General features: G+C 46.5%; 6 protein-coding genes and 1 pseudogene across 10 annotated transcripts; 1 reads left to right on the top strand and 6 right to left on the bottom strand.

The window, feature by feature from the left end:
* Nucleotides 1–7,700: 7,700 nt before the first annotated feature.
* On the bottom strand, nt 7,701–11,704 carry LOC123105717 (pectin acetylesterase 3). Its single transcript, XM_044527835.1, has 10 exons — nt 11,551–11,704; nt 11,168–11,349; nt 9,629–9,711; nt 9,334–9,463; nt 8,941–9,229; nt 8,741–8,855; nt 8,520–8,597; nt 8,318–8,423; nt 8,075–8,223; nt 7,701–7,983 (listed from the first exon to the last, which is right to left on the bottom strand). The coding sequence occupies exons 2-10, from the start codon at nt 11,292–11,294 to the stop codon at nt 7,882–7,884; spliced, it is 1,179 nt and encodes a 392-aa protein (XP_044383770.1). The 5' UTR covers nt 11,295–11,349; nt 11,551–11,704; the 3' UTR covers nt 7,701–7,881.
* A 6,404-nt stretch (nt 11,705–18,108) lies between these two features.
* LOC123105718 (calmodulin-binding protein 60 A) lies at nt 18,109–22,219 on the bottom strand. Of its 2 annotated transcripts, none has more exons than XM_044527838.1 (7): nt 21,943–22,219; nt 21,773–21,848; nt 20,737–20,789; nt 20,157–20,638; nt 19,656–19,816; nt 19,115–19,318; nt 18,109–19,009 (listed from the first exon to the last, which is right to left on the bottom strand). In XM_044527838.1, the coding sequence occupies exons 1-7, from the start codon at nt 22,071–22,073 to the stop codon at nt 18,413–18,415; spliced, it is 1,704 nt and encodes a 567-aa protein (XP_044383773.1). In that variant the 5' UTR covers nt 22,074–22,219; the 3' UTR covers nt 18,109–18,412. The 2 variants fall into 2 exon arrangements, with proteins under 2 accessions (XP_044383773.1, XP_044383772.1); XM_044527837.1 differs by having other exon boundaries at nt 20,157–20,641; nt 21,943–22,218.
* A 1,271-nt stretch (nt 22,220–23,490) lies between these two features.
* LOC123105719 (mitotic-spindle organizing protein 1B) lies at nt 23,491–26,273 on the bottom strand. 4 transcript variants are annotated; one of them, XR_006450986.1, is made up of 4 exons: nt 25,979–26,273; nt 25,168–25,543; nt 24,145–24,215; nt 23,491–23,756 (listed from the first exon to the last, which is right to left on the bottom strand). XR_006450986.1 is itself a non-coding variant. In XM_044527839.1 (3 exons), the coding sequence occupies exon 2, from the start codon at nt 25,459–25,461 to the stop codon at nt 25,177–25,179; it is 285 nt and encodes a 94-aa protein (XP_044383774.1). In that variant the 5' UTR covers nt 25,462–25,543; nt 25,979–26,273; the 3' UTR covers nt 23,491–23,756; nt 25,168–25,176. The 4 variants fall into 4 exon arrangements, 2 of the variants coding, with proteins under 2 accessions (XP_044383774.1, XP_044383775.1); XR_006450985.1 differs by having other exon boundaries at nt 23,491–23,759; XM_044527839.1 differs by lacking the exon at nt 24,145–24,215.
* A 466-nt stretch (nt 26,274–26,739) lies between these two features.
* LOC123105720 (pentatricopeptide repeat-containing protein At1g74850, chloroplastic) lies at nt 26,740–31,802 on the bottom strand. The gene is made up of 5 exons (XM_044527841.1): nt 30,224–31,802; nt 29,544–29,959; nt 28,423–28,737; nt 28,226–28,333; nt 26,740–27,712 (listed from the first exon to the last, which is right to left on the bottom strand). Exons 1-5 carry the CDS (start codon nt 31,652–31,654, stop codon nt 27,373–27,375), a joined length of 2,610 nt encoding a protein of 869 aa, XP_044383776.1. The 5' UTR covers nt 31,655–31,802; the 3' UTR covers nt 26,740–27,372.
* A 40-nt stretch (nt 31,803–31,842) lies between these two features.
* Nucleotides 31,843–34,323, top strand: LOC123105721 (methyltransferase N6AMT1). The gene is made up of 3 exons (XM_044527842.1): nt 31,843–32,026; nt 32,109–32,275; nt 33,251–34,323. The coding sequence occupies exons 2-3, from the start codon at nt 32,177–32,179 to the stop codon at nt 34,013–34,015; spliced, it is 864 nt and encodes a 287-aa protein (XP_044383777.1). The 5' UTR covers nt 31,843–32,026; nt 32,109–32,176; the 3' UTR covers nt 34,016–34,323.
* A 4,134-nt stretch (nt 34,324–38,457) lies between these two features.
* Nucleotides 38,458–44,334, bottom strand: LOC123101737 (uncharacterized; annotated as a pseudogene).
* Nucleotides 44,335–44,643: 309 nt separating this feature from the next.
* LOC123108257 (uncharacterized) lies at nt 44,644–46,092 on the bottom strand. The gene is made up of 4 exons (XM_044530080.1): nt 45,877–46,092; nt 45,641–45,730; nt 45,314–45,543; nt 44,644–45,201 (listed from the first exon to the last, which is right to left on the bottom strand). Exons 1-3 carry the CDS (start codon nt 46,049–46,051, stop codon nt 45,326–45,328), a joined length of 483 nt encoding a protein of 160 aa, XP_044386015.1. The 5' UTR covers nt 46,052–46,092; the 3' UTR covers nt 44,644–45,201; nt 45,314–45,325.
* Between the last annotated feature and the right edge of the window lie 23,480 nt (nt 46,093–69,572).

Genomic DNA, 69,572 nt, shown 5'->3' on the forward strand with positions numbered 1-69,572 from the left:
CCTTTTGACATGGCCCTCCATGACGGAGGAGACCATCCACTTGCCTCCCGCTCCGGACATTGTTGGAGAGGGTTGAGGTAGGAAGTGCGGGCTTGGGCGCTGGAGCTCGGGTGCGCAGAAGATGGGTAGGCAAAGGAGGAAGAAGGCGTAGGTAAAAAGGTGGATCCTTATCCCCTTATATGGGCGGATGCAACTATGCGTCCCCACCAGCCTAGTAAAACTCGATTGCCTCCCAAGCACTGTGATAAGTGGCGCGGTTGGGTTACCCACGTCCGTATTAACGAGAATCCCGTAAACAAAGGGGACACGATCTCTGCTTTGACAAGATGTGCCAAGGAAACCGCCTCGCAAAACACACTGAGGTGGAGAAGTGAAAACGATTCGAATAAAGGCTTGGCCGTAGTGTGATGTCACGCTGCGGAATACGTCAGCAGATTATATTTGTGTTAATATTATTCTCTTTACGGCAATACGTGGAAGCTTATTTTGCAGAGCCGGACACTACTCTTGGTGTTTACAAACTTTTATGAAGAATTTGGAGGAGGAACCCGCCTTGCAATGCCGAAGACAATCTGCGCGCCGGACTCGTCATCATTGAAGCCTAGTTCAGGGGCTACTGAGGGAGTCCTGGATTAGGGGGTGTTCGGGTAGCCGGACTATACCTTCAGCCGGACTCCAGGACTGTGAAGATACAAGATTGAAGACTCTGTCCCGTGTCCGGATGGGACTTTCCTTGGCATGGAAGGCAAGCTTGGCGACGCGGATATTCAAGATCTCCTACCATTGTAACCGACTTTGTGTAACCCTAACCCTCTTCGGTGTCTATATAAACCGGAGGGTTTTAGTCCGTAGGACAACTTCATCATACAACAATCATACCATAGGCTAGCTTTTAGGGTTTAGCCTCCTTGATCTCGTGGCAGATCTACTCTTGTACTACCCATATCATCAATATTAATCAAGCAGGACGTAGGGTTTTACCTCCATCAAGAGGGCCCGAACCTGGGTAAAACATTGTGTCCCTCGTCTCCTGTTACCATCCGGCCTAGACGCACAGTTCGGGACCCCCTGCCCGAGATCCGCCGGTTTTGACACCGACAGCTGGGCTTCTGACGTCCCACTTCTTCATCACTTGATTGACTACCAAATCTGAGTCGCCGTAGACCATAAGGCGACGGACACCGAGTGAAATCACCATGCGCAACCCATACAGGAGTGCTTCATATTCTGCTTATTGTTGGAGGAATCAAAGTGAATCTGGAGGACATATCTGAGCTTGTCTCCTTGGGGGGATACCAGTACTACCCCAGCACCAGAACCATTCAGCATTTTGGATCCATCAAAGAACATGGTCCAGTGCTCCGAGTGAACTTGAGTCGGCAGTTGTTGTTCGATCCACTCGCCGAGGAAATCTGCTATTGCTTGGGACTTGATAGCTTTCTTTGCCTCAAACTTGACATCCAAGGGAAGGAGTTCAATTGCCCATTTTGCCACTCATCCAGTTGCGTCTCTGTTGTGCAGAATCTCTGACAATGGAGCGTCGCTGACGACTGTAACAGAGTGATCAGAGAAATAGTGTGCAACCTTCTTCGTGGTCATGTAAATTCCATAAACGAGCTTCTGATAGTGCGGATATCTCTGCTTTGACGAAGTCAGAACTTCAGAAATATAATAAACTGGGCGCTGAACTTTGTAGGCTTTTCCCTCTTCTTCCCGCTCGACCGTAAGTACTGTACTGACGACTTGTCCAGTGACTGCTATATAAAGCAGTAAAGGCTCTTTGCTGATTGGGGCAGCAAGCACCGGCTGGGTGGAAAGCAGGGCTTTTAGCTCTGCAAATGCTGCATCAGCTTCAGGAGTCCACTCGAACTTATCTGATTTCTTCTTCAGTCGGTAAAGAGGCAGTGCCTTTTCACCGAGGTGAGAAATGAATCGACTTAGGGCGGCCAAGCAACCAGTAAGCTTCTGGACATCATGCACACGCACAGGGCGTTTCATTCGGAGTATAGCACCCACTTTCTCTGGGTTAGCATCGATCCCTCGTTCGGAAACGAGAAAACCGAGTAATTTTCCGCCCGGAACTCCAAACGTGCACTTTGATGAATTAAGCTTGATATCATACCTTCTGAGGTTGGCAAAGGTTTCAGCAAGGTCAGTCAGTAGGTCGGAACCTTTACGTGACTTGACCACAATGTCATCCATGTATGCTTCCACATTCCGACTGATCTGAGTGAGCAGGCACTTCTGAATCATCCGCATGAATGTGGCTCCAGTGTTCTTCAGACCGAATGGCATTGTGACATAACATAAGCACCCAAACGGGGTGATGAAAGCTGTCTTTATCTCGTCGGGTCCGTACAGACGGATCTGATGATACTCGGAGTAGGCGTCCAAAAAGGACAAACGCTCGCATCCCGCAGTTGAATCGACTATCTGGTCGATGCGGGGGAGAGGAAAGTGATCTTTCGGGCAGGCCCGATTGATATGCTTGAAGTCAATGCACATGCGAAGTGAGTCGTCCTTCTTTGGGACCATGACAACATTGGCTAACCACTCGAAGTGCTAAATCTCTCGGATAAACTCAGCTGCCAAAAGCCGAGCCACCTCTTCACCGATTGCCTTTCTCTTCTGTACGGCGGACCGTCGAAGATGTTCTTTGACTGGTTTCACTTTTGGGTCGACTCACAAACGATGCTCAGCCAGTCCCCTGGGAACACCCGGCATGTCCGAAGGTTTCCATGCAAAGATGTCCCAGTTCTCACGGAGGAACTGGATGAACGCTTCTTCCTATTTGGAGTCGAGTGTGGTTGAAATGTGAGTCGGAGCAACATTGGGGTCTGTCGGGTGAATGTGAATCGACTTCGTTTCACCAGACGACTGGATGCTGAATCTGTGGCTGGCTTCTTGGCCCGCAACAAATCACTCGGATCTGCATTTTTCTGGTATTCTTGCAATTCTGCCACGGCCATCTGTGCGTCGGCGATCTTTGAATCCTTCTGGAAGCACTCTTCTGCTAGTGATAGTGATCACCCCTTTGGGACCAGGCATCTTCAATTTGAGGTACACGTAACATGGTCGAGCCATAAAACGTGCATAAGCTGGCCTGCCCAGAATGGCATGATAGGCACTCTGGAAATCCACAACTTCAAATGTCAACTTTTCTTTGCGGTAATTCTTGGAATCACCAAAAACCACGTCGAGAGCAATCTGGCCGAGTGATGTAGCCTTCTTGCCTGGAATGACCACATGGAAACTCATATTGCTTTCATTGAGCCTGGACATCGGAATGCCCATTCCCTTCAATGTCTCTGCATACAGTATGTTCAGGCCACTGCCACCATCCATCAGGACCTTTGTCAGTCGGGTGCCTTCGACCACCGGGTTGACCACCAGTGCTTGCCTCCTAGGGGTGGCTATGTGCGCTGGATGATCAGACTGGTCGAATGTAATGGCAGTCTGTGACCACTTCAAATAACTCGGTGTCACCGGAGCGACCATGTTCACTTCTCTGTTGATGACTTTCAATCGACTTTTGCTCTCAACGTCAGCAAAAATCATCAGAGTGGAATTCACGTGCGGATAACCATCATCATCTTCTTCCTCACCCTCAGCATTGTCTGCTTCCTTCTCCTTTTCCTTGGGCTGTTTCTCTCGAAATTGCTGGATTAGGAGTCGACACTGCCGAGTGGTGTGCTTCGGATAAATGAAATTACCCTCTTCATCTTTTTTGGTGTGGATGTGGCACGGCAGATCCAGCACGTCATTTCCATCTTGATCTTTTACTTTCTTGGGGTTCCACGGCCCTTTGGGCTTCGCCTTGAACTTTCCTTGAACCACGACTTAGGCTTCAGGAGCAGCTGGCTCGGCCTTGCGCTTCTGATTCCGACCGGACTTTCCTCCTCCGGCTTCATGGGCGACTGCTTTGTGCTTGCCACTCCGGAGTTGTTCTTCTTCTTCACCATTGGCATACTTGGTGGCAATCTCCATCATCCGAGTCAGAGTCATATTTCCTGTCCGACCGAATTTTAGATTCAACTCCCGATACCTGACACCTTCCTTAAAGGCACAAATTGCCTGATGATCAGACACATCCTCCACCGTGTGGTGCAGGGTGATCCATCTATGGATATAATCCCTCAAAGTTTCATCCGGTTTCTGAACACAACACTGTAATTCTGTCAAACCTGCCGGCCGTTTGCAAGTGCCCTCGAATGTTCTAACAAACACTCGGGCGAGATCTTCCCAAGTATAAATACTGCTAGGTGCCAACTGATTCAACCATGCTCTAGCCGAGCCCTCCAACATCAGAGGAAGGTGTTTCATGGCCACTTCATCATTGCCGCCACCAATCTGGATAGCCCTCGGTAGTCTTCAAGCCAAGTGTCAGGCTTGGACTCACTGCAGCCGTGATGGCTCTGCTGAAGCACTCTGGACCTGAGACATGCACCCTGCTGCTGGTTTGCGGATCCCTGTCATGGCCCTCTCGGTGAGCTCTGTTTCTGTCGACCAAGCCCTGAACGAGAATAGATCTCGCATCAAAGCCTGGCTCCCTGGGGTCGATTGGAATCCCTCGCCCAATACTGTGAGGGCGCCTGTCTTCATGTTGCCGAGGCACGTACGACCCAGTCCTTGGGGGAGGCGTGGGCACTCGACGACGATCATCGCGATCGACTTGGTGATCATACTGCTCACGGTTTCTGTACTGATCTCGCCGATCTCCACGTCCTTCATGCCTCGGGGGCGATCTTGGGCTGTGGGCCGACTAAACTGTGTCTGCAACCACGAATCTGCTATGGATCCTATTCCGCGATTGAGATACGGCTGTATTCTATTCTCCCGCCGCCCAGAGCAAAGCTCGGATCTGCACCAGACCTCGGTCAGCTTCTGACTGGAAGGTTGGATCGACTCCGCTATCCAGGCAGCAGCTGCTAGATTCTGGATCGGGGTTCGGTATACCTGAGTCGGAGGTGGAAAAAGTTGGCGTCGACTGGATTTGGGAGCACGCTGCCGAGCGCGATCGTCGAGTGCGCGCTCGAGGTTCTCCGGTCGAGTGGGCTCAGCCAAGTTGGCTAAGCGCACCTGCTCCAAGGCCTGGGCCTCAGGGGTTTCTCCAACTATAGGAGTATGCAGTGCATCCATGTTCCGGCGACGAAGTTCCTCCCTCTGCTGCGAAGAGAGGGGTTCAGGGCGGTACTCTTCATGAACGCGCGACGGATCGCCGTCCCCATCGCCTCCGTCTTCATGGGTGAAGCCAGGAGGACCGCATGGTCCATTGACCATCAAAACTTCTGCCGCTGGGTCGCTGCTGTCGCACTCGGATGCAGTCTCTTCGGAGCCAGTCGACAGATCGAACAAGCCGTAGAGAGTTTCCTCGGGCTCGATTGCCGCGACTTGAGGGGTGGCCGACTGGCGGGCCACCGCATGCCTCACCCACCGCTGAAGCCTCGACTGACCGGAGCGTTTGCTCCGGCGGGCCGCAGGGAGGGGGAAAGCTGCTGGAGCCGACTGATACTGAGTCGACGACTGAAGCAGGAGGACGCCGCGGATGCACGCGCGAAAGTGCGTCGCCCCGCGGGCGGGGAGTGCGTCGACGTCGAGTGGAGCCTCCTGAAGCCAAGCGGAGTCGTCGGCGACAAACACGAGAGCGCCGAGACGGATCTCGCGGCCCTTAGCCAAACCTCCGCCTGGAACCATGATGAAGGGGATCGGAAAAATTGCAACTTCTCCAACAAGTCGCTAAGACACTTGCCCCACGGTGGGTGCCAACTGTCGTGGTTCTAAGCCTGACAGTAGAATAGGGGGGTAGTAATGTAGAGGCAAGATCCTAGCTATGGAGGAGCTGTACACACGAGTTTTACGAGTTCAGGCCCTTCTCAGAGGAAGTAACAGCCCTACGTCTCGGAGCCCGGAGGCGGTCGACTGGATATACGCGTGTGAATTACAAAAGGTGCGAACCCTTGTCCCAGAGGAGAGGGGTGGCTTATATAGAGTGCGCCAGGACCTCAGCTCCCCTCCGTTACACAGGGTTCAATGTTCATAAAGGAGGAGCGTTACTGGTAACGTCCGGAGTAAAGTGCTATAAATGACCATAAAGCTATGACTTAAGTCTCGACCGTTGCGGAGTGAGTGTCTTCACATCTTCTGACGGTCGAATGGTTGTTCGCATGGTCGAGTGTCTTCAAGGCTGTCGAGTGGGACATAACTTCATGGTAGGGTGGATGATGATTTCTCTCCGACCGCTTCTGGTTCTTTTAGAGATGTCCTTGGGGAGGGCATCTTGAACAGATCCATGACCCTACCCTAGGTACATAGCTTCGTCAGTGGGCGCCTCGGGGACGGGCAGAGGGGGGAAAGGGACCCCGCCGGTGCTGAGCCTCCACCGCGACGAAGCGCGTACGTCGGGCGGCGCGGGGTAGTTGGCCTCGTGGAGGAGGTGGGCCTCCCACTCATGCAGCGAGCAGCGGCCGAAACCGTTGGCCGCCGCCGCGTCGCCGGGGTACCTCGCGCTCATGGTTGCCGGGTGGGAGAGAGAGGGGCTCGAACGGCGGAGAGAGGGGAGGAAGTGCGGCGGCGAGGAGGGGGAGTATTGGTGCCTCACCGGCGCGGCCAGGGGCGGCCGCGTGTGAACGCGTGGCAGAATGCGGGGCGGCGGCGCCGCACTTCACCGCCCGTGAATCAATGGCAGGCTGACCGGCGGCAGCCTTGGCATTGATTCCCCGCGGGAAAACCGAGACGATGAGGACGACCAGCCTTCGTCTCGCTGACGTGTCGGTCCCGCCACTCTTTCGCGCCAAAACGTTCAAGCCAGCGCCCCCGAGCGTCCCCCAGCGTGTCGGGTTCGGGTTGAGTGCGCCGGCGCCAATTTCGGCCCAATCCGGCGAAAAACAGGCTCGTGGCTGAAAATGCTCTTTGTTACGGGGCCGATTTTTCGGCGCAGGCGCTAAAAAACGGCCTTGGGGGGGGGGGGGGGGGGGGTTGTTGGGGGTGCGGCTGGAGATGCTCTTAGTCACACATCCCACGCGCCTCCTTCCTTTATCCATCTATTCTCGCGCTGGCCGTCGCCGCTTCATTACTTTTGATTTGCCGGTTCTACCATTTTTTTTTCCGTCGTAGTAGCTGTTGGCAACAATGGTTCCAACTTTTTATTTTGCCAGTCCCAACATACGTGGTCACCGGTTCTGGCAAATGTGATCGCCGTTTTCAGCAGATCGCCTCGCTATCCGTAGTCGTTTGTTCCAGCAAATGCGACGGCTGGTTCAATCATCTCGTTTTTTGTAGCACTTTTTGGGCTGGACAGGAATGAAGCGGTGTTGCAACCGACGGTGGCAAACGAGAGAGTGTGCCACATGCTGGTGTTGCCGGGGCCGCCGTCGACGACGAACGCGGCTGCCGCACCCGGCAAGGGAGCACCCGATGGAGTAGGGCATGCCGGGCGTGGTGACTCTGTTTTTTTTCTCTCCCCTACGCTCTTTGATGTGATTGGGGTTGCTACCACTGACCGGATCCGACGGCTGGAAGATACCAATTTGGATGGGTAGGGTTCAGTTGGCCCAAAGTTGGACCGATCGACTGGCGCCTAGTACCTGCCATTTTTATTGGCATGATGATGAAAAATTTAGTTTACTCACCAAGTAAACTTGCCATCATCTGCGAACATAATTTGTCATGCATAAAAGTCTGACCGTCGATTATTCGAATCGTTTGTATAATGTAATTAGTGCGAATCTTGATAGTAAGTTTTTGCAGGATGTGCTTGAGCTCATCTGCTGGTACAGTGATTAGTTCACCTGCCTGTTGTCTCCTCCGTAACGAGTTGACAGAGAAAGTACACGCGACAAAATGTACTCCAAGACACGCTAAGAGTAATGGAATCAGCCGTTCTCATATGTCGTTGTGGCATGTGTGGTCGCAGGGGTAGGGGCAATCGATGGCCCTCACTTCAGCCCGGCCAAAGTACCAGTCACTCACAGATTTCGCGATACTCTGTGCACGCAAGAACAAGACACAAATGAATGAATCAATGAGCATGAACTATATAACCCACTTTAAAATCCAATTGGTAGACAGTAGATACCTTATTGTGAATGGTAGGAGAGCCATTTGCATTCCAAGTAGCCGGGACCTTGGACTGGCCGTGCGTGAAGCACGAGTTTATGAAGAACCCATTGCCCTTGGAGCGGGAGAAGGCGCCTTGCACAATTCCCACCATCTGCTCCCTGAAAGCTGCACCCATAAATTTCAGATCATTGCTTGATCATCGTATGTATCACAATTTAGTGTGCTGCTAAATTAATCTATTCTATAGATGTATGTATACCTTGCAAGACTTTCATCTGGGATGCGTTGCAGGCTAAACGACTGGACTTGCAGGCTCGCCAGGCGCCGCCGTGGTCGGCCACGTCCGGGGCCAGGCTTTCATGGATCTGAATTACATTTTCTTTATTGTTACACGGACGAAAAAGAAACTATATATGCTGAGATGATGTCTGGTCAAATATATATATACCACAGCTTCCTACCTGCCATGTATCGTAGGCTGCATTCAGCAGGAAGGTCGGGGTTTTTATGCTGCCGATTATGTTCTGCGGGAAGAAGCACTGCATGCATGTGCACGTACATGAGATGGTAGGGGTCAGTTGAGTTCGGCTTCATGGGTTACGGTAGAGTTCAACAGCTAGCTATAGCATGCATGCATGTAAACAGATGAAACCAGCGCTATGCATGTATTCACGTTACGCACCGAGGTGGCGTCGAGACGACCGGTGCAACTCCTCGGCAGGGTCTGCGCCACCCCATGCGTGGCCACGACGCCTCCGAAGTAGGATCTCAAGGTATGCCCACCGGCGACGTCGACGCTGCGTGCATGCATGGATTCAGAACAATGAAGATCGATGCGCAGTGTGGATGGATGAGTTATGGATGCATGTGTGTGTAACGTACGCGTCGAGGAAGAGCCCTGCGTCGGCGAGGCACTTGACGGTGGTGCTCCGGCCGGCGAAGAAGGCGCCGAACTGGTCGCAGTGCAGTATTGCCGACAGGCCCCCGGCGGAGCCGCCCGCCAGCAGCACCTGATCCGCGGAGGACATCCCAATGGAGAGGAGGTGCTGGATGACGGCGTCAAATATGCGCTGGCCCCGGAAGTAGACCCTCGAGCCCGCGTCGTAGCCTTCGCCGGCGAAGGACGCGCCGTCGCAGTAGCGGACCATCACCCGGTTCCAGCTGTAGAAATCTAATGTGCGTACGCAGGAGTGCAAGCGTTAGTAAATGTAAGTCCAACGTCGATGCATACCGCATACGTACGTTTTTATTTATGAGCCATATGTATGTACGGACCAGGGTTCTCGGCGGGGTTGGAGCTCAGGATGCCACGGAACTCGAGCTGCCTTTCCATGAGATTCGAGGACCCGAGGCGGCTCCCCTTGCGGTACATGCACGCCGTCACGTTCTCGCACCAGCCGCCTCCCTGCATTCTCGCAGTATGTTCGATAGATTTGGTAAAATGTACTCCCTCCGTAAACTAATATAAGAGCGTTTAAATCACTACTTTAGTAATCTAAACGCTCTTATATTAGTTTACAGAGGAAGTATGTATCACATGAACTGAAGAAATAGTTCTGTATAGATGTACCTCTAGGTTGACGATCCAGCTCTTCTTCCCTGCACCGGACCCCGGATCCATGTGGTAAGCCGGCGGCGTCCCATCCATGCACACTGCACATCATTTTCATACTTACATGGGGTCTGCTTCAGTACACCCTTATCCCAATAAATCTCCACGTGATCCTATATACCTAAATAATGCATACTCACAGTCCCTATTATCTTAACATGCGCACATGTCATCTTATCAAAGGCCCACCATAACATGCATGAGAAAAGGTTTTCCATTATTAGCTGATCACATGCACACATGCCACCTCATCAAAGGTCCACTCAACATGCATGAGATTTTTTTCCAGTTATATTATGTCATGTATATTCGAAATATTTTTCAACTACACAGTAATCAAATACAAATATAGTATTCATTTCTAGTTTTAGATCATACTCATATATTATTAATTCAACTATGTATGTATACAATCAATTCACTGAAATATATTGCAATCAATTCCCGTGGCAACGCGGGATATTCTCTAGTTAGATTAGTAGTCAATATTCCACAAAAAAAGATTAGGAAGTCAATACATGAATATTGCAAGAGAGTATCATCAAGCAACATAACAAATGCTTAATTAGTGTTGAATTTGCAGGGTTTAATAGGGAATATTATGGTAGTTAGTGTGCATTAAGACCCAATTTGTAAGGATCCAACAAATTCCTGACCATTGCAGTACAGCTGGATACTATTCAATTCCGTTAGTTGTACCATCCATTTTATTGTTGATGTGATGGCATACCAAAGATTCAATTGTATATTATTTCGTAAGATATGATTTTATATGATAAGCCAATAAGACATGCACTAGTAGGGGCGTTCTCAAGAAAAATCGGTGGGAGAAAAATCGACAAACCAGAAACGGGAAGGGGAAGTGGAGGGAGGACGGATTAAAAAGACAGGCAACATAATATTAGTATTTTTTAAGATAATAGTAAGAGAGATAAAATACAAACATAGAGTGTAGAAACCGACTGGAACGCTTGAATTTCAATTTGGTGAAACATAGAGTGTAGAAACGGATCAACTAGAGGGTTGAAAATAGGTTCTCTCTAAGGTACGAAAAATCAAGAAGGTTGGGTCTGCTGTGCTGGTTTCCGCCTGATTTCCTTTTCGTAATGATTAATTGGCTTGCCAATTTTGTTTTTGTTTTTATGAAAAAAAAGAGCTCTTGCCACACTTGCTTGAAAAAAGAGTCACATGTGAATACTTGTTGCTTCTCTCTTTATGTTCGAGACGAGCATCACTAGACTTTCATGTGTTTTTTTGTAAACAGCAGACATACGTGTTATAGCACTTACTGCTAGTTCCTGGGCCAGCAAATACGGCTTCTAGGGGACAATCATAACTGAATTGTGGGGATTCACTTTGAATGGATACAGAAATTGCAAGGAAGTATAAAACCCTTCCAAACTGATGGGGGCTGGGCCTTGTGGTTGGAAAACTGGACATAATCTAATAAAACGTATTAAAGGTTGATTCAGAATTGGCATAAACACATGTACATACCGGCTCCCTTGTCGACGGCGGATGTGATGAGGGTGATAGGCACCGCCGGTACGCCCGGCGCCGCCGCGAGGACCAAAACGACAATGGAAAGCGCCCAAAGCTTGGCCATCCCGACCTTCTCCTCCATCTTCAACAATGGAGATATGGATACTCACGAGTCACGACTCTCTCCCAGTTGGCTCCTAGAAATATGCCCGTCGAATTGGGGATATATATTGATGGTCCTCAATTAGTACCAAATATAAAGGAATTAATTTTTTCAAGAAAAATAAATAAAAGGTAGGTATTAAATGCAGCGACTATGATTGCCTGCATATATCCAATCTACTATACGCGAACATGGCATGACACACCGCCTGGGGCCTAGCTACAATTTTGCTTACATTTCCTTCCATATGCGCCAATTGGCCAGCACGAAATTTCGAGGAGTGGGGCTTCAAGATATATGCTCCTACCAGAAAGTCAATCATCCAGCACGGAATTTCAAAAAGTGAAGCTTCGAGATTTATATGTCCTTGTCCGAGAAAGACGATCACACCGCTGGGATCAGTGTGCAATCCATCTCAGCTTATTCTCTCGGTTCATCCATATCCAAGCGAAGCTTATCACCACACAAGTACTCCCTCCATTTTTAAATATAAGTCTTTTTAGACATTTCAAATACAGATGTATGTAGACATATTTTAAAGCGTAGATTCACTCATTTTGCTTCGTATATAGTCACTTGGTGGAATCTCTAGAAAGACTTATATTTAGGAACGGAGGGAATACTAGTATATCTATCTGCATGAGACTCGCATGGCCATGTGATGAGGGCATTCTACTACAGCTACACCAATAGCTCCTGTAGTCACACCTGCTCAAGTAAGATAAAGGCACTAGAGCTCTCGGGCGTCAACCTAAAATATTGGAAACTTTCGTCTCTAGGAACTTCTGCTAATGATCATCCTTGGGGGAGGACCAACTAATTAAAAAATGATTTTTAGCAGCAAATCTTCACTAATTGTACACTGTTCATTAGCAAAAATGCAGCGTAAGGAGGGGTCCCAGTACTGGAAGTCTATTCATTCGATCAAATATGAGAGTCACCTAGGGCTGAGCGTCTCTATAGGCAATGGGGTTGGGAACCTTTTCTAGCTGGACCCGTGGCTAGGCAGATCTCCGCTTTGCGCCGAGTTCTCATATCTATTTGGCATCTACCCAGACCTGATATTTTTTGTTTCCCCGGCCGCCAACAATGGGAGTTGGAACATCTCGTTCCGACGAACATTTGGACCCGAGGAAACGGTAGCTTGGGCCGCCCTTCGAGCGGCCCTCCCACCAGTGTTGGCAGACTCTCCAGACGTCATATCTCGCCACCTAGACCCGCTGGGGCTCTTCCATGTTGGCTTGGCATATCGTGCCCTATGTCGTGCGCCGACACTTGCATGGACCACAACTTGCTGAAAAGTGCCCCTTTCGCTGAAGATCAAGATTTTCTTATGGCAGCTTCAACTTGATCGCCTCATGTCGAGGACAGAGGTGGTCAAGCGACATGGGCCGGTTGATGGTCTATGCCCCCTTTGTGGTGTCTCCGAGTATGGGTTCTTCGTGTGTCCCGTTGCCCGATTCCTCTGGAGCTTTGTCCGTGAGGCCTTGGGGCCTAAGTGGCTGGCCCTTGACCTGGCTGAGTTCCTGGATAGAAAGGCAAATCATAGCGGTAGGTGGAGACATCTCTTCTGGTTAGTGTTCGCCGCGATAACCTAGATTTTTTGGATGACAAGTAACAAGATGGTCATCAAGAGCGGATAGTTTTGCGACGAGCCACTAACTCGCTATTCAAATTTCTGCCTTTTGCAGCACTGGCACCTACTCTCTAGGCAGCAAACAGAGATTGGCTAGGCAACATGATGGATTCACTGATAGCGACAAAATGTCACCTTGCTTTGCCTCTAGGTCATTGATCTTTCAGGTGCGTGTGGGTTTATGTTGGCATTTTCCTTTTCTTTTTGGGCATACTTGTATTGTTGCCCCATCAGACTTTTTTTTTCTTTGGTACTTGACCTTGTTGTATGAAAGTGGTGGTTTGCTTTATTTATAAAGCGGGGCAGAAGCCTATTTGGAGAATATGATACTGTCTAAATAATATATGATTGTATTATTAAGGAATAAATGGCCTAGCATGGATGAGAGGGACAAGCATCAGAGCATGAGCAAGCATGAAGATGGCAGCAACCATATGTGAAAGATGGAGATTTAAGTAGAGATTTTATAACTTCGAATCCACCATCACGTAATGATGCATAAACACATGGATAAAATATATAGGATGATACTTCATATTTTTCATCCACATCGTTCTATAGGTATTGCGCTACCTTACTTTTGGATCAACCCCGTGTACATAACCACAGGTAGTTTTTAGAGTCTGCATTAGTGGAGAAAACTGAGTTAGGATGGGATTCTCCTCCCCCTCTGTCCCTCCATAAATACTATGTGTAGGGTTTATTTTGTTAAAAGTTTGTCATTATTATATCTTCTTGTAATTCGTTTATGTCCAGGGACCATGCCAGGGCTGCTTACGAAGCCCCAACTTTCATATATACTTCATATAATATTCATAATGTTCTTCCTTGTTCTTCGATTACTTGTAGGGATTACATATTTGTGGTCAGGTTTATCGTGCCTCGACATGGTCAGTAAAAACTCCAAAGTTGATTTAGGGATTATATAGGTGCAAACCTCATCACACATTGTAGTCGGATCGTTTAAGTCGACTCCACCCAAATTAAAAGACTAATTTGCATTGAAAGATTGGGACACCCTTCTACCTATCGGAAAGAGCATATAACCCCATAGGTCAATTTTTATAATTAATGTTAACATATCTGAAGGAAATAGGGTCGGTTTGGTTCGAGGCCTGGAGCAAAATTGCCTGGCCACAAACTTGCCTGGAATGTGCCTGAGCTATGTTTGGTTGATGTCCTAGACTTCTGCTTCTAGCCTGGCCTGACAAAGCTGACAAGCTCATTAGTCTGTGCTGGCCGGCAGGCATGTGATTAGCCTGGGCCAGGCGATCCATTCCTTACGCCTAGGTGTACTGCCCCAGCTGCCTGGCATTCTTGTATTATTTCTTTTGCATGGTATGGGTAGGTGTTGAGTTTTTTATGTACTAATTTGTACTGTAATCAGCAGCAGCCTCAGGACGCGAACCAAACGCCACATGCCTAACCAGGCAAAAATATCAGCATTCTCAGGCAACCTTCAGGCATCAATTTTCACCAGGCATGAACCCCATGTCTTCATCCAAACAGGCCCATAATGCCTACTGCAAGTTTATTTCAGGGGAATTTCTTGTGGGTGCAATAAAGAATGGAAGATGACCCCCACAAAATTACATGAGGACTAGTGTTGATTCCTTAGGCATGTTGATGCTATCAAAAGGAGACGAGGATGATGTAATGATTTTCTCTCTTCGCGTGCTTAAAGATCAAACTCTAATGACTTCAAAATCCTTCAACATTCCTCCACTATATCTACCCAACTTTCATATTCGAAGTTGTCGAGCTCTTCTTGTTAGAACCACCGAGCAGTACACCAGATATAGCCATTGCAAAACCTCTTCCATTCGGAGCTACCAATTGTTCCATTTGGAATTGTTGAATATTTTGGCAAACCATCGGTTGCCTCCTTTGAACTTCCGAAGCCATCCAGCCAGAATTCTGAAGCAACAACAGTGTGCCATTGCTAAAGAGTTCCATTCGTAGCCTCCAAATGCTCTTTTTTCAGATCATCTGAGCCATTTGGATGTTGACACTTTTATTCACGTCAGAGCCGCCGACTTGATCACTCGAGAGCTTCCGAGTTGTGTAATAAAGTTGGTAACGACCAGATTTATGATCCCTCCTATTTATACTCCACATATCCCACATGTTCACTCGAAGCAAACTCCAGTCCCATCATTTGTTCTCAAAGAGAACTCCACCTCCTCATGACGATTTCAAAGGGCTTTCTAATCTAACCATCGAAGTCAATCCTTTGAGATCTAATCTCTCTTGTTTTCCACTCCTACTTCTCCAGTTCAAAAGCCAAAGCTTGAGAGAGTATGGGTGTTGAAGAGATTATCTTTTGAAGCACAAGAACAATGGATTCATCAGCTAGCAATCGCCATCTTATTACTTTTGGAGGTTGTGTGCCTCCTAGATCGGCAAGGTGGTTGCAAGTCTTCAAGTTTGTCAAGAAGCCAAGAATTTTGTAAGGGCTAAGAGATCACCTAGTTTGTGAAGATCCATGCTTAGTGAGGCTAGTCCTTCATGGGTGTACGGCACGGTGGAATAGGTTGGTTGCTCCTTCGTGGATTCTTCATGGGTGAATGTCCTTCATGGACCATCCCTTTGTGGGATCTCGCAAATGTGATCACTAGTAGAAAACATGGCTTTGATCACAGCTCAATATACACATTACTCCCGGTTGCATTACGAACCGGGACTAATGTGAGCATTAGTCCCGGTTCGAGCGGCTAAAGGCATTAGTTCCGGTTCAAATGGGACCTTTAGTCCCGGTTTGAGACACGAACCGGGACTAAAGGGCGCCGCACCCTTTAGTCCCGGTTCGTGTCTCAAACCGGGACTAAAGGGCCCATTTCTCAAACTCTCCCCCCCCCCCTGCGTGTATCGCCATTTCAGTTTTGAAAAAAAAAAGAAAATGACAAAAGATAAAAGATAAAATCCTTCGAGATGTAGTTATATTACTACATCTACTAGTTAGGAAAATTAGAAAACTTAAATTTGGACATGTTTTGCAAAAAAGTGTTATGAAAAAGTAAAACAGCTATAACATTTGCGTACGATATCGGAAAAAGAACGTATAATATATCAAAATGTTCAGCACGAAAATCCGCATCTGATTTTGACCGCCTACTGCGTGTTTGCAAAATTTTAGAATCCTCAAATTCTAAAAGGAAAAATTATGCTCAAATTTCAGTTTTTTTTGAATTTTAGTCAAACTACTTATTCAAGAAGTATTACTGTTACTAAATAATTATTCAAGAATATTAGTGTTACTTTATTTCAGTTTTTTTGAATTTTGGTCAAATCCGGTCAAACTGTGGTCAAACTACTTATTCAAGAAATATTAGTGTTACTAAATAATCATTGTTTTTTAGAATAATAGTTTCAAACTCAAATAGTGAAATGTGTGATTTCATGCTCAAGCTAAACTCCTAAGGGTTAATAGGATTGACATCTTACTATTGTCAGGAAAACATCAAGTGCAGACTTGGAAACGAGGGGGACTAGGAAGTTAGATGATTTGGAATGATGAGGGGTGATTAGAGATTAGAGATTAAATTAAGCAGTGATGAGGGGTGGGTTATTAAAGATTAAATTGTAAAATAATTCAGAAATTTGAAAATGAGGGAAAATTAAAAAAATCGTAAAATTACCTTTAGTCCCGGTTGGTATCCCGGTTGGTGTTACCAACCGGGACTAAAGGTGGAGTTCTAGTCAGCGGCCACGTGGAGGGCCTTTAGTCCCGGTTTGTATAAGAACCTTTAGTACCGAGCCTTTAGTCCCGGTTCCAGAACCGGGACTAAAGGCCCTCTTGAACCGGGACAAATGGCCCATTTTCTACTAGTGGATCCTTGTGATCTTAGGTCCTTTGTGGATCAAGGTATCCATCAGTGTGGATGTAAGATAGCACTAACTATCCAAACCACGGTAAAAATCTTCACCGAACCTACCCGTGTTTGCATCTCCCTAATTCTACCTTGTTACTTACACTTGCATGTGTTTACTTTCTGCTGCCTATACTCTTGTAGACTTGCTTGTGTAGGGTGCTTCATAGATTATTAGAGAAGCCTAAAATCACCAAGGAAATTAAATTTTGGAAAAAGAGTCCCATTTTGTCTTAGTAGCCTATTGACCCCCCCCCCCCTCCCTCCCCAAGATAGACTTGATCGATCCTACACTATCACGTGGTATCAGATTTTCAGGTCACTTGGTGCGATTTTTCGGTTTTTTCAATTTTTTTTAGAAAAGGAGGATGACCCCCGGCCTCTGCATCTGGGAGATGCATACGGCCACTTTATTGATTATTCACGAGGATTTCAGTTTTTTCATAGGTTAAAGTGCATCTTGGATCAAGTTGAACAAGGCAAATAAATGGGATGGCCTCATTAGATTACTCAAGAACCCCAATCTTGCATCCAAGAAGCAAAAGACAATGACATCTCAAGCTCAAAACTACTCATATGGATGAAGAAGGTGCTGCACTGGCTAAACTCATGGCAAGACCAAAGGGGAGGTGGGAGCGACTAGGGCAAAGCATGTCGGATCGGCGAGCTCATGGTTGACCTGGTTGGCAGAGATGATCTCCAACAAAGAGATTTCAGGTGCCAATAGAGATGAAAGGAAGGAAGAAGGTTCAAGGGTTCGTGGAAAATAGACTTGATCGGCGATGCCCTGATGTTTAGAACCAGGAAGAAACGTACACTCAACTACACGCACACTGCAAGTGAATGAACTTAGCTATCCTCCCTCTCCTCTTTCTACTTCGTCATGGAGGTACGAGAGCTAATCTCTTCCATGGGGTGTGTATGGTCCATTCATGGTGGAGTGGCAGGGCCATGGACTCGGGTGAGTACACTGAGTGCATGCAATCAGCCAGAAAATCACGTTACCGAGGAAGTATCATGTACGGCACGGGCACTTTTTTGTTTAAACATCTCGAAAATCATTTACTGCATGGTAAAAAACCGAATTATACGTCACAATAGAAGTGCCCGTTGCTGTTTTGCAACTTCAGATCCAGCAAACATTTGGAGTCTGAATTTGGCAGCAGAACGCAATTCTTTTGGTTCTGCACCTGTAGACTTCATTCATACTTGGGCATCATGCGCGCATGTAATGTCATACGACAAAAGATGTGCTAACGAAGTTACAGACCAACCTGACAAATACCAATAACACACCGATGATAGGCACCACCATTCATATTTACGGATTTATGTACTGTACAGAGCTTCATCTGATTATTTACAGGCGAACTCTTGCTGATAAAACGGCTCAAGACACCAGCAAAACAATCATCAGATTATTTACAGGTGTCACTCTCGCAGATAAAACGGCTTGAGAACACCAGCAAAACATGCGACCAAAAATAAAAGATCCAAAAGGTAACCAACCACTCATTTGTACATGCTTTCCTTTCGTCCACTTCTATATCTCACAATTTTTTAACTAATCAACCACAGGCAAATGGAAATCATCATTTCCCGGGTTTCTTCCTCTTCTGAGCGGCCATCCTCTTGGTGTAGAATATCCATCCTATAACATAGGACAATGTCCTCCATCCTCTATATGGCTTTGGCTTTGATATCGTCGCAATGAAGCCCTTCAGCGCAGCCCCAAGATCTTGTGAGTCAAAGGATACCGGGGGGTCTGGACCTGGACGGCAATAATAGTCCTCTTCGTTGAACGAGGCGTGACTGGTGCTCTCCTCAAAAACCAATGAATTCGAGAACTTGTCTAAAGCGAGTGATTCTTGAGGCTGTCCATGGCCACCAAGTGGGGGAAGCTCAGGCTGAAATCTATTTTCACTGCTCTCTACAACTCCCACCGCACAAGGATCCAAGGCACACAATGGTTCGACAGAGAAAATGTCGCCTGATGGTATGTCCAAGTGGCTTAAATCAAAATCATCAGCGGCAACTTGTGCAGGTAACTGGAAAAATTCGTTTTCACACAAAGATGAGGATCTCATATTGAGGAGCTGTGACGGATTCTCCAAAAGTGTTTCATTGTCGCAGGTCGAGACATTCTTCCAGTCTTCAAATGCTTGTTTAACAGCTGCATTTGCTTCAGCCTAGAAAGAACAAATGCTGTAAAGACCAGATGGTCTAGGTTGCAACTGGTAGAAGGGGAAACGAATTTGATCTAAAGAGCTTATACGACGAAGAAAAGTGAATACCTTCTCCTTTTCTGTCAGATCATCAACAGAAACAAACTTCTCAGATATTAACCCTCTCACTTCCCCTACAGCATTGAACACAACAGCAGTTTTGCTTGGGCTTTCTAGATAGTAAATATGCACCTTGTCACTGAGAATACATGTTGTTTTTGCATGCTCAATAGTAACCTCCCACATCTTAGTTGACATGCCAGTGCCCAATATCTGCACAATGTTAACATTAGAGTTGGTTAGGAAATCTACATATTTTCTGAGACACCACTATCATCTGCAACAACATGCCACACCTCATTTACACTACCATAGATAAAATGCAGTTGATCCATCCAAATGAGGAACTCCTACACATATATGCAGTTTGATGGTTCCAGTTTTTCTTAATTCAAAGATTTACAAAATAATGCTGTCAAACATGTTCGATATAAATATACATGTCAACCTTGGACAGAATGGACTAGTCATCAACAGCTTGTATAAACTCTACAAAGAATATAAAATACATAAGCAAATTCTGTAAACCTTGCAAAAGGGTGCATAGTACCTTCCGGAGCCTAGGAGCATCAAGATGCAATAAAGTGAGAAAATCTTTGACTGTAACTATCTTCTCCTTATTCAAACGCTTGTGAAAAGCTCCTTCCTTGCCGATCTTCTCCAGTCTCCAAACCTCATCTTCAAGAACTGGTGGGTGATGCTTCTTGTACACTGGGAAAGGGGAACAAAATATAACAAGTGAGGCATTTAAATTTGCCCAATTTGGTAGCATTTGAGACGATGATGCAATGACATAGGTCAATCATTAGCAGTAAGAGTAAGCTAAGTTGGTCTAAATCCTTGCATTGAGAAAGCAAATTTTTATTACGTGACTATGACTATCAAGGGCACTGTGTTCTAACAAATCTAGATTGCAGCAAGGAATTCATGTGCTTATATTTCTATGTGCAGTTGTCAATTTTAAGGACGCTGTGCCAAAATGATGAAACTTATCAAATGTGCAGGAAGGGGTGCAAGAAACAAATAACAATTGAAAGCAGCATCAACTCACATTCTCCACGATGATCCTTTACCACAAATGATTCAGTTTTTGCTTCCCGTACTCTTACGCCATTATAACAACCATCCTCAGTTCTTGCACCTAACCTGAACTTTCGGCTGCGTGTCCAGCTGGAGTTATCTGTGAATGCTACATCTCCCACTGTACCAATGCCTTTATCAAGGCCAACAAACACGTCTCCAGAAAGCAAGGGCCGTTTACCTTGTCTTTCTTTAACGATGTTATTATTGAACTCCTGAGCTGTCCAGTCATTGCCTTCTCCGTCCTCAAAGTCACCCTCTAGAACTACTATTTCAACCTTCAACCGGGACTCCGTACCCATCACTACAACTTCTCTGGTCAAAGTGTCGACTAGAGCAATACTTAAGGTACCCTCGCCTTCAACCTTGGAGCCAGTGAAAATTGGAAGAGAAAGCCTAGTCGTGAATTGGAGCTGCAGATTTTTCGATGTAGATGGAACAGTGTACGTGGGACTTCTAATGAAAAATGAACAAAAAAACAAGGTGGTTAGATGAAGCTGCATCAGTTTACGAACTTCAAAAATTGTCAAAGAAGTGTTCATATACTGTACCTTGTCATCATAGCGGCATGATTTGCGAGGGCCAACTCAATTTCTTCTTTAACCTAAAAATTTGACTCGAATTAAGCATCAAGATCACCACTGAATAACTTAAAACAAAAACATGGCTGAAAACAGCACTGACTAGGTCAAGCTTTATGATGCAAGCAACAGCCTTGACTGAAAATATTTAATATTATCTTTTGAAAATGAATGAGAAAATGTCCATTGGAATGAATGCTTCGTTGCTAGTTTCGCAGGGTTTCAATGGTTCTGAATGTAGAACAATACAATGGTAGAAAAACTAATTCAATACAGTGGCTTCCAAAATTGTGATTGAGATCTACTCTTGAACAAGAACCCCTTTTCCTAAAGTAATTAATACCTACAAGGTCATTGTGATCTCTTAGTAAAGATTTGTGAGTTACTAATAATTCCTTACTCTTCAAAACTAACACAAATACAGGACCAATACAAGATGGACTCCTGACAGCAGCAATGTTGATCAACAATTTAAGTAAGCTAAGTTTAATTCAGAAACCATGTCACCCAGCACATCATAATCGTAAGCCTAATGGAATGAATAGAAGATGCAGATTATAAAATTTTCTGGCACGGTTGAAGGAAATTGGGGGGGACAGCTTGCATAGACTCCTCACTACTCTGCAGATGAATGGCTGCAATGAAGAGCGTAGTCAAAAGTGCGATTTCAGATCTACTCAATACGAACCGCCTGGCCTAAATCAATACCTAAAGGTTCGTTGTAACCTCACGGTCCAAATTTGTGGGTCTGCGGAGTTTCTGATTCTACATATTCAAGACTAAACTAAGCGATGTAGAAAATGGATTCCTGACAGTTATACTGATCACCAATTGAAAAAAAAAACTAAGGTTAATTCAGATACCTAGGCCCAAGGAAATGAAAAGAAAGGAGACGCGGATTAGACGGAGCACAGCCTGCGAATTCGTCGTGATACGGCTGAAGGAAACGAGGATTGGGGACGGGGAAAACACGGGAACGAGGTGCACGAGACGGACGGCGGCTCACCACTCTCCGGATGAGGGGCTCGATCGACGAGAAGAGCTTCTCGATGCTGCTCTTCCGCATCACCTCCGTGATGACCCTGCAAACGAATCCAATCCAATCCAATCAGAGAAACCGAGGTGGAGATTCCGATCGAGGCCGCCAGGAAAAGGGACAGGGGACGGGACGCTTACTCGCGGAGGGCGGGGACCCGCTGCCGCTTGGGCTCAGCGGGGGAGGAGCTCCCGCCGGACTCGGCCGGGCCTCCGCCGCAGCCCCCCCACCGCGGCCGCTCGCCCTCCTCCGGCTGCCGCTTCTGCGACATCTGATCTCCGATCGCCGCCGCCGGTCGCAACCTAACCCTGCGCCGCGCCGCCCGCACGGGAACTGGTTCGGTCAGATGGCCACGGTGCACGGACGGGACGGACGGTGGGTTTGGTTCGGTTGGAGCCGCATAGGAAATGGCCTCAAATTGCGGGGTGACTCGGCCCACAGGGCCGGAAAAGGCAGGCTACAGACAGACCGACCCGGCCTACCCACCCTACCGGCCCGAAGCGCATTTTCGGCGTCGGATCCTTTTCTTCCGGCTCGGCCACTTGTCCCGTCCGTCCGATCGACCGAGACATGGGCACTGTTTGGCAAATTCCGGTGCCAAACATGAGGCAACTCATACACTTCTCTCCCTCAAAAACAAAAAAAAAAAACTCATACACTTCTCCAGCACACACAGTACTTTTCTATGTTTTGAGTTGACACAGTACTTTTTGAGGGTGGCACATACAGCACTTGGCAAAACGGGAAAAGGCGCATACGGCAATAGCAGACATGTTTGGTTGCATTCCACACTTGGCAACGCTTTTGCGTCCATGCCACAGTTTGTGGTGGCTTAATTGGTCGCCGCACTTATGACAAAAGGCGATCTAGCGACCGAGTCTTTGATAAGATGGGGTAAGCAACTAAGAAGACGTGGCTACGACAAAACACTTGTACACCGGCTTACCCGCGCGCCTAACACTCGGTTAAGGCCGCGCTTGGGATGGTTGTGGTTTAATAAGGAGGTGTTTAATTTAGAGTTGTATATCGGACCGGCCACTGAGGAAATTCCGATCGGAAATGAAACGACGGGACAAGATGTGTGTTTCTTACGAGGGTGTTTAAAAGGAAAACGATAATCCAAACAGGGCTCAAGTGTGGCTACAAACCAAACATTTGTCCGTAGCCCTGATTAGGAAATGTGGCGCGTCACAGGTTTGTCCAATGTCCAATTATCAACCTGATAGGGTTAAAGTTTGTCTAATAACCAATTATATCAACCTAACAGGATTTTTATTTCTCTTCTTCTGATAATAATAATAATAATAATGGATAATATATAAGTGCATCGCTGAGATGCAGAATACACCGTTGCAGGTACGGGTGAACTAAGCAGCAGTAGAAAGAGTTTCCTCCATGTGCATGACAAGATGGCGCTAGTGTCATCAGTACATATCATGTCTGAAGACGAGTGAAGAAAACCGAGAGCAATTGCTGAAGATGAGCAGGAGTAAATTTGTATCGTGGATTCTCAGCCTCAGCAAGAGATGTCATCATTTTTCATAGCTTTTTGACTGTTATCCCGAATACGAGAGCTCGATTCATGGCCACCAGGCCATGACGTGTTCCTTTCAGATAAGCATGACACCATCGTCAACGAGAGGATAATCGACAGAACACCAGATGTCCAGCTGATGCATACAGCGATGGGAATATAAGAAGACTATGAATGAAGGGGCAGTGGCAGTGGCCATCATGATTAGTACAGTAGTGTCCAAGTCAAGCAAAGAAAGATGCCAATTTACAGGAACTCAATGAGCGACAACTTTTTCTGGTGGAAACAACATCACAAGTGCATCGCAGAGCAAGATTTGCTTCCTCCTGACCAAAGCTAATCCGTCTCTTCCAGCAAGCCAAGTATCAGATTTGGTCCGACTTCAAATCAAGAACTTCAGTTGCGTCCAGTTTTCGGTACCTGCTGAATGAATGAAGGTGATGTTTAGAATGTTGTAAAGAGAAAGAGGTGGTACCTCTAGTGGTTGCACACTGATTGAAATTTCGGACATGGGAGAATTTTTCTTAGCATAATAAAGTTTGGTTGCATCATGGTTGTATGCTTCAAATCACCTTGGGAGATATCAACTTCTAAACTATATACTAGTACATTTTTTTTGTTCTTGAAAATACAACTTAATTGGATACAAGGCTACTGCTTGACTATTAGATTTATACAACATCAGGAAACAAGATGAAAAATACGATGGGCAGGCCAACTTGAATACACCACCAGTGAGAAGCATGTGTTGGATTTGTAAAGCATTTCCTCCTTAAATCCCAGAGTGATAGAGAAAACAATAACTTACTAAAGGGTGAAGTCGAATGATGTCCTTGAATATGATGTATCCAGCAGTTGTTGGAACATCCGTGCATGTACCTCAACCAAACCAATGACAGAGAAGAGCTACTAATTAGGATGCCTCTAGTCTAGAACAAAGAACATTGACATAACAACCACTCTGCTCATGAGCACGCTCCCTTGTAGTTAAAATGTCGAACTCACAATTCTACGATGGGCAGGCCAGCCCGCAAACACTATTTGGGAGGAGCATAGGCAGACTTTGTAGAGTATTCAAAATCTCACAATAATGATGCAACCAAACCTTACAACCATTGGTGAGGAGCATAGGCAGGCTAACTGTGTAAAGTATTTCCATTTGCTTCCACCTTTGTTCAAGGACAATGAGCTAACTTGGTGATCATTTTACTACTGTATAAACATTAGTGATAAAGAAAATAATAACACAATGAAAGGTGAGTTCAAATGCTCAGTCCTTGAATATGATGAATCTAGCAATGATTGAAACATGTGTGTAGACACCTCAGCCAAACGAATGATAAAGAATAGCTACTAATTGGGATGCCTCCAAAACAAGGAACATTGACATAACAACAATTCTACTCATGGGAATGATTCCAGTCACTTAAACGTGGAATTCATATTTATACAGGTGACCCAAATAAGTAGACCGTATTTCAAATTCGTCTCTGCAATCTTGCATTGGTGTCATAACGATATGGATAACTCCAACGAATCAATCCATGTGCAAGAATGTGGATAACAGAATTTGACACAGACTCCATTGCATTATCAATCTTGAGGATACAAACCAGGAAGCAATTTCAGCCAACAGAAGAGAAAATCATTTGCTAGAGCGTGACAGAGTTTGACACAGACCCCCCTTGCATTACCAATCTCGATTCTCGAGAATACAAATCAGGAACCAGTTTCAGCATACAGCATGGAAGGCCTACGTGCACACACACAACGCCATCAAGTGACAAGCGGTGTCATCTGGGAGGAAAAAGAAGGAGTCGAGGGCACGAACCCTAGTAGCCTAGAGCTGGCGAAAGCCGGAGGGGAACAACGAGGGGGTGGCCGGGGCCGCTGTGGTGTTGGAGGCGGGTGCGGTGGCGGCGGCAGACGGCGGAGCGGCGGAGGAGAGCTCGCGGACGAGGGCGGCGAGGGCCTCCGGGTTGGCGCCGCGGTCGCAGAGCGCCATGAGCAGCGAGAGGGTGTGGCGGTCGAGGCCGGTGTCCAGGATCTGGGACATCTGGAACGCCAGCTCCAGCGACTCCTTGGCCTGCCTCGCGGCACCCCCCGCCGACTCCTCCATTCCCATCTCACGGGGGCGCGGTCGCCGTCGGCTTCCCCTTCCGCTCTCCGCTAGCCAGATCTAGGAATTTAAAACAGGTGGACTCTACCTACAAAAAAAAAACGACAACAAATACAACATGTGAACGTTCTAATTAGTACTCCCTCCGTCCCATAATGTAATGTAAGACGCTTTTTAACGCTACATTAGTGTCAAAAAGCGTTTTGCATTATGAGACGGAAAGAGTATTTACCAACAGCACGCAGATATACATTGATATGGTTTTACAAACACACCAAAATTCCCAACTAAGTCTCAGTTTTGCATAAAAAGAAGCCTACACAGTACATATACCAATTCTTCAACAATTCCACAAGAAAAAAATTCGACAATTCTTCAACAATTCTATGAGAAAAAAAACATTCTAATCTGTGAATCCCTGCATGAGTATCAATCATAACTGAACAAACAGAAAATGAATCAATCAACATAGGGTTTGAATCAAAAACTGGGAAAATTGGGGAATGTTGATAGATAGCCGTACCTGTGAATTTGCGTTTAGTCGTGGGACGGTGGGAGGGCTGGCCGGTAGCTGGTGGCTGCTGATGTAGTGCAGGGCGGGGTGCACGCCTGCACACCGCCGACCGCCGCAGACAGGACTGGGCGGCTAGGTGCGGTGAAGCAGCGCGTGGGGAATGGCGCGGCGGGGGCACGGAGACAAGGGGGACTCGGCGACGGCGAGTGGTCGGCGAGGCACGGACCCCGGAGGCAGGCGAGAGGCGGGTGGCGGCGAGTTCAGACCGGGGAAGCCGGAGAGGGGAGCAGGACGGCAGCAACCATGGGGGCGGGGACGGGGCTCCGGGAACATAGGCAGCCTGCTGGGCTTAATTTTTTCGTCCAGCCCATCTCCTCTTTAAGGCTGTATGGGCCGCAGCCCACCCTGTGAAACAACGAACCCTAAAAAAAAGGCCCTGTTTCAGCGAGGAAATCGCAAGGATGGTCCCACAACATGCCAGTGACACACATTTTCTAAAAAAAAGTGCCAGGGACAAACGCTCACCTAAACTTCATCGCCCCAAAAAGACATAACTTCATCGTTTCTAACTTTTTTAGGGGATTCATCATTTTTAATTCACACATGTGACATGACACGACTGCCAAATATTCCATCAACCTTCCTTCACATGTACTCCCTCCGTTCGGAATTACTTGTCGCAGAAATGGATGTATCTAGACGTATTTTAGTTCTAGATACATGCATTTCCGAGACAAGTAATTCCGAACGGAGGGAGTAATCCACAGATAGAATGCAAGAATTTGAACTAGGTGCTTTGCATTTTTTTCTACCAAAATTGTCTAAATAAACATGTATTACAAGATGTTTAAACTTTTAAACACCGGCACTCCAGCAGCTTACATACAACAATTATCATGCAGTTCTACAAACTCCTAGCGTCTACCTCTGCCAGAAATGTTTCGCTGAGACTCACCAGGAGGATGAGGCTGCTGCCATGTTTTACAGTGTGGCATCGTTGCCCCAGGTGAAACCAAAAATAAGTTCATGCTTGCCATATCAAAAGCACGAGATGGCGATACAGAGAAAGTGAGCCAACTATTTCTAGAAACAAACATGCGTAGCCTGGTCCTACCTACAGAGCGCTAAATCCTGAGATGAACCTGAATTCCGGCACTGTCCAAGGTGACAGGAGCTCTTGCAAGTACAGCTGTTCTGGGCAAGATGCGCAAAATTCTCAGCAGCAGCACCCACCGGGTATCACTGAAGCAAGGAAGCCGCTGCAAAAGCATGGTGTGGTCGTCCTTGTCGCGCGGCGTGAAGATGAACAGACTGAATGCCCAAACCCCAAAACTGCTACTCTGCACTTCGTCTTCCCCTGTTCGGCCAGATAATAAATACCATATCTCTGCAACCCTGAGAGCTCACAGCGCGAGGAGTTCCGACTCCTTTTCTTCTTCTACCAACGATTCAGCGGTGGAATGGGCCGAGCCGTTCTCAACCTGGGGCTCCCGGGTGTATACCTTCGAGCCAGGAGATGGCAGACGGGAGTCCGTCATGTGGACGAAGCCAGGCACAGCCGCGCCGTTCGAGGAATCTATGGCCGCCTGCAGCTTTTTCAACTGGGACTTCAGGCATATGACTCGCCCCTTGTTCCATTTTGGGTAATGGAACGATGCAGACAGCGTGTCATTGAGAAAGGAGTACACAACTTTTGAGATCGGCAGTCCTCTTGTGACCGTGCTTTTCTCCATTTCCCCCCTCCTAGTAGTAAAAAAAACTGTCAGACCAAAGTAGGACAAGAGAAAAATATAGTTAACAAAGGTCAATTGTTTCAGTGAAAATTCAACCATGGGCATGATGATCTATAACGATATCGAATGATTCCCCTTACAAAGGGACTTTGCTCTGCAGAAATGATGTACTTATAATCTACTGAAGCAGCTTAAAATCAACTTCTATTTTTTGCAAACTTTTTCTTCTACAAGTGATTCCATTCTGTGGAATATATTTATGATTCTCTTTTTTTTTCTGTGGCCCTCCATTCAAGTAGAACTAGCACTGCACTGCTTCCTAGGAAAATGACAGGAGCATTGCGCATTCAATTAAGAAGGCATGGTCACAGCAGCTTAAGATTAACTTCCCTTTTTTGAGCAGAACACATCGATCAAAATAAACCAATTCCACAGAAATTAGAGAATAAAGAATAAAGATGCCATAACATAGAAACAGAATATGATAATAGGAAAGGAACATCGATTTAGGTTGAAAGCTTACAATACAACAACAGAGGCCAGTTGGGGAAGATCTTTCTCTCTTTTTAGTCTGGTGTAAAGTTTATTGAGCCATACTGACACAGCCACTAATGCCCCACCAACTGACATCCTGAAATGTAAACAAACCTAGTAAAGGCTGATGACAAATATAAAAATGGACCAGTTAATGGAAAGATGGCAATTAGAAAATTACATTACCTATGTACATCTAGAGACCAGACCAGCTTGGTGTCACGGGATAATTCAGGGAAGAGCCCATAACTTACTGCATGATCTAGAACCCTTGCAGCCCGAGCTTTTTGGCCAAACCACCAAAGTGCATCAAGGAGAGCATTAAAAAATCGTAAACTGTAGTCACATCCTTCCAAGTTACTGCTGTCAAGGACGTATTCAACCATTTGCCAATTGGAGCTATCATCGTACTCCCCTTTTATCATGGAAGCAATGACTTGATGTGTATTACTAGCACGATTTGCTTTCATTTCTTCCAGCAGATCATAAGCATCGGCCCACCTGAAAACATAAATCGATTACGGTGCAGTAATATCACATTAGAAGCATTTTAAGAAAAACTGTAAGCTGAAAAAAACTAAAGAAAAGATAAATCTCAGGTCAATTCTGGCTATATATTGTCGATTTAAGTTGCAACAATCACAAGTATGCCTGCATCGAATCATTTTACTTCTGGCTATGTATTATGTCAATGTTGCCTGTATGATGCAGGTCATACCAAGGTCAGTAGACTCAAACAATTTAAGCATGATAAATACCAGAAATAGCACACACAAGGAAACGGGGCAGAAATCCCAGCCCAAATCATTATGGAAACGCAAGGGCATGATCACATAATAACTGTGGAATCAAACCCATCAAAGACCATAGTTAAAACATGTGGTTTCTAGAAGTTAAACCAATACATTAAAGAACTATACAACTTCTGAAAATGCAAGTAAGAATGTAAAAAATCCAAGCAACAAACCCTAGTACAGAATGACATGCATATGCCATATCAATCCAACTGAAAGATTCGATTACAATCTTTTATATATGACCGGCAGCTCTAACTGAAGGTCCAGAGTTTGTAAATGTCTTGTCCTATTGCCCAGTGAGCTAGTCTGCTTGTTTAGAGGCAGTAAGTTGATGGTCAGCTTTGTGATTTATCTAACTGAAGATCCAAAGTTTGTACTTCTTTTAATGGAAATAGTAAAGCATGATTGGCACAGATTTCATTTCAGTGTTTGCATTTGAACAGTTAGCAATATTCAGGAGCACAGAAGTTTGACATATTGTAAAAGGCGAAAGTTCTGTTTGACCAATACCTGTCGTTCCTTGCATATAGTGACAACATCATGCAATAAGCAATAATGCTAGGCACAGTCATTTTGGATCTGATCTCTTCAAACTGCTCTTTGCTCTCATCTATAACACCTGCTATGCAGTAGGCATTGAGTACCCCCTCAAGGGAGCGTTCATCAGGGTTAAACCTAGACTTGCGCATCTCCATGTATGCCTTCACTGCATCATCCAACTGTGAACCCTGGCAGTATGCTTCGATGAGGGCATCATACGAATCTTTGCTTTTCTGAATGCCAGCACTGTTGGTCATCCGAGAAAAGACGGACTCAGCCTCCCGGAAGAGCCCGCCCTTGGCAAACACATTTGCAAGAGAATTATAGGTCTCTATGGTTGGCAAGCTACCGATTTCAGTCATCATGTTGAATGCTACATAGGCCTCCTGGATAGAGGATCAATGAAATATTAGATTTGCATCACAAAAGGGTTATCTTAAGACTGACTCATACTCCCTCCGTTCCTAAATATAAGTCTTCGTAGAGATTCCACTATGGACTACATACGGAGCAAAATGAGTGAATCTACACTTTAAAATATGTCTATATACATCCGTATGTAGTTTGTAGTGGAATCTCTAAAAAGACTTGTACTGTATTTAGGAACGGAGGGAGTATATTATAAAGCAGTATTTGGTTCGTAGGCTGACCTCATACATAGCTGCATGACCAAGGGCTTCAATTAGGCCAGTGTAGGCCTTTGCAGTAGGCACCATTCCTTCTTTGGTTATGTAGTCAAGAACTTCTCTTGCATCCTCATGGAGACCACCCTGACCACACGCAGCCAAGACACCTTCACAGGTCTCCATGTCAGGTTCTATCCCTGTGCGAAGCATATCGTGAAAGAGCTCCACCACCTCCTTGAAAAACCCGCCATCGCCGAATACATTGAAGAGCACATTGTAGGTGGCCGTGTCTGGAGGTACAGCCGTTCTCATCTCACGGAAGAGCTCACGCACGCCATCAAACCTCCCCTGTTTTCCATACTGATCGAGCAGGACACGGTATGTCGCAGCCGTGGGCGCACAGCCATCAGCCTGCATCTGCCGTAGCACGGCCACAGCTTCAGCGGTGGCACCAATCCGGGTGTGAGCCTCCATGAGCCCGAGATACGCGGAGGGGTCCGGTGTGTGCCCTGTGTCGGCCATCTCACGGAACAGCTCGGCGACACGGGAGAGGTCACAGGCATTGGCAAAGGCATCCACAATGTAACGGTAGGACGCGGTGTCCGGCATAATGCCAGCCTCGAGCATGGTGCGCAGCAGCATCTCGGACTGGTCGCTGAGGGAGCGCACGGCGGCGGCGGCGAGGAGCGTGTTGTAGGTGGTGAGGTCGGGGCGCACGGCCGGGGAGGGGTCGTGGCGCATCTCGGCGAAGAGGCCGAGGAGCATGTCGAAGGGGACGGGCGGGTCAGCGGCGCGGGCGCAGGCGGCGAGCACGGTGTTGTAGGTGGCGGCGGTGGGGGCCACGCCCTGGGCCTTCATCTGGTCGAGCAGGGCGCGGGCGTCCTCGTGGAGCGCGTTGCGGGCGTAGGCGGCGATGAGGGAGGTGTAGGAGAGCGCGGTGCGGGCGTCGGCGGGGAAGTCCTGGAAGACCTCGAGGCACTTGTCGAGGAGGGCGGGGCCCTGGCGGCCGAGCACGCCGATGACGATGGCGTGGATGTGCTCGTCGGGGCGGCACCAGGACTGGCGCTGCATGTACTTGAAGAGGCGCACGGAGCGCTGCCAGTCGCCGCGGCGGGAGAACTCGCGGTACACCGCCGCGAAGTCCTGCAGCGTGAGCCGGTGCTTGGCCGTCTCGAGGCAGCGCGCGATGGAGCCCCGCGGCGCCAGGTTGCTCAGCCGGTCGATCAGCGAGTCCACCTCGTACGAGTACCTGCCCCGCTCCCCCGCCCCCGCCGGCGGGGCCGCCTCCTCCTTGGGCGTGGTCGTCAGCTGGCCCCGCGCCCGCGCCAGCACCGCCAGCCTGCCCCCGACGCGGCTCCTGGGGCGGCACCAGCTCCTGGCGGCGGCCGGGCGGAGCGGGTGGTCGCAGTGGTAGGACGAGGAGGAGGCGACGGTGGTGGTGGAGACGAGCGCCATGCTTGGAGCATGCGGCGGCGGCGGCGGCCGGCGAGGGGGAGTGGGGGTTTTGGATTTCACCACTGGGGAGAGATTTTTCCGCTCGCTGCCGAAGTGGATAGACTCCACTCAGCTTGGGACTCGGGAGGAGGAAGAGAGTCCGACCCGTAACAGGCTAAGCCTAACCCGTTCCGTTCCCCACGAGGCCTGGACCAGAAGTCCAGAACAGAAATCCAAAACAGCAGCATGGCGGCCGCCCCCCTCCCTCCCCCGCCCAACGCCGCCGCCCTCCCGCACTAGACTCCGCCGCCGCCGCCGCCGCCGCCCCACGCTAGATCCGCGCCGTCCTCCCACCGCTGCGCCCTCCGGCCCTAGCGCTGCTCCTCCGGGCAGGTTCGGTTCCCCCCACCCCCTATTGCGTTTCGGAGGTTTCCAGATACGTTTCTGATCGCGCGATTCCGTGCTCGCGCTGCAGGGGCCGGCGGTCTTGATCCTGCCGCGGGGGCAGTCCTCCTCGTCTGTCGCGGGTCTGGTTGGTGCTCCATGTCGGCGGGCGACGGCGCGGCGGTGTCGGCCGTGGAGGGGAAGCTCGCGGAGCTCTCCGCCAGCTGCGACCTCAGGACCCTCCCCAAGAGGGGCAAGGTCAGCCCGCTCTCCCCACCCTCCCGCCTTGCTTTATTTGCCTTAGATGATTAGATCAGGACATCCTCTTCTCGATCGATGGATACTGAGTAATCCCGTAGGCGGCCGTCCAACCGTCGATCACATCAAACCCCGTGAGCTTGAATGCGGTTTCAGAATCATCTGCGGGTTCCTCTTTAAGAATACGAGGAGATTGGATGGTACTTCCGTCCTGTCTTGTGCTGTGGAATCTGGTTTGCTCTAGGAATATTTGTTAAATCCAGCAAGCCCTTTTTGCTGCTATGGCTAAAAAAAGATAATGTTAGATAACAAGTGGGTTTTGTTCTAGTACTCCTCAAAAGCACATCAGATAGTTTGCCTTGTTGTGATAGCCTACCTAAGTCCAGCTGCAACTGTTTCTTCACAACATCACACTTACCTTATCTGTACCCTTACCATAGCTGACCCTGATACTGACCCCATTGCCAATGAGTTGTACTGGAACTATCAAATGTTTCTCTTCTTGGTTTTCAGTCTACTTCGTTCCTTGTTCGTGTAGCGTCACCTATGTCTTATCATGTTTGCTTCCCCTCTCATCAATCTGGACTTGCCAATGAAATTTCTCTACCAAATTTATTTATTGTGCCATAGTGGAGGGATGTGTGGATTTATCGCAGGGGAACAAATATTGTCCTGAAGATATTCGAAATATGAGTTGTTAATTTTGGATGAGCATGGGGTTATTATGATAGAGTGAACATGAAGTACATCCCAAGGCGGCTCTTCAGTTTAAGGCAATAAAATATATTTCTTGATAAATAGGCCTTAAAGTAAGGCATCCCTCTACAAAAGATGTATTTTGTACTTTTTCTGTCATAGAGTTCTCCCCATTCTTCTAATTTTGAAAAGATTTTAAATTAAAGTACATACCAATATTTCTTTCAGATAATGTGTTGGCTAGGAGTATTTGATGCTAATTTTGCTTTTTTTTTTCAGTCTGCATCAGCAAGGACATTGAACACTGCCCAGATTCAGCTTGTCGCAAGCCATCCGGAAGTTTATGAACCATGTGATGATTCCTTTGCCCTTGTTGATGCGCTGCTCTCTGACAAAGCTCAACTTCTGACGCTACAGCCGAGTTTATGCATGGAAGTAGGATGTGGCAGTGGCTATGTCATCACTTCTCTAGCCATCATGCTCAGGCAATTAGGCTCTGGAACCCAGTACCTAGCAACAGACATCAACCAACATGCCGTGGAGACAACTCAAGCAACACTTGAAGCCCATGGTGTTCATGCAGATGTTATTGCTACTGATATCGTGTCAGGACTTGAGAAACGTCTGGCTGGCATGGTTGATGTGGTTGTTGTGAACCCTCCTTATGTGCCAACACCAGAGGAAGAAATCGGGATGAAGGGCATTGCTTCATCTTGGGCTGGAGGGTTGAATGGGCGCCAAGTGATCGATCGGATTCTCCCTGCGGTGCGTGAGCTGCTGTCAGAAAAAGGGTGTCTCTACATGATTGCCCTTGAAGATAATGATCCTTTGGGCATATGCCATTTGATGAACGAGAAGGGGTTCGCGTCACGTGTTCTGTTGAAGAGGTGTACTGACGAGGAGAGCCTTTATGTTCTTAAGTTCTGGCAAGATGCTGCTGCTGGCGCAAATGCTTCTCAGTCCGGTAGATCTCCACGCGCCGAGTCGTGGCTTTCACAGTTGCCTTTCAAATCCTTTTGGCATAAGAACGCTGGCAGTTCTTGACCTCATCAGTTTGGACCCTCCTATCATGAAATATATCAAAGCAAGGAAACCTTTGCGAAATTTGGCGGTAATGTGTAAAAGTGTCTGAATGAGGTGTTACTGTGGAGTTCAGACCTGCCTGTCCTCTGAGAACACAAACCAGACTGACATGGTGAACTTAGCTATATGATCCAATGAGCAACCCAACCTATCGTAGTTGAAACATACCATACTTTCTCTTGTCGGTAAAACAGCTGTCTTATTATGTTGGCACCATGCGTGTTAGTGTGTATATGTGCTATGATGAATGAATCTGTTGCCTTCGTGAATGTGTCATATGCTGTTAAATTGCGACTTTGTCTTGCAGAGAGAAGTTCAGCGCAACTTCTGGATCTGTGCAATGTTAGCTACGTTCAAAAAAATTTGATGTCTGTTTAGCAGTATGATGGTATGCTTGCTCCTATATACCCAGGAAGATGCATCTGGGTTTGTTCTCTGGTCGCGTCATTTGTTTTGATAGATATGTTTGAGGTAATTGGTGGTGAATTTTATGAGCTTGGATCGGATGCACTGTCGTGTCTACATGCAGCTTCGAACAGATGTAGTGGACTTGGAGGAGTTAAATCTGCCATGAGCTTTCCTCTTGCGAGTGAGTACACTACTAATTTTTGAACAGATCATATTTACTAAACCTGATCGATCACAGAAACTTCAGCAAGGAGTAAATGTCTAGAGTTACAACAAAATGGTTGTTCAAGAAGATTTATATTCTTCCATAGCCGGTAGAAAACAAAACAAATTATGCAAGAGATCAAGTTAATTTTAGCAGAGTTGGATCCTCTCTTGTTTATAATATAATATAATACGAAAAGTCTAACGCCCATACGTGTGGGCGTTCCCCAACTCGTCCACATGCCTGGATCGTCGTCCAGTGCCTTTTGCACGAATCTTGGCACGAAAAAGGTTGATTTTTTGTGCCACGTAGGATGGGGCTGGTGTGTGGGCGTTGGAAAGTTTGCCCACACGCCCGCACCACGCTGTTTGCCAGCTGCGTTGTGTGGGCGAACTAGTTTCTGCCCACACAGCCACCACTTAGGTCATGTGCGTGTGGGCGAACTGTTTTTCGCCCACACGACACTCCTATGTTGTGGACGGCAACTGCAGTTACGCGAACGTGCAACTCGGTACACACACACGGCAACTGTGATTCTCTGCTACACGGCAACTGCAGTTACGCGAACGTGGCAACTCGGTACACACACATGGCAAATGTGATTCTTTGCTACACGGCAACTGCAGCTGCGCGTACGTGGCAACCAGATAAACACATATGGCAACTGTGATTAATAATACATGTCAACTATGGTTGGACCACACGTGGCAACTAGGTAAACACACATGGCAACTACTGTTTTGACCATATGTGGCAAGTAGTTAATCACACACGGCAACTACGGTTTGATTACACGCGGCAACTACCATAAATTAGACATGGCAACTATAATTAACCAAAACAGATAGAGTTGCCATGCTTTTACAACTACACTTGCCATCCCAGATAATTACATCTGCCAACCAGGATGGCAACTAAATAGTCATCCCGTGAGGTACCTAACGTAGCTGCGTCAGGACGTGTGGGCATTTTTGCTTCGTGCCACACGCACGGGATGAAGATGAGTAGTACTTGTTGGGCGTGTGGCACGAAGTAGCCGCGCCCACACGTGTGGGCAATTCCAATGTCCGCCCACACACAGCCCGTGTGGGCTGCCTCCTACTCACATCACACACAGTGTGTGGGCGCATGTCGTATATGCCACACATGTGGCAGTTAGCGGCATCCAATATAATAATATATATTATATACGTACTATTTAAAAAATATGTAAGATTCTGTCGTCCAGTCGTCCTTCGTCAAACATTACATGCTTCCCCTCATCTTTATGTTTTGATTTTTTTTCTCACATCTGTTTTTTCATCAAAAAACCGCCTCAATTACACCATATCTTATTGATGTAACAAATAAAAAAATTATTTTCTTTGATAAGTCAATAATAATAACTAAAAGGTATTAAATCCTATTTTCCATGCAATCGCATTAATATGGGTAGGTATCACTAGTCAACCTGATAGAATATTTACGCCCCAATTGCAACAGACGGGAAATTATCTAACCACCTAAGAAATTGGTTTAATTCAAAGAAAATTGGAATATCGTGGGAGTCTAGTTAGAATAACTCTAGAATAGTTGCCATATTTGCGTAAGTGCTATTGTGAGCTCGAGCTCACATAATTTTGGATGAACAGTAAATCCAAAAAAGTAGTAAAAAAATCAAAAAGTTCTGAACTTTTTTTAGCAAGAAACATTGGTGTTTTTTCTACAAGCGTGCAAATTTTGGCGACGGAATCACATTCGTGGAGGTGTGCACAAAAAAACAAAATTGATGCTCCAAAATGCTTCCAAATACTCCTTTTGAAGCATCGATTTTGTTTTTTTTCCCACAGCTCCACAGATGTGATTTTGCCATGGAAATTTGCATGTGTAGAAAAACATCAATGTTTCTTGCCAAAAAAATGATTTTTTTACTATTTTTTATGATTTTACTGTTCATCCGGGATCATATGAGCTCGAGCTCACAAACCCTGTTTCCCCATATTTGGCCTATCACTGCACCGACTATCTGACGTTTGAGGGCCCAAAACATGTCTAATGTAGTCGTCGTGCCGATCTTAGCCTCCATAAATTTTTGGAGTCCACTCCAAATCAAACTCGCGAGCCGCCAAATCTGGAGGCTTGGGGGCCGAGCTTCATATCCAACTGTCTGCGCGACATGTTTTCTGCCTCTCACTTCCATTCCTGGCAATGGCGCAACCATCTTTATGACTCCTGCTTTCACTTCTCTCAATGGCGCAGTTGCATGTTTTTTCATCGAGAAGAGCGCCCATTAATGTCCCCATCGCGTGTCTCCACTCGTGCACCCATTTCCCACCTAAGTGCACCAATTAATTTAGACATACTCCTTCCGTTCGGAATTACTTGTCGCAAAAATGGGTGTATCTAGATGTATTTTAGTTCTAGATACACCCATTTTCGAGACAAGTAATTCCGAACGGAGGGAGTAGTTTCCTGTTGGAGCACGCCCTCCGATGGTATATAACACCCTCGCCTTCCCTGTTCACCAGCACCACTGATCACACATCTTCATATCGCTGCCACACTCACTCCCATCTGCCATGTCGCAATGGCCTAGCCCTCCTCGTGGACCCTTCCCCAGTGAGGCTGAAGAGAATAATGCTAAAAGGAAGTTCTGGGAGAGGTCCTGACGGTGATCCGAGTGGGTCAAGGGTGAGGCGCTTGTTCTTGTTGAATCGATTGTTGGGTCCAGGCACCTCCCCACCGCCCACCTCTACTTTGCCCATGTGAGACAATACCTCCTTAGTAGAAAGAGATGTCACGCTCATGGAGGACTAGAAAATATATGGCCTTCTCCTGCGTCGAGGACACACAAGCGTACATAGACCGTGTGACCATGGAAGTGGCAGCAGCCAAAGCATCCCTCTCCTACAAGGTCACTTCCAAACGAAGGAAGAGCAAGAATAAAATAGATGTTAACTTACCAGTTTAGTTGTATTTTAGTTTAGCTTGTTAAATTCATAGTTGAAATCATAGATTAAATTGTTCGTTGATGAGATGGGTACGAATATTTATTAGCCAGTGACAAATGGGTCCTAATCGCATGGAATAATTGGAGGCTCCGTTTATGGCGATTCTAATTTTGCACATTACCTCGACAGCCTCCAAAAAAATTATGGAGCGCCCTCCATACGTGTTTCGGAGGCTGCAAATATGGTGACTCTACTAGATTTACTGTTTGGATGTTTATTCCAAGGCAATGGTGGATCAACATTTTCAAGGCAGAAGTACCTAGGACGCATTTGGTTACTTGCACTGTTTTTTGCCACTTTGCATATTTATCCCAGCAGTTGGGCCTGGTTGAGCATATGCAGGCAAAAAAAACATATGCATGTTGATTGGTGGCCTGCATTGCATCAAGGCCCAGTTGGGTGCATGTTGTTTACTTGCATGTGTTTGTGCTTCGGGTGTGAGCAGATGCAAAGCACAGTTGTTTGATTGTGTGCAAGTTCTTGATCTGCTCACCCCTTTCAAATGTGGTGAACTTATCACCCATTTAACAGCACACAACGCACACACAACACACTATGATCAACAGCATCAGAAAAACAACAAGAACAAAGCAAAAATAAAGCAAGGAACAAGCGGATCATAAGCTACTAGGCATAAGTTTAAACAGCAGGGCATCCCATGCCCCTGCTGGACCCGAGGATGTTGCTCCTTGGGCAAAATATACACAAGTTCACAGCAAAAGAGACGATCGGGCTTCAGTTCAAACCTACACTACTTCAGTTATGACTACGAGCATGAGAGATCAGACTTGACAGATGAACTAGAGGGCCTGAGTGCTATCGCCGACGCAGCTGTGCTTCGAGCACCGGACAATGCAGATGTTGGAGCTATTGGCGTTGAAGATCTGCACCTTCAGCCCCAGGCCGGAGAGCTTGAAGACGACAAGGTCGCCGGGGACGATCTTGTGCCGGTCGCAGAAGTACTCCTAGCAGTGCCCCAGCACCATTTGCCCCTTGAACATATGCACATGGACTCAAAACTCGCACCACTTGTTGGCGGAGAGGCTGATGACGTGAGGAGGGCCGCTGACCAGCCATTGCTTCATCGCCGCCCTGAATTTACGCGGGATGATGAGCATGGAGATGTCCTCCTGGTCACTGATATGCACGTAGAACCCGATAGAGTCCCGTGCACCCTCCTCATGGCCGGCACCGTAGCTGCATTGGCTCGGGGTTGCGGCATGGTGCAGAAAGGGTAGGAAGCTCACAGTACCGCCGCATATCTACTTTGGCTGCGAAGAGGCCGGCAATCCACCTCTCTTGGATGGGATTGCTGTCAGCGATGACGGGAGTGGGTGGGGCATGGCGAGATGGCGACGTGGCCATCAAAGAAACTAAACGGGCGGTGAGGTGCGAGAGGGAATGGGTGTGAACTGGCGAGGACGGTGAGGGGAGGGGGCATGGGGATTTATGGGCCGTCACATCTTCTCCTGCGCTTCCCCGGGCATGCAGGTGCTCGCCATGCGTGGCTCGAGCGAGCCTGGCTCGCAAAAAACGTCCGATTCGGCTGTTCCTCCAGACCCAGGCCCAGGCCTGCTTTGAGGTTTGTGCGGGCCATGAAGTGCATGCGACCCAGGCAACCAAATAGGCCAAATTCTGCCCGACCTAATGTAGGTGACCAAATTCGTGCCTACTATTTTTATGCAATAACCTTGGAACAACCTAAGTGGGTTGAGTGGCAGGACTTGAGGTAGAACCTGATGTGGATGGGATGAGGGCGGCGAGATGAGCAGGTGGGCAGTAGTGCACTAAGATAGGAGATGTAGATGCGGGTGCCGGTGTTAAACCAACTCTAGCAGAGTTGTTATATGGTCCCAAACTCCATAATAACCTTCTGAATTGACGCTTTTGCTCAAAATGTCCGTCTAGCAGGTCGTCTATTGCGACTCCATCATCACAATTTCTAGAGTGCATTGTAATGCCTCCCTTAGCTTTCATATTTGGAGGTTGGGGACATTTTAGGACGCACGTGTCCTCCTACCACCGCTGCCAATTACCACTTCCGAGTCCGGACCGCCTCAATTTCGCACCGCTCGACACAGCTAACCCCTTCTCACCCCTACGACACCTCGCCGTAGCCCGGCCTTAGCTTCCCACCGTATGGTCGACCACCGGCATGGCCACACTATGGGAGCTAGATGCGGGCATATATATCTTTGCCCTCATTCCACCTTTCCGCTTGTTGACAAAGAAGGCGCAATAGAGAAGTGTTTATCCACAATGAATGCACTATATTCTAATCAAATGTCATATCGTACACTGGAACAACGAAAGTACCACATTGAAGTCACGATCAGCAATCTCAGACCTTCACGCTGAATTTTAAGTTGCATTTAATCTCCGATGACCAATGATAGACAAGACCAAGTCTCGTAAAAGAATCCATCATAGTGTACAAGTGCGAAAAAATCATAATGATCTGAAAACTAAGCGAGCTAGGGTAAGATCAAACACTAGCTTGTTATAGCTGTTGTTCTTTTCTTCCAGACGTCATGAAGAAAGGGGATGCACCTCTGGATGTAGGAAGATCCCAGGTCCAATCCATAAGCCTGAAAAAAAAATGGCAACCGTCCCGGACTCCAAGAGAAGGAGGGTCTAAAATAGTAAATTATACTAGTAATCACTATACAGTTATCCATTACATTGAAATTTTCTATTGAATATGTGGTAAAGAATTTTAATATGCAGTAGTAAGTCCACACCACAGATTAATAGTGTGTACTACGCAAAAAATCAATCTAAGCTTGACGGTGAGTTTAGTTTGGTTGTGTGAGACTAGTAGGAGCTCTTGTATAACACGTATAAATTATCAAATATAGTATGTACACAAAATTAGAGTTGACACCATATTTATATTAGTCGGTGATTATTATAAGAAAGTTGTTGCAATTCCAAATAAAACATGCACATGTTTTTAACGTATCATCACTGAACCCAACTCCCACGACCTATTTACGAGTGACACAATTTATACCTGGTACTAGAAACTACTGCTCCCTCCGTTCCTAAATATTTGTCTTTCTAGAAATTTCAACAAGTGACTACATACGAAGCAAAATGAGTGACTTTATACTCTAAAATATGTCTATATACATCTGTACTTGATAGTCCATTTGAAATCTCTAAAAAGACAAATATTTAGGATCGGAGGGAGTATTGAGCTATTGGATAGACGGTGCACTTTAGAGATATCTACCATCATAATTAATAATATTTAGATATACATGGACACATGTATAGACACACAAAATATATCTATGGACCACGTAATCTATTTAATTAGCAAAAATTAATTCAAAAAATTTATGACGGCCTAAAGTTTAAATTTAGGGGAAGCAAATTTATCAATAATATGCATGGCGGTCGTATAACAACGAACACAATAGTTATTATTTAACAACATTGTTATGTGGTTAATTATGCCAACTATGAAATAGAACGAAGATGACGCTATGGCAATATAACTTTAAACAAGTATGAATGTTTAGTGTACAACAACAACAACAAAGCTTTTAGTCCCAAATAAATTAGGGTAGGCTAGAGGTGAAACCCATAAGATCTCGCAACCAACTCATGGCCCTGGCACATGGATAACAAGCTTCCACGCACCCCTGTCCATAGCTAGCTTTTTGGTGATACTCCAATCCTTCAAGTCTCTCTTAACGGACTCCTCCCATGTCAAATTCGGTCTACCCCGCCCTCTCTTGACATTCTCCGCACGCTTTAGCCGTCCACTATGCACCGGAACTTCTGGAGGCCTGCGCTGAATATGCCCAAACCATCTCAGACGATGTTGGACAAGCTTATCTTCAATTGGTGCTACCCCAACTCTATCTCGTATATCATCATTCCGGACTCGATCCTTCCTTGTGTGGCCACACATCCATCTCAACATACGCATCTCCGCCACACCTAACTGTTGAACATATCGCCTTTTAGTCGGCCAACACTCAGCGCCATACAACATTGCGGGTCGAACCGCCGTCCTGTAGAACTTGCCTTTTAGCTTTTGTGGCACTCTCTTGTCACAGAGAATGCCAGAAGCTTGGCGCCACTTCATCCATCCGGCTTTGATTCGATGGTTCACATCTTCATCAATACCCCCATCCTCCTGCAGCATTGACCCCAAATACCGAAAGGTGTCATTCTAAGGTACCACCTGGCCATCAAGGCTAACCTCCTCCTCACACCTAGTAGTACTGAAACCGCACATCATGTACTCGGTTTTAGTTCTACTAAGCCTAAACCCTTTCGATTCCAAGGTTTGTCTCCATAACTCTAACTTCCTATTTATCCCCGTCCGACTGTCGTCAACTAGCACCACATCATCCGCAAAGAGCATACACCATGGGATATCTCCTTGTATATCCCTTGTGACCTCATCCATCACCAATGCAAAAAAGATAAGGGCTCAAAGCTGACCCCTGATGCAGTCCTATCTTAATCGGGAAGTCATCAGTGTCGACATCACTTGTTCGAACACTTGTCACAACATTATCGTACATGTCCTTGACGAGGGTAATGTACTTTGCTGGGACTTTGTGTTTCTCCAAGGCCCACCACATGACATTCCGCGGTATCTTATCATAGGCCTTCTCCAAGTCAATGAACACCATATGCAAGTCCTTCTTTTGCTCCCTATATCTCTCCATAAGTTGTCGTACCAAGAAAATGGCTTCCATGGTCGACCTCCCAGGCATGAAACCAAACTGATTTTTGGTCACGCTTGTCATTCTTCTTAAGCGGTGCTCAATGGCTCTCTCCCATAGCTTCATTGTATGGCTCATCAGCTTAATTCCACGGTAATTAGTACAACTCTGAACATCCCCCTTGTTCTTGAAGATTGGTACTAATATACTCCGTCTCCATTCTTCTGGCATCTTGTTTGCCCGAAAAATGAGGTTGAAAAGCTTGGTTAGCCATACTATCGCTATGTCCCCGAGACCTTTTCACACCTCAATGGGGATACAATCAGGGCCCATCGCCTTGCCTCCTTTCATCCTTTTTAAAGCCTCCTTGACTTCAGACTCCTGGATTCGCCGCACAAAACGCATGCTGGTCTCATCAAAGGAGTCGTCCAGTTCAATGGTAGAACTCTCATTCTCCCCATTGAACAGCTTGTCGAAGTACTCCCGCCATCTATGCTTAATCTCCTCGTCCTTCACCAAGAGTTGGGCTGCTCCGTCCTTGATGCATTTGACTTGGCCAATATCCCTCGTCTTCCTCTCTCGGATCTTGGCCATCTTATAGATGTCCCTTTCACCTTCCTTCGTGTCTAACCGTTGGTAGAGGTCCTCATATGCCCGACCCCTTGCTTCACCAACAGCTCGCTTTGCGGCCTTCTTCGCCATCTTGTACTTCTCTATGTTGTCTGCACTCCTATCCAGGTATAGGCGTTTGAAGCAATCTTTCTTCTCTTTAATCGCCTTCTGGACATCATCATTCCACCATCAGGTATCCTTATTTTCGCTTCTCCTTCCCTTGAACACTCCAAGCTCCTCCGAGGCCACCTTACGAATGCAAGTCACCATCTTCGTCCACACATTGTTCGCATCTCCTCCTTCCTCCCAAGGGCCCTCCTTAATGACCCTCTCCTTGAACGCTAGAGCTACCTCCCCCTTGAGCTTCCACCACTTCGTTCTAGCGACTTTGGCACGCTTATCCCGCTGGACACGAATCCGAAAGCGGAAGTCAGCAACCACCAGCTTATGCTGGGGTACAACACTCTCTCCAGGTATCACCTTACAGTCTAGGCACGCACGCCTATCTTCTCTTCTCGAGAGGATGAAATCAATCTGGCTAGAGTGTTGGCCACTACTAAAAGTCACCAGATGTGATTCTCTCTTTCTAAAGAGGGTGTTAGCTACAATCATGTTGTAGGCTAGAGCAAAGCTTAAGACATCTTCTCCTTTTTGATTCCTGATGCCATAGCCAAAGCCCCCGTGCGCCCCTTCAAAACCTGTGTTAGATGTACCCACGTGGTCATTGAGGTCTCCTCCTATGAAGAGCTTCTCACCAATCGGTACACTCCTAACCATGTCTTCCAGGCCTTCCCAGAACTCCCTCTTGGTGTTCTCATTGTGGCCTACTTGCGGGGCATACGCGCTGATAACATTGAGAACCAAGTCCTCAACTACCAGCTTGACCAGGATAATCCGGTCCCCACGTCTCTTGACGTCTACCACTCCATACTTGAGGCTCTTGTTGATCAAGATGCCTACGCCATTTCTGTTTGCGGCCGTCCCTGTGTACCACAGCTTGAAGCTAGTATCCTTCACCTCCTTCGCCTTCTGTCCTCTCCATTTGGTTTCTTGGACGCAAAGGATATCAACACCTCTCCTCACCGCTGCATCAACTAGCTCCCGAAGCTTCCCTGTCAGAGACCCTATGTTCCAGCTACCTAAGCGAATCCTCCTAGGCTCGGCTAGCTTCCTTACCCTTCGCACTCGTCGAGTCAAATGCGAAGACCCTTGCCCATTTTCCACTACATCTGGGCGCCGATGTAGCGCGCCATTAAGGATGCGACGACCCGATCCTCGCTCACTTGCCACCGTATCCGGATCAAGATACAGCGCGCCACCTTGGGGGTGACGGCCCGGCCCTTGCCCATTTTTCACCACACCCGGGTTCCGATGTAGCGCGTCGCTGAGAGGGTTACGCCCCAACGAAAATCTTTTGGGTTTCATCTTCATAAGAGTGGCTGAGTTTTTACGTTGGCTCGCCAAGCCTATCACAACCCTCCTCCTTTACCCGGGCTTGGGACCGGCTATGTTGAGACAACATAGGCGGAGTTATGAATGTTTAGTGTAAAATAGTTATTTTAATTCTCTGTAGTTAAAAAAAAAAGGTTTTGTCGAAGCAACAAAACAAAACTATACAAAGAGATCTTATTGATGATCGTGGCTGCAAAGGCAGGGTGCTGAGCTCTGACGGGTGTCGCAACAAAACAAAACTATATAAAGAGATCTTATTAATAATCGTGGCCACAAAGCCAAGGTGCTGAGTGGTGTGTGTCAGGCTAGCTTTGCTAACTGGACACCAACACTGAGATGGTTGCATTAGCAAAGGCAAGAAATTGACCATCGAAGGGTGGTAGGGGTGGCGATGCTTGGATGGTTGCGCCATTGAGCGTAAAACATTCGCGAGACTGGTTGAACCCGAATAGAAAGGTTGTCTCTTTGGGATACATGCTTCGCCGCGTTGAAGCTGAGATCTGTTGTGCATTACCTTAATCGAGCTTTATTTGCGCAGCGACTGCAGCAAAGCAAACTTTGCACGGGGTCTCGAGGGGATCGGCCAGTCATTCCTCATAGCAAGCGTGGCACAGGCAGATATGCTCACTAGGTAGGGTCACGACGGTTGCTGGGTTCGTCTTGCACTTATGCATTTCTTCAAGCGGCTGGCGTCGTTTGGCGGGAGCACGGGCGGCTTGTTGGGCCTCCATTCGCTTGAGATGGCGGCGCGGAGTAAAAATTCTTTGTCATCCATCACCTCCGAGAGATGATCTTGAGCACAAGAGCAAATACATAATTAGGACCCAGGCAAGTAATCAGGACCCAAGCACACAAAAAAGTGCAATCTTTTTTTCATTGATGGAAGGAATTCTAAGTTTCTAACCTTGCGCCTCGGTCATGGGTCCAAAGAATATTGTTGCCCCGGCCGGCGCCGTGATACCTCCGGGCGGCCAGCGTGGTGGCGGTCGGACGCCTGCTGCTGCAGAAAACGGCTCGTGAGAAAGGAAGGCGTAGGCAGGAAAGGGCGTGGGGGGCTGGGGGCGAGTCCAGTCGATGTTGCCGCGCCTTCAACGGTGGCGGCATGCGACAGATCTGCGGTGCGGTGTTTCTTGGCTGCAAAGGATAAAGAGAAAAAAAGTGGCTTTCAGACTTGCCCGCCGCCGGCGGCCATGGATTCGAAGAGCAGAGGTCTTTTAATATTGAAACTTACTGGATCCCGAAGCATCTGATCCGGATGGATCGTCCACGTTCTTCTTTTTCCCACGGACAAGCGTCTCCTGCTCCTCATCCCCAGACCCGACTGCAAAGAAAGAAAGAAAGAAAGAAAGAAAGATGGTGCCTTTTACACATGCCCGACTCCATGGACCCGAGAGAAAACACATCGACCACGGTGACGCCGCCTGCGCATGCAGAACGAATCAAGGATGTTTGGGTTGTCGAACTCACCCTGAGGAACCGTGGCGTCCGGATCCTGGTCGGTGGCCAACGGAAGCTTGAGGTGGTCACGGCCGGTGTCACCCCCGGCCGGCGCCGGCGACTTTGGTGCGTCTTGGCCCGCCATGGTCTCCGTGGGCGGCGGCGACGTTGGTGCGTCAAGAACCTTCCCCTCCTGGCCCGCCATGGTCTGCGTGCCGCTGGGGCTTTTGGATGGGTTAGGGAGCGTCTGGGTTTGGTTGTTTGAGAAGAAGAGGAAGGAAGGACCCCACGCCTACTTGTACCGCAGAGAGAGAGAGAGAGAGAGAGAGAGAGAGAGAGAGAGAGGGCAGGCAGGGATAGCCGGGCAGGGGACGCCGCCGCGGTCAAAGATTTTCCTGGTCGTACTGCTCGCTTTTCTCTCTCCGTAGTGTGAGGCCGAGAAACAGAGCAGGAGGTGGTTTGCTTTTAAGTTTTACTAGTGTAATTCTTTCATGTACTCTCTCCATTTGCTCTCTTTTGTCTGCGATGCGAGGAAACACGACGGAGACCTCCCGTTAGAAATGAAGATTAATAATACTTGCATGCATTGCACGCGCGTGCATGAAGAGATCGCTAATTGGATGTCCGCCTGTCCCCGCCTGCAAGTTTATCTCCTCTGCTTTGGGTTTGCTTTTTAAAGATGGGTGCTACGTTTTTTTGAACCACCAACAGGTGCCTAATTTCATTTCAGCTCTTTAAGAAAAAGTACATGAGAGTTCACCTTGGCTTGAAGTAAGAAGAACAAGAAAGGCAATAAAGCCATTGGAGAAGAGCTGAAGGGAGTACAACAGATAGGTTGAGTAAAGCATCAACCTGATGACCAACATGTACAGGTAAAGGAGAAGGAACCATCTAGTAACTCAGATAGAAGAAACTCCATATGTTTTGCTGCCACTCTAGAAGGATGAAGATCGTGACTGCAACAGATACTCCTTTAAGTTAATGGCAATGCACTGTATGCAACATGCTGCCTGCGATCTGAAAATCCTGGAAACATGAAATACCTAAGGTAAGTGAAGATTAGACGTATTATTAAAGAAAGTAGCCAATTCTTTTTTAATGTTCCAAGGAGTGGCAGAATACGAAATGTTTCTCAAAGCAGCAATAGAGGCTAAAGACAGACAATCCATTAAGAAAGTAGGCTTAGCAAGATTAAGTCTAGAAGCCAATTGAGCAGCACAAGAAAGGGCAATCGCTTCAACCCTTAAGGGAGTAGAAGTAGGAGGAGCTGAGGCTTGAACCTGCACATTACTCTCACCTTGATCAGAATGAATACAGATGAAAACCCCCACACCAGTACCTACATGCACTTGTCCTAGGCCTAGATTTTTTTTAGATCTGAAAGCTACATCAGAGAAAATTTTAACTCCAGAAATTAGGAGGTCATACTTTCCTTGCATAGGTAAAACATCATTTGAAGAATTATCATTAGAATGAGACTCCGTTTGAGAGATGGAAGAAATGTTATCCAGATGGTCATTCTCCAAGTTAGCTGTAGGTATCTGAACTTCATAAGGGAGGTTCTTTTTCCGGTCAAAATGAAAATCATTTCTAGCTTTGCAAAGGCACCGAAGAAAATTAAGGATTTCAAATTGAAGCATGAGGATGATTCATACGAGTAAGAGCAATAAGAATGGAGTGCATGGAAGAGTGGCCTTGGATAAGAGCATCCGATCTGAGGAACCAAGGACAAGAAAACCAAGCTGCCCGCGCAAAAGTTCAGAGGAAAAAAAAGATGAAATTCATCCTCCTGAAGACCACATCTGCAACAAAACTAAGAGATATGAACAGAAAAACGCCCAGCACGCATACCCGTTGGCGTAGCCCGTCGAAGAAGCCTCCAAGGAAAAGTTTGAACCCTAGGGATCAAATTCTTATGTTTCCAGATGAATTTAAGAAAGTCTTTCAAGTCAAGAGAAATATCAATAGGAGCCTTTCTAGGGTTACTTTAAATATCTTGCAAACAAAGTTTATAAGCAGATTTTGAAGAGCAGATGCCATTGGGAGCAAGACCCCAACAAAGAAAATCCGGGCCATCACCATCAATAATGTATGTATGAACAATGAGAGAGGCCAATGGCTGCTGGAAAAGAGAGAAAATGAGCTGATGGTTCCAACTTATGCGGCCAGGAAGCCAAAGATCTCTCACAAGAGAAGGATATTGGAAACCAACTTGTTGAGGCACAATATAATCATGAATAGAATGCCAAATATTACACCAAGGCATGCTCCACAAGGATATGTTACCTTGAGTGAGTTGATAAAAATCATGATCACAAAGCTTGGGTAACATTTTCAAAATTGAAGCCCAAAAAGCAGATTTAGGAGGAGAAGCATTAGCTTTCCAAATTGAGGTACCAGGGAAGTATTTGGCCTTAAGAGTAAGGTACAAATGTGAAGAAGGAGATTTAGCTAACCTCCAAGCGGCTGAGAGAATGAGACTTTCATTGATGGCTTTTAAATTCCTAATACCCAAGCCACCTTCAGTCATAGAATTAGAAATGTCCTTCCATGCCCTCAGATAAAGACTTTTCCTTGAATCAGTTTCTCAAACACCTGCCCACCAAAAATTCCTAATAACAACCGTGAGCTTAGCAATGAGTTTTTTAGATAACAGGATATTGGACATATAATAAATAGGAAGCTGAGAAGACCGAGCGGATTAATTAAAGTCTAGCAGCAAGAAAGCATGTTTTCTTTGTAAGTGGGCAACTTATTAAGGAATTTGTCTAAAACAAAGTTGTAAGCAGCCACTCTGTTTTTAGCAGGAAGAATAAGAGGATGAATCAGATGAATGAAGTTTGCATCTAGGGTAGAAACATGACAATTTTGCTTAATATCATTCATCACAGCCCGAGAGACATGAGAGCTAAAAAGGATAGTAGATTTGGCCCAATTGGGAGTTTGGCCAGAGAGAGCACGGAACTGTTGAATAATATTGGCCATAGTTTGAGGCTTTGAGCATCTTGCATATGGTAGCCTGACCACGAACCAACAGATCATCTGCAAAAAGAAGAGAATGCATAGAGGGGCAATTTGGACCAAGAGAAATACCCTACAGATGATTGGCCTGAAGAGCTTCATTAAGCGTAATAGGAAGTTCATTAATAGCTATGACAAACAAATAAGGAGACATGGGACAACCCTGCCTAATACACCGAGAACTTTTAGAACTTTGAGACGACTGCCCATTACTGAGCACCGAGAACATGGGAGAAGAGATGAATGCATGAACTAAATTGATGAAATGACCATGCAACCCTTTACGTGCAAGCGTAGAAACAATGAAGTTCCATTCTAGACGATCAAAAGCTTTAGCAAGATCAATTTTAAGCATAAAAGCTTTGTGTTTCCAAGATTTGAGAGAGAAAGAATGAGTTATCTCTTAAGCAATAATAATATTGTCACTAATTCTTCTGCCCTCAATAAAGGCCTGCAGAGCTGGATCTATATAATCAGGGAGATGAGGCACAGCCCTGCGCCTGTAACTTCATCATCACCGTCGCCACGCCGTCATGCTGACGGAACTCTCCCTCGGCCTCAACTGGATCAAGAGTACGAGGAACATCATCGAGCTGAACGTGTGCTGAACACGGAGGTGCCGTACGTTTGGTGCTAGGATCGGCTGGATCATGAAGACGTACGACTACATCAACCGCGTTGATATAACGCTTCCGCTTTCGGTCTACGAGGGTACGTGGACACACTCTCCCCGCTCGTTGCTATGCTTCTCCTAGATAGATCTTGCATGGTCGTAGGAATTTTTTTGAAATTACTACATTCCCTAACACCTACGGTGGTGATCTTATGAAGGAGTGTCTGGCGGTTATCAATACAGGTGTGACCCCAGAAGGCTAGAACTCAACTACTACTTTTTATTCCCAAGGTGGACAGCCCGGAGAAGATCACTTAATTCAGGCCTATTAGTTTATGTAACGTGGTATATAAGGTGATCTCGAAGATGCTCGCAACACGGTTGAAGGTGTTCCTTCCAAATATCATTAGTGAGACACATAGCGCTTTTGTTCCATGGCGCATTATCACTGACAATGTCATAGTTGCTTATGAGTGCCTGCACATAGTGAAAAAAAGAAAGAAAGGGAAGTTTGGTACGTGTGCCGTCAAACTGGATATGCATAAAGCATATTACCGCGTGGAGTGGGATTTCTTGGAGGCCATGTTATCCAAGCTGGGATTTGATGCTAGTTGGATTTAGCTGGTCAGGTCATGTGTTACATCTGTTGAGTATAAGGTCCGATTCAATTAATGAGACACTACCATTTTCGCCGACTAGAGGTTTGAGATAGGGAGATCCCCTCTCCCCATACCTCTTCCTTTTATGTGCAGGAGGACTGTTGGCTCTTATTAACCATGAGGAGGAGGCTGGTAACCTTATGCGTGTGCAGGTGTGCAGAGGCTCACTAAAAAATCTCTTATTTACTTTTTGCGGACGATCCTTTTACTCTCATGAGAGCAGATGCCGCAAAACGCAACCACCCTACGTGGCATTCTAGAAGAGTATTGCTCGGCCTCAGTGCAATTTTTGAGTGAAGCAAAGTGCTCTATATTTTTCCAGTCCGAGTACAAACGTTGATATGAAGGCAAAAGTGTGTCAAATTATGAACATTATGACTGAATCCCTCTCAGACGAATATTTGGGAATATCCTCCATGATAGGGGTGGACCAGGTTGATTGTTTCAAACATAAGATAGAGATGATCCAAGCAATGGTTAATGGATGGAAATAGAAAACTCTCTCATACGGAGGTAAGGAGGCCTTATTGAAAGCGGTGGCCCAAGCCATCCCAACATACGCGATGAGTATATTTAAATTCCCCCAAAAAATCTGCAAGGGGGTCACTGGTACAATGTCGCAATATTGGTGCGGTGACAAGGAGAAACAATGTAGGATGCATTGGCTTGCTTGGAGGAAGATGCGTATTCCGAAAGAGAGAGGAGGCATGGGATTCCGTGATATACATAGTTTCAACTTGGCAATGCTGGCCAAGCAATGTTTGGAGACTTATTGATAACTATGGTTCTTTGTGTGCACAAGTGTTAAGAACAAGGTATTACCCTACAGGAGACATCTTAAACTATCAACCGAATAAGGGGTCGTCTTATGTATGGCAAAGTATTTGGGCCGGCATCCAAACGTTCAAGGAGGGATGTATTTCGAGAGTAGGAAATTGTGAAAAGGTCAATATTTGGGCTGATCGCTGGATTCTGAATAGTGCTTCAAATAAAATTATTACAGTTTGGGGAAACCAAATACTCAAAAAAGTTGGAGAGCTAATTAATCCAATAACGGGAGAGTCGGATGAGATGCTAGTCCGGGAAAATTTCCGGCCTATTGATGTGGATCTACAACAGATTCCGTTATTTCAGCAGGAGACGGAGGATTATGTCACGTTGCATCTCACAAAGAGTGGAGTTTATTGTTATATGTTCGGCTTATTACAAGCAATGGGAAGCAAACTATGATCCAGAGGAGTGTGGATTAGCCCGCTACTCCACGGCGCCCCATCTAGTTTCTAAGAATTTATGGAATATGAAAGTACCAGCCAAAGTGAAAATATTTATATGGAGGTGTCTGCACAACGCCATCCTGTGCTATAGAGTCCTTATGAATCTCCACATCGGACAGGTTTTTCAATGCCCGTTCTGTCAAGCCGGGGTGGAAGACATTTCTCATGTGTTGTCTAGTTGTATTAGATCAAAATCAGTTTGGGATGCTCTCGGGAAAGCACAAATATAATTTTTGCTAGTATGACCGATCGGTCGGGGGAAGCGGTCATGGAGTTTATCCTATGTGACATATCCTATTGGAGAATGTATTTTGGACCATTGGAGTTGCCGGAGCTCATATGTATGGTGTGTTGGTACCTTTCATGGCAACGACGGCAATTCATTCGGGGAGAAGATATTTTGTCTCAAGAAAGAACTGCGCCGGCAGTCCTTGCTTTAGCTCTGAATTTTGCTCGTGCAGCGGAGATCAAAAGCACGCCTAAAATCAACAGGTGGCTGGCGTTTCTCTCTAGACAACAAAATTTAAATGTTGATGCGTCATTTTCCGAGGGTGATTACATCGGGTGTGGTCTGTAATCACCGGGGAATTTTCAAAAAGGCATCTATACAAGACTTGAACATGTAGCTCATGTGTTCACAGCAGAAGCAGCTGCCTTGTTTGAGGGGCTGAAGCTAGCAAGAAATACGGGATGTTCTAATCTGTTGATGAGATCGGACAACAGCACGGTGGTGGATGCTATAAACTGCAACAAAGAGTTTTTTATGGTGGCAGCGCCGGTTCTTGATAATTAATATTTTACTAGATTTCAGGAGGATTACTATTGAGCATTGTAGTAGAGAGACAAATTACACGAGTTGACAAAATGGGGACGTGCAAATAATCCTTCTTTTTGGGTTGATGCCCCGCCTAAGTTCATCGCAATACTGGTTATGGACCATGTAACTATTATTTAATTAATTAAAATAAAGTAAGCCTTCCCGTCAAAGAAACCAGTATGCCCCTACACGTGTAGCATTTCTTGGGAATTAAGGCAAGAAGATCATTCTAACACAGGACCACATGCATGTTTCGTAGAACTCATAAGTAATGGCCAAAAGTTACAGACAAAGATTGAACTTGTTACGGAAACTAGTCTAGCTCTAGATGGCTATATGGAAGCCTAGAGAAGGCCAGGAGAATCGCGGTGAAGGGTCCATGGCAGCCTGCACATTGGTTTGCGGACGGGTCGTCATGGCTAGCGTCGTGGCAGACGTCGCAGAAACACACATGGGGGGCCAGCCGAACCGCCACCCATCCGTATCATAATATAAAACCTTATTGTATCGAATATACTAACATATTAGATGTAATAAGTATTATTGGATTGAGAGAAGTAGCAAACTTCCTCCAAGGAGGGATTCAGCAATTACGCATCATGCTATAATTTTTTTTTCGGTAAATCACACTTCAAGAGCTCATCATTTAATCATCTAATTGTGGAATTTCTATCAACCATCATGTAATTATAAAAATGATATTAATATCGATATCAAGGAGATATAAGCTACACCTAACCTTTGTACCAACACGATTTCAAATGCTATTGAAGACTTCAAGGATGCACGCATCCAAATTATTACAAAAGGAAAATGACCAACAAAACATTGCAAAGCATTAGCCGATAGCAATCTCAGGCAACACGATATAGGTGCACGAGCTGGACCCAACCACCGAGGCATGAAACATCAACAAGGCATGAAACAAAATTCCATCTACAAAGACGAAGTACATAAAATAAGATTTTATCACATTTGTTCTGAATTATAAGATGTTTTGGATATTTTAATATAAACTACATACGGAAATGAATCAACAAACATACTAAAACGCGTCTATATACATCCCATTCAGATAAAAGTTAGAACATCTAATAAATCGAAACGGAGGGAGTAGTTAATAAGACTGAACTCAAGGTGCAATTATGTAGCGCCCCGAGACCGATGTGCCAGGTGTCGTCCAGTTATTCGTTGTTATTGCCTTGTCATTGCTTGTGTGTCATGCATTGCATATCATGTCATCATGTGCATTTTTTTTGCATACATGTTCGTCTCATGCATCCGAGCATTTTCCCCGTTGCCCGATTTGCAATCCGGCGCTTCTATGTCATCCGGTGTCCCTTTCTACCTCTTTTCGTGTGCAGGTGTTAAACACTTTCGGATTGGACCGAGACTTGTCATGCGGCCTTGGTTTACTACCGGTAGACCGCCTGTCAAGTTTCGTACCATTTGGACTTCGTTTGATACTCCAACGGTTAACCGAGGGACCGAAAAGGCCTCGTGTGTGTTGCAGCCGAACACCCCTCCAATTTGGCCCAAAACCCATCAAAACCCTCTCCATCATCTAGAGCGTTCGATCACGATCGCGTGGCCGAAAACCGCACCTCATTTGGACTCTCCTAGCTCCCTCGACCTATAAATATGTGATCCCCTCCGAAATTTGCGGTGCAAACCCTAGACCACCACCTCTCCGCGCCGCCGGACATTTCCTCCCCCGCCGACGGACATGTCCGGCCTCTCCTGCGTGAATCCGGAGCCGCCAAGTGTCCGCGCCGCCGCCGTTCTGCACCGCGCGCCGCCGCGGGCCCGCGCGGCCCAGATCCGGCCCGCGGGGCCCGAACCGCCTCGCCCGCGCCTGTGCATCGCCGCCGCCTAGCGCCTCCCGTCCGCGCCCGCCGGCCGCCACCTCCGCCTCCGCGCCGCCATGTGCGCCGCCGTCTCCTGCTCAACGCCGGCGCGCGTCTCGGCAGCCGCGCCACCCCTGATCCCCTGCAGCTCGCCTGTGCGGAGCTCCGCCACCGCCTCGCCAAGTCACCGGCGCCGCCCTTCGCCGTCGCCTAGCTCGCCGCCGGCCGGATCCGACCAGATCCGGGCCGGGACGACCTCCCGCCGCCGCCCCTGACTTCTCCGGCGCGGATCCGGCGAGATCCGCCGCTGCCTCGGTTCGCGCGCCGGATGAACCCTAGATCTGGAGGTCTATATTTTCACTAAGTCCCCGAGATTGCCATGTTTCAAATGTTCATGTTCATCACGTCGTAACTTTACATCTGTAGCTTCGTTTTGCGCGTGTAGCATATCAAAATGTTCGCCTCAGAGAGCACATCATTTTATCTCATTGCATCATTTTCATTTGAGCTCATCTTGATTTCCGAAATGCTGTTGGAAGAGAGCTATTTGAGTTAATTGTCAGATCTGCTGCACCAAATAGCTATTTGTCATTTTTGCCATGATTAATGTGTGCATGATATGCCCCTGAGCTCTACATGTGTTTTGTTATATGCCATGACATCTTTCCAGAGGTGCAATCCATGTATTTTTGTGATATGTGTGGTGACTAGCACAAGCTTGCAAAGTAGTGCATTCGTTAATGCTGATTTCAGGGACTTACCAATTTCACTAAGTCCTTGATCTGTTTTTATCAATATGCCATATGTTCATGTTGTTTCCTAGTGATCCATGCCCCTTTTGAGGATAATCAGTAAGGATGATTTGTTAACCTTGTGGTGCTCTATCCATCCATGTCTTTGTTTGCATTTATGGAGCACCCTAACTTGAGTCAATCGAGATCTATTTTTGTTATTTCGTGAATCCTGGCAGATTGTCTACTTGTTAGCAATTTCGCCGAGGATGTTGTTGTTGATCCGTGCATGCTATGTTATTGCTCTTGCCATGTCTAGCTTGTATAATGTGTATTCTTGATGGGTGTATGCTTAGATTGTCATGACATGCTCTGTAGTGAGTGCATCGAGCTCGTAAACATGCCTACTTGATATCTGATTTGCATGCTCCAGTTTTTCACTAAGTCTGTGATCTGATTATGCTTTTGCCATGTTCACATGCTTGTAAATGTATTTTCTGATCCCTTTTGGCTCAAGGTCACTAAGGGACTTTTTGTTAAGCTCTTTGAGTAGCTCCATGCCATGCTTTACCTTGCCATGTTCAGGTCCTGTAGCATATAGTTTTCATGCTCCGAAGTGTGCTACCCGATCTGAATTCCAGACAAGTGTTAATTTCACCAAGTCTGAAATCTGTTTGCCAAATGCATTTTTGCCATGCTTGTTTGAACCTGTTAATGGATGATTTGGCTATACCTCAGTGTTCCGCTTTTGTTAAGCATCATGAATGGATCCCTGCCATGTATTTTGATGCCATGTTTGGATGCTGTAACATGTTCATCTTGTTGCATTTAGATGGCTACTTGCTGTATATCACAGAACGTGATCATATTTGAATTGCTTGCCATTTCCAAACCGTAACTCCGATTCCGGTGATCTTTATATCGTTTTCAAGCGATTTCATCTCACCTTTCCAGTGGCACACTTGGATTTCCAAGTTGAGGCCAGGTTCATTCTTTCTTTGTCAAATCTTGCATATGCATCGCATATCGCATCCCGCATAGCATACCATGTTTGCATCATATTGTTTGAGCTTTGCACGTGGTTGATTGTGTACTTGTTGCTTGTTTGTCTTGTTTGGGTACAGCCGGGAGACGAGTTCGCTAACAAGGAGCCCGTTGAGTTTGCTTTCGAGGATCCAGTCAACTCTGACAACTTTGCAGGCAAGATGATCATACCCTCGAAATCACTACTATCTTTGCTTTGCTAAATGCTCGCTCTTTTGATATGCCTATGCTGCGATACCTACCACTTGTTTATCATGCCTCCCATATTGTTGAAACCAAGCCTCTAATCCACCTTGTCCTAGCAAACCGTTGTTTGGCTATGTTACCGTTTTGCTCAACCCCTCTTATAGCGTTGTTAGTTGCAGGTGAAGATTGAAGTTTGTTCCTTGTTGGAACATGGAGATGTTGTTCCTTGTTGGAACATGTTTACTTGTTGGGATATTACAATATATCTTATTTAATTAATGCATCTATATACTTGGTAAAGGGTGGAAGGCTCGGCCTTATGCCTGGTGTTTTGTTCCATCTTGCCGCCCTAGTTTCCGTCATATCGGTGTTATGTTCCCGGATTTTGCGTTCCTTACGCGGTTGGGTAATAATGGGAACCCCTTGACAGTTCGCCCTGTATAAAACTCTTCCAGCAATGTCCAACATTGGTTTTACCATTCGCCACCTAGCCTTTTCTTTTCCCTTGGGGGTCGCGCGCCCAAGGGTCATCATTATTTTAAACCCCCGGGCCAGTGCTCCTCTGAGTGTTGGTCCAACTTGTCAGCCGCCGGTGGCCACCAGGGGCAACTCTGGGCTGGCCTACCAGAAGTTTAGACAATCCGGTGTGCCCTGAGAAAGAGATATGTGTTGGAAATATGCCCTAGAGGCAATAATAAAAGCATTATTATTGTATTTCCTTGTTCATGATAATTGTCTTTATTCATGCTATAATTGTGTTATCCGGAAATCGTAATGCATGTGTGAATAACAGACACCAACATGTCCCTAGTGAGCCTCTAGTTGACTAGCTCGTTGATCAACAGATAGTCATGGTTTCCTGACTATGGACACTGGATGTCATTGATAACGAGATCACATCATTGGGAGAATGATGTGATGGACGAGACCCAATCCTAAACATAGCACAAGATCGTATAGTTCGTTTGCTAGAGTTTTGCAATGTCAAAGTATCTTTTCCTTAGACCATGAGATCGTGTAACTCCCGGATACCGTAGGAGTGCTTTGGGTATGCCTAACGTCACAACGTAACTGGGTGACTATAAAGGTAGACTACGGGTATCTCCGAAAGTGTCTGTTGGGTGACATGGATCAAGACTGGGATTTGTCACTCCGTATGACGGAGAGGTATCACTGGGCCCACTCGGTAATGCATCATCATAATGAGCTCAGAGTGACCAAGTGTCTGGTCACGGGATCATGCATTACGGTACGAGTAAAGTGACTTGCCGGTAACGAGATTGAACGAGGTATTGGGATACCGACGATCGAATCTCGGGCAAGTAACATATCGATAGACAAAGGGAATAGCGTACGGGGTTGATTGAATCCTCGACATCGTGGTTCATCCGATGAGATCATCGTGGAGCATGTGGGAGCCAACATGGGTATCCAGATCCCGCTGTTGGTTATTGACCGGAGAGTCGTCTCGGTCATGTCTGCTTGTCTCCCGAACCCGTAGGGTCTACACACTTAAGGTTCAGTTACGCTAGGGTTGTAGGGATATGTATATGCAGTAACCCGAATGTTGTTCGGAGTCCCGGATGAGATCCCGGACGTCACGAGGAGTTCCGGAATGGTCCGGAGGTAAAGATTTATATATGGGAAGTCCTGTTTCGGGCATCGGGACAAGTTTCGGGGTTATCGGTATTGTACCGGGACCACCGGAAGGGTCCCGGGGGTCCACCGGGTGGGTCCACCTGTCCCGGGGGGCCACATGGGCTGTAAGTGGGTGCGCCTTGGCCTAATGGGCCAAGGGCACCAGCCCCACATAGGCCCATGCGCCTAGGGTTTAGAAGGGGAAGAGTCCTAGGAGGGTAAGGCACCTCCTAGGTGCCTTGGGGGGGAGGGAAACCCCCCTAGGCCGCCGCACCCCCTAGGAGATTGGATCTCCTAGGGCCGGCCACCCCCCCTTGGCACCCCTATATATAGTGGGGGAGAGGAGGGACTTCATACCTGAACGCCTCGGCCTTTGGTTGCCTCCTTCTCCCTCCCCAACACCTCCTCAACCTCCATAGTGCTTAGCGAAGCTCTTCCGGAGTACTGCAGCTCCATCAACACCACGCCGTCGTGCTGCTGCTGGTGCCATCTCCCTCAACCTCTCCTCCCTCCCTTGCTGGATCAAGAAGGAGGAGACGTGGCTGTTCCGTACGTGTGTTGAACGCGGAGGTGCCGTCCGTTCGGCGCTGGTCATCGGTGATTTGGATCACGTCGAGTACGACTACATCATCACCGTTCTTTTGAACGCTTCCGCTCGCGATCTACAAAGGTATGTAGATGCATCTAATCACTCGTTGCTAGATGAACTCCTAGATGATCTTGGTGAAACGAGTAGGAAAATTTTTGTTTTCTGCAACGTTCCCCAACAGTGGCATCATGAGCTAGGTCTATGCGTAGTTCTTCTTGCGCGAGTAGAACACAATTTGTTGTGGGCGTAGATTTGTCAACTTTCTTGCCGTTACTAGTCCTTTCTTGCTTCAGCGGTATTGTGGGATGAAGCGGCCCGGACCAACCTTACACGTACGCTTACGTGAGACCGGTTCCACCGACTAACATGCACTAGTTGCATAAGGTGGCTGGCAGGTGTCTGTCTCTCCTACTTTAGTTGGAGCGGAATCGATGAACAGGGTCCTTATGAAGGGTAAATAGAAGTTGACAAATCACGTTGTGGCTTTAACGTAGGTAAGAAAACGTTCTTGCTAGAACCCTAATTCAGCCACGTAAAACTTGCAACAACAATTAGAGGACGTCTAACTTGTTTTTGCAGCAAGTGGTTTGTGATATGATATGGCCAAAGTTGTGATGAATGATGAATGATCTATATGTGATGTATGAGATGTTCATGCTATTGTAATAGGATTCACGACTTGCATGTCGATGAGTATGACAACCGGCAGGAGCCATAGGAGTTGTCTTTATTCTTTTATATGACCTGCGTGTCATCAAGAAACGCCATGTAAATTACTTTACTTTATTGCTAAACGCGTTAGCCATAGTAGTAGAAGTAATAGTTGGCGAGCAACTTCATGGAGACACGATGATGGAGATCATGATGATGGAGATCATGGTGTCAAGCCGGTGACAAGATGATCATGGAGCCCCAAGATGGAGATCAAAGGAGCTATGTGATATTGGCCATATCATGTCACGTTTATTATTTGATTGCATGTGATGTTTATCATGTTTTGCATCTTGTTTACTTAGAACGACGGTAGTAAATAAGATGATCCCTCACAATAAATTCAAGGAGTGTTCCCCCTAATGTGCACCGTTGCGACAGTTCGCTGTTTCAAAACACCACGTGATGATCGGGTGTTTTATTCAGACGTTCACATACAACGGGTGTAAGACAGATTTACACATGCAAACACTTAGGTTGACTTGACGAGCCTAGCATGTACAGACATGGCCTCGGAACACAGAAGACCGAAAGGTCGAGCATGAGTCGTATAGAAGATACGATCAACATGAAGATGTTCACCGATGTTGACTAGTCCGTCTCACGTGATGATCGGACACGGTCTAGTTTAACTCGGATCATGTAATACTTAGATGACCAGAGGGATGTCTAATCTAAGTGGGAGTTCACTAATAATTTGATTAGTTGAACTTAATTATCATGAACTTAGTCTAAAATCTTTGCAATATGTCTTGTAGATCAAATGGCCAACGTAGTCCTCAACTTCAACGCGTTCCTAGAGAAAACTAAGCTGAAAGACGATGGCAGCAACTATACGGACTGGGTCCGGAACCTGAGGATCATCCTCATAGCTGCCAAGAAAGATTATGTCCTACAAGCACCGCTTGGTGACGCACCCGTTCTCCCTGCAGAACAAGATGTTATGAACGCTTGGCAGGCACGTTTCGATGACTACTCCCTCGTTCAGTGCGGCATGCTTTACAGCCTAGAGCCGGGGCTCCAAAAGCGTTTTGAGAGACATGGAGCATATGAGATGTTCGAAGAGCTGAAAATGGTTTTCCAAGCTCATGCCCGGGTCGAGAGATATGAAGTCTCCGACAAATTCTTTAGCTGTAAGATGGAGGAAAACAGTTCTGTCAGTGAGCACATACTCACTATGTCTGGGTTGCATAACCGCTTGACTCAGCTGGGAGTTAATCTCCCGGATGATGCGGTCATTGACAGAATCCTCCAGTCGCTTCCACCAAGCTACAAGAGCTTTGTGATGAACTTCAATATGCAGGGGATGGAAAAGACCATTCCTGAAGTATTTGCTATGCTGAAATCAGCAGAGGTAGAAGTCAGAAAGGAACATCAAGTGTTGATGGTCAATAAAACCACTAAGTTCAAGAAAGGCAAGGGTAAAAAGAACTTCAAGAAGGACGGCAAGGAGGTTGCCGCGCCCGGCAAGCAAGCTGCTGGGAAGAAGCCAAAGAATGGACCCAAGCCCGAGACTGAGTGCTTTTATTGCAAGGGAAGCGGTCACTGGAAGCGGAACTGCCCTAAGTACTTAGCGGATAAGAAGGCCGGCAAAACAAAAGGTATATGTGATATACATGTAATTGATGTGTACCTTACTAGTGCCCGTAGTGGCTCCTGGGTATTTGATACCGGTGCAGTTGCTCACATTTGTAACTCAAAACAGGGGCTGCAGAATAAGCGGAAACTAGCAAAGGACAAGGTGACGATGCGCGTCGGGAATGGTTCCAAGGTCAATGTGATCGCCGTCGGCACGCTACCTCTGCATCTCCCTTCGGGATTAGTTTTAAACCTTAATAATTGTTATTTAGTGCCAGCTTTGAGCATGAACATTGTATCGGGATCTCGTTTAATTCGAGATGGCTACTCTTTTAAATCTGAGAATAATGGTTGTTCCATTTTTATGAGAGATATGTTTTATGGTCATGCTCCTATGGTGAATGATTTATTCCTGATGAATCTCGAACGTGATGCTACACATATTCATAATGTGAGTACCAAAAGAAGTAAGGTTGATAATGATAGTCCCACATACTTGTGGCACTGCCGCCTTGGTCACATAGGTGTTAAACGCATGAAGAAGCTCCATGCTGATGGACTTTTAGAGTCTCTTGATTATGAATCATTTGACACGTGCGAACCATGCCTTATGGGTAAAATGACCAAGACTCCGTTCTCAGGAACAATGGAGCGAGCAACCGACTTATTGGAAATCATACATACTGATGTGTGCGGTCCGATGAGTGTTGAGGCTCGCGGTGGCTATCGTTATGTTCTCACCCTCACTGATGATTTAAGTAGGTATGGGTATATCTACTTAATGAAACACAAGTCTGAAACCTTTGAAAAGTTCAAGGAATTTCAGAGTGAGGTTGAAAATCAACGTGACAGGAAAATCAAGTTTCTACGATCAGATCGTGGAGGAGAATACTTGAGTCACGAGTTTGGGGCACACTTAAGAAAATGTGGAATAGTTTCACAACTCACGCCGCCTGGAACACCTCAGCGTAATGGTGTGTCCGAACGTCGTAATCGCACTCTGTTAGATATGGTGCGATCTATGATGTCTCTTACCGATTTACCGCTTTCTTTTTGGGGCTATGCTTTAGAGACTGCCGCATTCACTTTAAATAGGGCTCCGTCGAAATCCGTTGAGACGACACCGTATGAATTATGGTTTGGGAAGAAACCTAAGCTGTCGTTTCTAAAAGTTTGGGGATGCGATGCTTATGTCAAGAAACTTCAACCTGAAAAGCTCGAACCCAAATCGGAAAAATGCGTCTTCATAGGGTACCCAAAAGAAACTATTGGGTACACCTTCTACCTCAGATCCGAAGGCAAGATCTTTGTTGCCAAGAATGGGTCCTTTCTGGAGAAAGAGTTTCTCTCGAAAGAAGTAAGTGGGAGGAAAGTAGAGCTTGATGAAGTATTACCTCTTGAACCGGAAAATGGCGCAACTCAAGAAAATGTTCCTGAGGTGCCTGCACCGACTAGAGAGGAAGTTAATGAAAATGATCAAGATACTTCTGATCAAGCCCCTACTGAAATCCGAAGGTCCACAAGGACACGTTCCGCACCAGAGTGGTACGGCAACCCTGTCTTGGAAATCATGTTGTTAGACAACGGTGAACCTTCGAACTATGAAGAAGCGATGGCGGGACCAGATTCCGACAAATGGCTAGAAGCCATGAAATCCGAGATAGGATCCATGTATGAAAACAAAGTATGGACTTTGACTGACTTGCCCGTTGAGCGGCGAGCCATAGAAAATAAATGGATCTTTAAGAGGAAGACAGACGCGGATGGTAATGTGACCATCTATAAAGCTCGGCTTGTCGCTAAGGGTTATCGACAAGTTCAAGGGGTTGACTACGATGAGACTTTCTCACCGGTAGCGAAGCTGAAGTCCGTCCGAATCATGTTAGCAATTGCCGCATTCTATGATTACGAAATATGGCAAATGGACGTCAAAACGGCATTCCTTAATGGTTTCCTTAAGGAAGAATTGTATATGATGCAGCCGGAAGGTTTTGTCGATCCTAAGAATGCTGACAAAGTGTGCAAGCTCCAACGCTCGATTTATGGGCTGGTGCAAGCATCTCGGAGTTGGAACATTCGCTTTGATGAGATGATCAAAGCGTTTGGGTTTACACAGACTTATGGAGAAGCCTGCGTTTACAAGAAAGTGAGTGGGAGCTCTGTAGCATTTCTCATATTATATGTAGATGACATACTTTTGATGGGAAATGATATAGAACTCTTGGACAGCATCAAGGCCTACTTGAATAAAAGTTTTTCAATGAAGGACCTTGGAGAAGCTGCTTATATATTAGGCATCAAAATCTATAGAGATAGATCAAGACGCCTCATAGGTCTTTCACAAAGCACATACCTTGATAAGATATTGAAGAAGTTCAATATGGATCAATCCAAGAAGGGGTTCTTGCCTGTGTTGCAAGGTATGAAATTGAGCTCAGCTCAATGTCCGACCACGGCAGAAGATATAGAAGAGATGAGCGTCATCCCCTATGCCTCAGCCATAGGTTCTATTATGTATGCCATGCTGTGTACCAGACCTGATGTAAACCTTGCCGTAAGTTTGGTAGGAAGGTACCAAAGTAATCCCGGCAAGGAACACTGGACAGCGGTCAAGAATATCCTGAAGTACCTGAAAAGGACTAAGGAAATGTTTCTCGTTTATGGAGGTGACGAAGAGCTCGTCGTAAAGGGTTACGTCGACGCTAGCTTCGACACAGATCTGGATGACTCTAAGTCACAAACCGGATACGTGTATATTTTGAATGGTGGGGCAGTAAGCTGGTGCAGTTGCAAGCAAAGCGTCGTGGCGGGATCTACATGTGAAGCGGAGTACATGGCAGCCTCGGAGGCAGCACATGAAGCAATATGGGTGAAGGAGTTCATCACCGACCTAGGAGTCATACCCAATGCGTCGGGGCCGATCAAGCTCTTCTGTGACAACACTGGAGCTATTGCACTTGCCAAGGAGCCCAGGTTTCACAAGAAGACAAGGCACATCAAGCGTCGCTTCAACTCCATTCGTGAAAATGTTCAAGATGGAGACATAGAGATTTGTAAAGTACATACGGACCTGAATGTAGCAGATCCGTTGACTAAACCTCTCCCTAGAGCAAAACATGATCAACACCAGAATTCCATGGGTGTTCGATTCATCACAATGTAACTAGATTATTGACTCTAGTGCAAGTGGGAGACTGTTGGAAATATGCCCTAGAGGCAATAATAAAAGCATTATTATTATATTTCCTTGTTCATGATAATTGTCTTTATTCATGCTATAATTGTGTTATCCGGAAATCGTAATGCATGTGTGAATAACAGACACCAACATGTCCCTAGTGAGCCTCTAGTTGACTAGCTCGTTGATCAACAGATAGTCATGGTTTCCTGACTATGGACACTGGATGTCATTGATAACGAGATCACATCATTGGGAGAATGATGTGATGGACGAGACCCAATCCTAAACATAGCACAAGATCGTATAGTTCGTTTGCTAGAGTTTTGCAATGTCAAAGTATCTTTTCCTTAGACCATGAGATCGTGTAACTCCCGGATACCGTAGGAGTGCTTTGGGTATGCCAAACGTCACAACGTAACTGGGTGACTATAAAGGTAGACTACGGGTATCTCCGAAAGTGTCTGTTGGGTGACATGGATCAAGACTGGGATTTGTCACTCCGTATGACGGAGAGGTATCACTGGGCCCACTCGGTAATGCATCATCATAATGAGCTCAGAGTGACCAAGTGTCTGGTCACGGGATCATGCATTACGGTACGAGTAAAGTGACTTGCCGGTAACGAGATTGAACGAGGTATTGGGATACCGACGATCGAATCTCGGGCAAGTAACATATCGATAGACAAAGGGAATAGCGTACGGGGTTGATTGAATCCTCGACATCGTGGTTCATCCGATGAGATCATCGTGGAGCATGTGGGAGCCAACATGGGTATCCAGATCCCGCTGTTGGTTATTGACCGGAGAGTCGTCTCGGTCATGTCTGCTTGTCTCCCGAACCCGTAGGGTCTACACACTTAAGGTTCAGTTACGCTAGGGTTGTAGGGATATGTATATGCAGTAACCCGAATGTTGTTCGGAGTCCCGGATGAGATCCCGGACGTCACGAGGAGTTCCGGAATGGTCCGGAGGTAAAGATTTATATATGGGAAGTCCTGTTTCGGGCATCGGGACAAGTTTCGGGGTTATCGGTATTGTACCGGGACCACCGGAAGGGTCCCGGGGGTCCACCGGGTGGGTCCACCTGTCCCGGGGGGCCACATGGGCTGTAAGGGGGTGCGCCTTGGCCTAATGGGCCAAGGGCACCAGCCCCACATAGGCCCATGCGCCTAGGGTTTAGAAGGGGAAGAGTCCTAGGAGGGTAAGGCACCTCCTAGGTGCCTTGGGGGGAGGGAAACCCCCCTAGGCCGCCGCACCCCCTAGGAGATTGGATCTCCTAGGGCCGGCCACCCCCCCTTGGCACCCCTATATATAGTGGGGGAGAGGAGGGACTTCATACCTGAACGCCTCGGCCTTTGGTTGCCTCCTTCTCCCTCCCCAACACCTCCTCAACCTCCATAGTGCTTAGCGAAGCTCTGCCGGAGTACTGCAGCTCCATCAACACCACGCCGTCGTGCTGCTGCTGGTGCCATCTCCCTCAACCTCTCCTCCCTCCCTTGCTGGATCAAGAAGGAGGAGACGTGGCTGTTCCGTACGTGTGTTGAACGCGGAGGTGCCGTCCGTTCGGCGCTGGTCATCGGTGATTTGGATCACGTCGAGTACGACTACATCATCACCGTTCTTTTGAACGCTTCCGCTCGCGATCTACAAAGGTATGTAGATGCATCTAATCACTCGTTGCTAGATGAACTCCTAGATGATCTTGGTGAAACGAGTAGGAAATTTTTTGTTTTCTGCAACGTTCCCCAACAATATGTGCAGCTCCTATCGGGATTTGTCAGCACATTCGGGCAGTGTTGCTGGTTTAGTTTTACCTTGTCGAAATGTCTTTTAACCGGGATTCCGAGTCTGATCGGGTCTTCCCGCTAGAAGGAATATCCTTTGTTGACCGTGAGAGCTTGTGATGGGCTAAGTTGGGACACCCCTGCAGGGTTATGAACTTTCAAAAGCCGTGCCCGCGGTTATGGGCAGATGGGAATTTGTTAATGTCCGGTTGTAGAAAATCTGAAGTTGACCTTAACTAAAATACATCAACCGTGTGTGTAACCGTGATGGTCTCTTTCCGGCGGAGTCCGGGAAGTGAACACGATATTGGAGTTATGCTTGACGTAGGTTGTTTTAGGATCACTTCTTGATCATACTTTCTCGACCGTGCTTTGCCTTCTCTTCTCGCTCTCATTTGCGTATGTTAGCCACCATATATGCTAGTCGCTTGCTGCAGCTCCACCTCATACCTTTTACCTTACCCATAAGCTTAAATAGTCTTGATCGCGAGGGTGTGAGATTGCTGAGTCCCCGTGACTCACAGATACTTCCAAAACCAGCTTGCAGGTGCCGTTGAACCGTGCAGATGATGCAACCAAGCTCAAGGAGGAGCTCGATGAAGATCTTGTCCTTTGTGTTGTTTCGTTCTAGTTGATCAGTAGTGGAGCCCGGTCGGGACAATCGGGGATCTGTGTAGCATTTGGGGTAGTCTTCTTTTATTTTGGCTCCGTGGTCGGGCCTTGATTGTATTTGGATGATGTAATGCTTTATTCATGTAATTGTGTGAAGTGGCGATTGTAAGCCAACTATGTATCTCTTTCCCTTATGTATTACATGGGTTGTGTGAAGATTACCTCACTTGCGACATTGCTTTCAATGCGGTTATGCCTCTAAGTCGTGCTTCGACACGTGGGAGATATAGCCGCTTCGAGGGCGTTACAAGTTAATCTCTTAAAACCAACTATATATAAAGAAGACCAAGTACAAGTCTCTTAGCAGAACTAATAATAGCTCACAAATGACAGCACAAAAATCAACTTATCTGGAAAGAAATCTAGCTTTAGAGAGGGCAATTCAAATGCTAACTAGTTTAGAAGTTGAATGTTCTTTTTTTCGAAAAGGGGGAATTCCCCGGCCTCTGCATCAGAAAGATGCATACGGCCATCTTATTAACCAAATAAAGTAGTGCCAACATGGTTCGAAGGTCTCCACAAGTAATAACGGAGCAAAGAAAGCTCACACAGAGCCAAAAAGGCTAGAAACACCCACTAGCCATGAAAAGATGCCACAACCGGCTGGCTTGAACTAGACAGGTAAACTACATGCCTATCCTATTACATGACCGCCATCCAAACCGGTTGAAAATATCCCAAGCCACCATCTCCCAGCGAAAAGACCCAGTAACCAAATGCTCCCTGGCCTCCGTCGGGGTGAGTAGCGACCACGAACGGATCAGTGCCATAGTTCAGAATATAACCTGCAAAAAATGGATACATGATGTTCTATTAAAAACCAAATCATTTCTGCAAGTCCAGATAGTCCACGGCAAGGCACAAACTCCAACCCGAATGTGTCTCGCGAAGTCAGGCTCAATCCCATTAAGCCATGTCCCAAATAACGCGTTAACAGAATTCAGTGGATTGATATTAAAAGCAATGTGGACCGTCTGCCAAAGTACTTTGGCCAATGGGCAATCGAAAAAAGGTGTTTGATTGTCTCATCCCGAACACAGAAACTACACCTAGTAGGTCCTGTCCAATTACGCTTTATCAAGTTGTCCTTGGTTAAAATAACTTGTTTATGGACAAACCACATAAACACTTTTATTTTCAAAGGAACTTTGACATCCCAAACATGCATGGAAGTAGGAATGGAGTTCGAATTAATAACATCAATATACATTGATTTAACAGTGAATACTCCAGACTTAGTCAATTTCCAGCGTAATTCATCGGGTTGTTGGGAAAGCTGGACCTCCATCAGTCTCCTAACTAGACATAGCCATTCTTCCCAACGATTGCCCGCTAGCGTCCATCGGAACTGAATATTAAGGGGGATAGATTGAAATACCGATGCGACAAACACTTCACGTCGTTGAACAATACGGTACAGAGACGGATATTGGATGGCCAAAGGTGTCTCACCGAGCCAAGTATCCTCCCAGAAACGTGTACTAGTGCCGTTTCCAATAACAAACTTCATCCTATTAAACAAAGATTGTTTGACTTTCATCAGACCTTTCCAGAAAGGTGAATCGGTCGGCCTGACTGTAACCTGGGACAAAGTTTTTGTCTGGAGGTACTTGGTACGAAGGATTTGAGCCCACATGGCATCATTCTCTGTTGAGAGCTTCCACAACCACTTGCTAAGATGGCATCTATTCTTAACTTCTAGATTCTCAATACCGAGACCCCCTTGGTCTTTCGGTCTACAGATGATATCCCATTTAGCAAGCCGATATTTTCGTTTAAGCTCATCACCCTGCCAAAAGAAACGCGATCGATAGAAGTCCAGTCTCTTCCTAACCCCAACTAGGACCTCAAAGAACGATAGGAGAAATATGAATCAGGATTAATCGGCCTCTGTATGACATGAGCTTACCCTTCCAACAACTCAGTTTCTTCTCAAGTCGGTCCTCGATGCACTTCCACTCTTTGTTTGTCAGCCTATGATGGTGGATTGGAATACCCAGGTAAGAGAAGGGTAACTCTCCCAACAAGCACCCAAACAATTGCATATAAGCCTCCTGTTCGTCTTTATCTCTACCAAAGCAGAACAGCTCGCTCTTATGAAAGTTAATCTTTAACCCGGTCAATTGTTCAAATAGGCATAACACAAGCTTCATATTTCTCACCTTGGCCAAGTCATGCTCCATAAAAATAATTGTATCATCAGCGTACTGAAGGATGGAAACACCTCCATCAACAAGATGAGGTATCAATCCACCTACTTGACCATTTTCCTTAGCCCTTCCTATCAAAATTGCTAACATATCCACCACAATGTTAAACAAGATAGGGGACATCGGATCTCCTTGTCTTAGGCCTTTATGTGTCTGGAAGTAATGACATATGTCATCATTAACTTTAATTCCCACACTATCTTTTTGCGTAAATGAGTCAACTTGTCGGTGCCAGGCTTCATCAAATCCTTCCATACGCAATAACTATTGGAGGAATGGCCATTTGACCTTATCGTACGCTTTCTCGAAATCCACCTTAAAAATTACTCCATCTAACTTTTTGGAATGGATTTCATGGAGCGTTTCATGCAGGACGACCACCCCTTCAAGGATATTTCTATCCGGCATGAAAGCAGTTTGGGACTGTTGCATCACAGAATGCGCAATCTGTGTGAGCCTATTAGTCCCTACCTTGGTGAAAATTTTGAAACTAACATTGAGGAGGCAGATCGGCCTGAATTGCTCAATTCGCACAACATCCGTTTTCTTAGGAAGCAGTGTGATAGTTCCAAAATTCAAGTGAAATAACTGAAGCTGTCCAGAGAACAGATCATGGAACATAGGTAGCAAATCCCCCTTAATAATGTGCCAACACTTTTTATAGAACTCGGCCGGGAATCCATCCGGTCCGGGAGCCTTATTGTTTTTCATCTGTGCAATAGCATCAAACATCTCCTTCTCTGAGAATGGGGCAACCAGAATATCATTATCGGCAACCGATAGCTGAGGCACATCCTCAGTCCTGGACTCATCGAGGGACACACAATTATCCTCCGGAGGTCCAGATAACTGCTTATAATACTCGGTAATATAAGTTTTTAGGTTATCCTGTCCTAAAATAGTGCCCTCATCTTGTTCAAGATGAAAGATACGCTTCTTTCTGTGTTTACCATTAGCTATCAGATGAAAGAATTGAGTATTCGCGTCCCCTTGGACCACTTTGCGGACTTTAGCACGCAAAGCCCACTTCAATTCTTCTTCGTGGAGCAGTTCTTTCAACCTCTTCTCCGCCTCAGTTTTAACCTGAAGCTCAGCTGGCAGTAAAATAGTGAACTCGGCCTTAATGTCCAGGACCTGTATAAGAGAAAAGAGTCTATCCTTTTCAATCT

This window comes from Triticum aestivum, chromosome 5A, assembly GCF_018294505.1.
Source record: "Triticum aestivum cultivar Chinese Spring chromosome 5A, IWGSC CS RefSeq v2.1, whole genome shotgun sequence".
Classification (NCBI taxonomy): domain Eukaryota; kingdom Viridiplantae; phylum Streptophyta; class Magnoliopsida; order Poales; family Poaceae; genus Triticum; species Triticum aestivum.

Excerpts from the sequence above, each read along its gene's own strand:
- LOC123105719 (XM_044527839.1), bottom strand. The coding sequence starts at position 25,461 with ATGGGAATGGAGGAGTCGGCGGGGGGTGCCGCGAGGCAGGCCAAGGAG.
- LOC123105721 (XM_044527842.1), top strand. The coding sequence starts at position 32,177 with ATGTCGGCGGGCGACGGCGCGGCGGTGTCGGCCGTGGAGGGGAAGCTC. Across the intron at positions 32,276-33,250 it reads CCCTCCCCAAGAGGGGCAAG|TCTGCATCAGCAAGGACATT; the intron begins GTCAGCCCGCTC and ends TTTTTTTTTCAG.
- LOC123108257 (XM_044530080.1), bottom strand. The coding sequence starts at position 46,051 with ATGGCGGGCCAGGAGGGGAAGGTTCTTGACGCACCAACGTCGCCGCCG. Across the intron at positions 45,731-45,876 it reads GGACGCCACGGTTCCTCAGG|TCGGGTCTGGGGATGAGGAG; the intron begins GTGAGTTCGACA and ends CTTTCTTTGCAG. Across the intron at positions 45,544-45,640 it reads ATCAGATGCTTCGGGATCCA|CCAAGAAACACCGCACCGCA; the intron begins GTAAGTTTCAAT and ends TATCCTTTGCAG.
- LOC123105720 (XM_044527841.1), bottom strand. The coding sequence starts at position 31,654 with ATGGCGCTCGTCTCCACCACCACCGTCGCCTCCTCCTCGTCCTACCAC. Across the intron at positions 29,960-30,223 it reads GTCATGCAGCTATGTATGAG|GAGGCCTATGTAGCATTCAA; the intron begins GTCAGCCTACGA and ends TCCTCTATCCAG. Across the intron at positions 28,738-29,543 it reads CTATATGCAAGGAACGACAG|GTGGGCCGATGCTTATGATC; the intron begins GTATTGGTCAAA and ends TTATGTTTTCAG.
- LOC123105717 (XM_044527835.1), bottom strand. The coding sequence starts at position 11,294 with ATGGAGGAGAAGGTCGGGATGGCCAAGCTTTGGGCGCTTTCCATTGTC. Across the intron at positions 9,712-11,167 it reads CGCCGTCGACAAGGGAGCCG|TGTGCATGGATGGGACGCCG; the intron begins GTATGTACATGT and ends AATGATGTGCAG. Across the intron at positions 9,464-9,628 it reads GCTGGATCGTCAACCTAGAG|GGAGGCGGCTGGTGCGAGAA; the intron begins GTACATCTATAC and ends GCGAGAATGCAG.
- LOC123105718 (XM_044527837.1), bottom strand. The coding sequence starts at position 22,073 with ATGTCGCAGAAGCGGCAGCCGGAGGAGGGCGAGCGGCCGCGGTGGGGG. Across the intron at positions 20,642-20,736 it reads CATGCCGCTATGATGACAAG|AAGTCCCACGTACACTGTTC; the intron begins GTACAGTATATG and ends ATTTTTCATTAG. Across the intron at positions 19,319-19,655 it reads ATGCTCCTAGGCTCCGGAAG|ATATTGGGCACTGGCATGTC; the intron begins GTACTATGCACC and ends AACATTGTGCAG.